Source organism: Nicotiana sylvestris, chromosome 1, assembly GCF_000393655.2.
Source record: "Nicotiana sylvestris chromosome 1, ASM39365v2, whole genome shotgun sequence".
Taxonomy (NCBI): Eukaryota; Viridiplantae; Streptophyta; class Magnoliopsida; order Solanales; family Solanaceae; genus Nicotiana; species Nicotiana sylvestris.
This window is the reverse complement of record NC_091057.1, coordinates 27,712,353-27,784,441: the sequence shown is the minus strand read 5'-3', so window position 1 is coordinate 27,784,441 and position 72,089 is coordinate 27,712,353. Positions and strand designations below refer to the sequence as shown.

The window sequence follows — 72,089 nt, the reverse complement described above, 5'->3', positions numbered from 1 at the left end:
GCTAAAAGTGCTCAGCTTTTTCATAGTTTTCTTAAAATAGTTCTGCTTTTCAAGAATATCAGTAAAAACTCCAATCCATTAACGAAATTTTTGAAATATATGAGATAGTTTGAAAACTGTAATTTTTCCCAAAATCTTTTCCATAATTAATAAGATGTTTCATTTTCTTTCCAGGTAGTAAGTGTGAAATAACTCTCTATGCCCACATATCAATGCATATAAATAGTCACAAATGACGTGATACCATACAACATGAGTAAAATGCATCTCTACGCATGTATGTCATGTGCATGTCAAATGTGATGCAACTCAGTAATAAGACCATATGCATACTCTCAGAGTATCAATTCACTCAGTCCTCCTAGTCACTCAATTCTCACAGTCACTCAGTTCTTACAGCCACTCAGTCCTCACAGCCACTCAATCCTCCCAATCACTCGGCACTCGCACTTGATAGGTACCTGCGCTCACTAGGGGTGTGTACAAACTCCGGAGGGGCTCCTTCACATCAAGCTCTATAACAAGCCAATCATGGCATAAATCAGTTGCGGCGTGCAGTCCGATCCATAAATATCCTCACAATCTGGCCCTCGGCCTCACTCAGTCATCAATCTCTCCAGTCTCTCGGGCTCTCAATGTAATGAAACTAGCCCGTCAACAATGATATGATATATCAATAAATAACAACTGAGACTGAGATATGATATGAATGAATAAATATGACTGAGTATGAAATATCAATGAAATCAGTGAGATGACAGCAAGCAACAACCACTATAGGTCCTAGTAATATCATAATAAAGCCTAAATATGATATGTAGCATGATTAACAACCCAATTACTTTATCACATGGTGAAAACACAGATATCAACAAAATATGGCCACTAAACAGTTCCATAAAAAAAACAAAGTCACATTTCACAAGGTGCACGCCCACATACCCATCACCTAGTATGTGTGTCACCTTATCATCAATCACATAGCATGTAATTCGGGATTTCATACCCTCAGCACTAAGTTTAGAAGAGTTACTTACCTCGAACAAGCCAATTCCAATACCGAGCAAGCCAAGTGATACTCCAAAAATGCCATCCTGCGCATTCCGATCTCCGAACGGTTCGAAACTAACCAAAAACAACTAAAATACATCAAACAATGTTAAAGAAACCAATACCAATCAAAAGAAGGTCGAATTTTTAATCAAAATCCCAAAATCGACCAAAAAGACCACCTCGAGCTCGCGCCTCGAAACCCGACTAAACTCACAAAATTCGACAACCCATTCAATTACGAGTCTAACTATACTAGTTTCACTCAAATCCGACTCAAAAATTCACTTTATGAAATTTTAGACAAAACCCCCAAATTTCACTTTGCAATCATCACTAAAATGCCAAAAAAGAAGAAAGATTCATGAAATATATCCAAAATCAAGTATAGAACACTTACCCCAATCCATATGGTGAAAATCGCCTCCAAATATTGTCCAAATCCGAGCTTCCCAACTCAAAATATGACCAAATGAACAAACCTTCGATATTAAATTTTTTTGTCCAGTTGTTCTCTCTCGTTTTGCGTGCCAAACAACAGCAAAATTTGCTTTTGATGCCTCCAATGGATTTCTTGTAAAATTTCTGTTAAGATAGGCTTTTGAATCATTCCATTTGACCTTATAATGAAGGAGATATGTTGGTTTCGATATTTGAAAATAGTGCAGATTTTAAAATACGAAGTCAGTGGCAATTTCATAATTAATCTGAAAAATCTAGCAATCCAATTCTTAGTAAAATGATCATAAAATCCTCATACGATTTCCAAATTCGATGATTCTTTTTGCTACAGATCCATATTATGACACGGATCTAATGCTTCAACCAAAACGGAAAATCGGAGCTCATTTGTTCAATGTGGTACCATTTATGCTTTAATAAACGACATCAAAACATAAGAAAAACGAGCACATCACAACCCAACTCTATCAAAAACTCACCCGAGCCCCTTGGGACCCTATCAGAACATACTAAAAAGTCCCATAACATAACACGTACTTACTCGAGGCCTCAAATCATGCAAAACAACATCAAAACGATGAAACACACCTGAAATCAAACTTAATGAACTTTCAAACTTTTGACTTCTAAAAACCCGTGCCGAAACATATCAAATCAACTCGAAATGAACTCAAATTTGCATACAAGTTCTGTCATGGGCGGCTTTCTAGCCAAGCCCCATGACACCTTGGGCGCGCCCCATGGCGTCCTAGCAAGCCTCCCAATTCCTAGCACCACGGACGGCCCCGTGGTCTTGGCCGTGCCAAGTGACAAGCGCATGTGCCTCTGTCGCCCCACCGATATCCCTCGCCAGACCCTGATGCTAAAGACTGTTGCTGACAACGGACCTGTTTCTGCCTTGTAGAAAACTAAGTCCTTCTCATTGTAAATATAAAGTAGTTTTATTTCATGTAATTCCATTATGTTTCTCTAGCTTAATCAAGTCTAGTATTGTAGCTTTCGTTTATTTTTTTATGTATTATTAGCGGGGATCAAGCAATCAAACTTTCTAGCAAGCAAACGATTCTCTGTACTGGTGTCTCTCCCCCTCGACACCGCGTTGCCTTTCTGTAATAGCTTTCATTAATGCAATCAAGCTTTCTTTCATTCTCAATTCTCATTTTTGTTCTCTCAATTGCTCTTGGCATTGGTTTTCCCATACGGCACAGACAATCTAGTATAGCATACAGAGGGTACCTCATTGGCGGACAGTAACTGCACTGACATCAGTTGCTTAGCCTAACGTCGCCCTTCTAAGGAGTCTCAGGAAGGCGCCGCGTAACAGTTGGTATCAGATCCTAGGCTCGACATTGGACGAGGGAATGCATTTCTATTACCACCATTTCTGACCATGGTAAATCATGGGGACTGCATTACGGTTCTTGAACAGACGGTTGACGGATTACGGCCCATTGTGGATACGGTGCCTGAACTAAGAACCAGCCTAGGGCAAAGGTTGGACGACCTGGACCGCAGGGTGCTCCGGGCCGAAGTTGACATAAAAAACATCAATCGCGACTCCGAGGGAGATTGGCAAACGGCAGCCACAGAGGCAGCCAAACCTTTTGGCAAATTCGAGAGACTCCAATAGGAGTGTGCCGAGGATTTAGCTTACAGGGCACAAGAGGCAGACAGGGTGACTGCCATGCAACAAACTATTGACGACTTGACAGACAAACTCAATGTTGTCAATGCTGCTTTACAGGGCCTACTTCGAGGCGGTGGAAACCAAATCGGGGGCACTGCGAACCCCGCTTCCGCGACACAAAAACTAAAAATTCCTAAGCCAAAGCCATACAGTGGAGCTAGGAATGCTAAGGAAGTGGAAAACTTCATCTTTGACATCGAACAGTACTTTGATGCTATTGGAGGCCTAGAAGAAGCTAAGAAGGTAGCAACTGCTTCCATGTATCTTCAGGGTGATGCTAAACTCTGGTGGCGAGTGAAGTACGAAGCCAACAAGGCCAGTAAAGATGCTCTCGAGACATGGGCAGAACTGAAGGCAGCCATACACCTACAGTTCTTCCCCAAAAATGTTGAATACAATGCAAGGAGAAAGCTACGAGAGCTCCACCAGACCAAGTCAGTGCGGGACTACGTGCGGAAATTCTCCGCGCTCATGCTAAACATACATTACATGGGGGACAAAGACAAGCTCTTCACCTTCCTAGAAGGGTTGAAATCTTATGCCCGCATTGAACTGCAAAGACAAAGGGTAGATACCCTACCCAAGGCAATCCAAGTAGCTGAATACCTTGGGGACTATCAAGTGGAAGCTCGGAAGGATCGGCCTCAGCCGCCTATCCGAGTGGGATTCAAAGGGGGCCAACCTAGCAATGGTGGCTCTAGCAGAAGTGGGGGAGATCGTAGTGCAACCAAATCTAAGGCTCCCTCCTCAAGCAGTAATAGTGCTACGTCAAATAACAATGACCGGGGGAGAAAGCCTCCTTCGGGATGCCATAATTGCGGTGGACGACATTGGAATAATGAGTGTCCACATGCACAGATAAACGCCCATCAAGCCTTTGACGATGGGACAGATGACGACACAGACGATGCAGACCAGATCGAGCCAGTATGTGCCTTCAATGCAATTGTTGGCTCCATTTCTGAGGCCTTAGAGGGAACCACTGCTGGCATCCGTAAGAAGAAGGACCCCTGCCCAAGCACCAAGAAAGGGAAAAATAAGGCGGATGAGAGGAATCCTCCTAAACAGGAGAGGACCTTAATGTTCGTTGAAATGAAAGTAAATGGCAAGCCCATTCGGGCGATGATAGACACGGGTGCTACCCGTAACTACTTAGCCTCGACTTAGTTGGAGCGCCTTGGTCTAGTTGTAGGAAAGGGCAGAGGTAGTGTTAAGGCTATTAACTCACCTCCTCATCCAGTGAGTGGGATAGCCAAAGAGGTACCAGTGAAGCTTGGGCCTTACGAAGGAAAATTCAACCTGCGCGTGGTGATCATAGATGACTTCGAGTTGATAGTTGGATTAAAATTCCTGAGGCAAACCAACACCATCCCTGTACCATATGCTGACATGTTACTGATGATGGGAGCAAACGGGACCAAGCCCTGCATTATCCCGTGCATACCCACGAAGATGGCCGTTGAAAACATCTCGGCCTTGCAGTTGAAGAAGGGGGTCAAAAGACATGAACCTACGTTCCTGGCAACCCTCTGCATTGAAGATGTAGAATGCTCCTCGGGTCCCATTCCTGAGCTCGTGAAGGAGCTACTACTAGAGTTTGAAGATGTCATGCCACAAGACATGCCAAAGTGACTACCGCCTAGGCGCACTATGGGCCATGAAATTGAGCTGGTGCCTGGCGCGAAGCCACCCGCCAGGGCGCATTACAGAATGTCACAACCCAAACTTACCGAGCTTCGGAGACAATTGACGGAAATAGTAGACACATGGATCATCGTGCCCTCTAAATCCCCATATGGGTCCCCTGTGCTATTTCAAAAGAAACATGATGGCAGCCTACGACTCTATGTGGACTATCGGGCTCTAAACAAATTCGTGTGAAGAACAAGTACCGTATTGCGCTAATGGCAGACTTGTTCGATAGACTGGATGGTGCGACGGTGTTCACCAAAATAGACCTGAAGAAAGGTTATTGGCAAGTTCGGATTGCAGAGGGTTGTAAGCACGTGATTTTTGACCCTCCCCGAGAATTTTCACATTTTTAGCATGAATATGTGAAATTGGGTCCAATATAGCTATTTTAACTATTTTTACTTTATTTCGTTGCAAAAGAAAATTTCAAAAATATATATATAAATTTTAGTTTATGTATCTCTCATAAACTTGAAAAATACAAAAATTGTACTTTATTTTGGTACTTTATATAAATTCGAAAATTACAAAAAAAAATAGTTCTATTAATGTTTGCAGTCATTATAATTTTGAAAAATACAAAAAATATTACGTCATATTTTTGTCTTTATTAAAGAACGAAAATTACAAAAAAATAGTTTTATTAATATTCTATAGTCATTTTTAACTTTGAAAAATACAAAAATATTATCTCATATTTTATCTTAATATTTAAAAACGAAAATTACAAAAAAATATAGTTTTATTAATATTTTGTAGCTATTTTAAATCTTGAAAAATATTCAAAAATATATAGTTTTGTTTAAATACTAGTCTTATTTTTGGTAGTTATTTTGCTTACATAGGACTAGTTAAGCAACGTGTTCCTATTTCTCGAGTCCGGGCAAAAGAATAATATTCGGGTTCAAACTACCCGGTTTTAGACCTAATTTTCGGACCTAGCCCATAATAAACCGTGTCCGGGACACGTGGGGAACCCCACCACGCGTGGGGGACATATGCCTTGAACCCCACCACGCGTGGGCTCATTTTTCTGGGCAAACCCATGCTAAATACACGGATGAAACAAAGGAACAAGGAGAGTTTTTGAATTTTTGAAAGGAGGTTACTGTGCATTCGTCTTCTTCCTCAAGGAAAATAAATAAAACCCTACAAGAAACCCACGATCCTCGGATGAACGGACCACTGTTCCTCCGTCTCCTTTAAAAAAAAACCAAAAAAAAACCTACTGAAAAAAAGCCCTTCGACCACCGGACCCCCTCCCCACGCTCGAACACCCCCCGTCACGACCCCTCCGGTAAACCACCATTAACGACCCCTTCTGTCGCAGCAAGGACGACCACCTACAAACCATCACCTTCCCCCAGCTTCCCTCACGTCCGAACCAGTTGCACCACGCACCATCTCCGTCGACCCACTACCAACCTGCAACCACCCATTACCAAACGACCACTCTGTCCCGGCCAGCTGACCCTCTCCGTCTCGCCTGCATCGTCAACAAACACCCAAACACCACGTCCCAAGGAGCAGTCGACAAAAAAAACCAGTCCACCAAAACCTCCGACCACCCTAAACCATCGTCAAACAATCATCACCCCGTCGAGCAGCAGCTGTTGTTGCTGCTGCTGTGTCACCTTCCCCAGCGCCACGACCAACAGCCACAACCAGTTTCCCTGTCGTTTCCTCACGCCCAGCAGTGGATCAAACGACCACTGAACACCGTCCAAACACCCTTGCTTCAGCTATACTGTCCAAACGCGACCACCACTGCTTCAGCTGATGTTATCGTTGTTCTTTTACTGTTGTCGTACAGTCCGTTGAGGTCGTCTTTGTTCGTCGAGGTCCGGCGCGTCGAGTCCGTCCGTTGAAGTCGATATTGAGGTTCGGTCCATGGCTCTATGCGTTTCTGTTTATTCAGGTTAGTAAGCCTCGATGTATTGGATAAAGAAATTTTACGTTCAATGTTCGAAGTTGCAATATATCAATTGATATGATAATTTTCTGCTCATGTTTCATCATATGCATTTTTGTTCATTTTGCGTTATGTGGTTCTTGTTTATTTGATGTCATGTAATTAAGTTTGACTAGTTGTTCTATGACACAAGTTTGACGTTAATTTGTTCGTCCTTTACTTCGCTTAGCTCATTCAAAAAATTTTTATTATTAGTACATGTTATTACTACTCCCGAAATACTCGTTCGCTAAAACTCTTTTTATTAAACTTCTAACAAGTTATGAAATTTTAGTTGTAAAGAAGCTGTAAGGTTTAGTATGGTTAAAAGCGTAAAAATGGCATCCCTTTAAAAATATAAAATATATATATATATATATATATATATATATATATATATATATATATATATATATATATATATATATATAAATAATAAATAATAATAATAATAATAATAAAGAATAAAATGAGACGAGCCTCGCCGAATAAAAGGGACAAATTGTGGGGCCCTCACAAAATATATGTATTAAATACTTAGATTCCGGGATGGGCCATTTAAAAAATTTCACGGCCCTCCCCAAAAATAATAATGCGCTAGTTTCTTTAGGCGCGCCTTTAGTAATGTTATCTCCCTAAACTCGGGTGCACATTTATGTGACCCAAATCCAAATCTCAACGAAATCGAAATGTGTCTTTAATCACGGGTACATTGACTGTGACGTGGTATGAGATGCATTTCCATGACGTTGCAAATTCCTTTTAAAAAATAAGAATGAGATGAGCCTCGCCGAATAACAACACAAATTGCGGGGCCCTCAGTAAATACTTGTTTAAAATTACTTAGAATTCAGGAGGGTCGTTTAGCGAATTTCACGGCCTCCGCAAAATAATAACGCGATAGTCTCTTTAGGCGCGTGTTTAATAATTTACTTTCTTAAGCTCGGGTGTGCATTTCATGCGACCCAAATCCAAATCTCAAAACATCAAATAAAATGCGTTCCGGATTGTGGGTGCATTTCATGTGACGCAGTCCAAAGACGTGTTTTAAGCGACGTTTATATTCTCGTAAAAACAATAATAATAAAGCGGTTAAAAGATAAAATTTGCACATAAGTTCATACTTGTATAAAATCAGATAATCAAGCCAAATATAACAATTGAGCGACCGTGCTAGAACCACGGAACTCGGGAATGCCTAACACCTTCTCCCGGGTTAACAGAATTCCTTATCCGGATTTCTGGTACGCAGACTATAATATAGAGTCATTATTTTCCTCGATTCGGGATTAAAATTGGTGACTTGGGACACCCTAAATCTCCCAAGTGGCGACTCTGAAATAAATAAACGAATCCCGTTTCGATTGTCCTTTAATTGGAAAAAACTCCCTTGCACCCTCTCGGGTGCGGAAAAAGGAGGTGTGACAGCTCTGGCGACTCTGCTGGGGATTTTACCCAGAACCACTGGTTCAGGGTTAAGAATTCGAGCTTAGCTTAATTTTTATTATTTGGCTTTATTTATTATCTGATTTTATTACATGTTTTGAGCCTAATGTGCTAAATGCTGCTTTTACTGCTTTGATATTGTTGGAACTGTACATATAAACTGTGCCGAAACCCTTCTCTTCTCTCTTGAGGAGCGCACGCTGGTCGTGGCTTCTTTCTGTTAGTGTCATATGCCCAAAATAGAACGAGGATTCGGAGGAGTTGCAAAATCGGATGGCCTTTTGGTTACCGGTACACAGCTCCCATCCTTGGCTCGAGTTGTCCGCTCGGGTAAGCCAGGTCTAGAACAAACACCTAGGTTTTAAAACTTAGTATAACAAAGCCTCATGCCGGATCCCTAGTAGGAACGTTTATTTGCATCATGTGCATTTGACTTAGGGGACTCAACACAGGGGTTGGGTCCGTCTACGACAAGCAACCTGAAAATAATAGACCGTCTTCGGCATCCTATGTGCTACATGTTGTATTTAGTCAAGGGCGTATGGGTCATTTGGTCATTTCCAGCATGATGTTATTTTAATCAAAGCATGGGGAACATTTGTGGAATCCAAGAAGCCTTGGAATTCCCTATGTCCCCCACGCTTGCTTTTTGGGAAAGCACATGGGGAACATTTGTGGAATCCAAGAAGTCTTGGAATTCTCATATGTCCCCCACGCTTCATATGTTGGGAAAAGCGCATGGGGAGCATTTGCGGAATCCAAGAAGTCTTGGAAATCATTATGTCTCCCATGCCACATTTTTGAAAGAAATAATAAATATAAAAAATAAAATTACAAATAAAACAAAGCATGAAAATTCAAAAAAAGATTTTGTATGTTTTCATTATTTTCCACAGGTTAAAAAAAAGAGTCGTGAAAAAGAGGAGAAAAAAAATGACAGTGTAGAGATATAACTACTTATTTTTAGAGAAAAATCAATGTCCGAGTAGTATCGAAACTCTGCCGAAATTTTGAGAAAATGAAAAAAAGGTCTTATTAGTTTGTTATATTAAAAGCAAAGAAAAATAGAAGAAGAAAAAATCATCATTGTTCTGTCTTGTTTTTAAAAAATAAAAAATAAAAAATAAAACGGTTTGTGTTGCCATTAAATGAAAATGAAAAGTCTGGTTTTTTTAAAAAATATTTCTTTTTATTTTAGTTTGCTTGTCTATGAAAATGATAAAAATACAAAAAAATAAAAAATATAAAAAGAGTCGGGCGTTGAACGTGATTTTATTATTTGTTCCAAAATAAATATATATATAATCCAAAAAAAGGTTCAAAAGAAAATCCGAAAATATTTTGATTCTTCTTTCAAAATTGAAAAGAAAATTCAAAATTCAAAAAAATATTTTTTTTAGAAGCATTTCTTTTATTAAAAGTAAAATTCCCAATATATTTTCTTTTTCTTTAGAATAAAAAAAACAAATGAAAATTCAGGAAAACATATCCTCCTTTTACTTTTGAAATTCTCAAAGTGAAAATCAATAGAAAAGGAATTTTTACAAGTCTTTCTTTCAAAAAGAAATCAATCAAAAAATATATATATACTTCCTTTCTTCTTTTGAAGCAGTTCTTTCACAAATTCCAATTAAAAAAAAATGTTGTTCATTTACTTATTCACGAGGCCCGAACTACGCGGGTTTGATTCTCACCGGATGTGAGATACGTAGGCAACCCTCATCGGGTCCAACCCCACCTTTTGCTAAAAAGCCAAAAACAAATAATAATAATAAAATAAAAAATTATGTCAAATTTTAATTTTTTGTCATAAATAAGTCAGGTGATGTTGTTTTGCCATAAATAGCCGAATGTTCCCGAAAGGGACGCCGGAAGGCTGACTTTGCATAAACAGCCACCTTTGGGTCATTTTGAGTTGGCCCACACAGCCTTATAAATCTTCGTCCCCGAGGCGCTAAAGGGCCGTGTTTGCAACACCAGATTTTATTATAATTTGAAAAAAAACAAAGAGTCGGCGGTCAGGTGAATACCGTTTGAATTTTGTCATAATAAGTCGAGCCAGCTTCGGCCGCTTCTTAAACCGTTCTTGCCGAAATAGCCTTAGAGTATCTTTCAGTTGTCGAAAGGCTATTTTCGTAAAAGAATGGACAAGTTGGTAAAGTGTCATAAAATAATCCTCCCCGGCCTCAAAATTCATGTGAAATTTGGAAGGAGCCACATTTGCAAAAAATAACCATTTGGTTGCATTTGTCGAACAGAGAAAGGGAGCTAGCCTTTTGTTTTTGAAGTTTGTAAACCTTTTGATTAAAATAGGCGGGTTGTTTGATTTTCAAGTTTGTAGGTCATCTTTAAACCTTTGAATGCCCAGTTTGTTTTAATATGAAAGTGAAAAGAAAAAATGTTCATTATTGTTTATCTTTTATTGGTCCGAACTACGCAAGGTCTGATTCATGCGGGGTCATGATACGTAGGCAATCTCCATAAGATTCGACCACAACAAAAAATGAAAAAGAAAATGAAAAAAAGGGAAAAAGATGTTGCTAGTAATAAGAACCGACTGAGTCCATTCTAACATGTTAAAGCGAAAAAAAAGCATCAAAAAAAAAAAAAAGAGAAAGAAAATATGTTGTCAATAATGAGGACCGACTGAGTCCATTCTAACCTGTTTGTTTTGCAAAAAGTTAAGGTGGTTGGTTTGTGGTAAGCCGGACAACGACACCCGGAATCCTTTACTTGCACCTCATGATGCACACTCTGCGGGGATCAGGCCTGATGACAGAAGCATTCGAGTCCTATTGGGAACTTGTTGACTAAGGGTAATGATATTGAAGTTGGCAATGGTCATTGCAATACTAATGCAAAGCTCAGTGGCTACGATGCCAAGTTTGATAAAGGGGAGGACGCTCCGTTCCTTGGTTAGCAAGAGAGAAGCTTGTGGTGGCTTATTTTGTTGTCATTTCTGTTGTCCGGATTATTAAGGTTGTAATTTGGATTTTGTCATGTGTCAAACCTTCTTATCTTTCCATTTTGTCATAGCGGTTTGTTTAAGTTTTGTCCAGGTTGTTTAGGATTTTTATTCCGGGTTGTTTTTATTTTTTTTTCAAACCATTTCACCGGTAATCTAATACAAAATCCGGTCTTCTATTTATCTCCAGTCATCTTTTTGTTTAGTCCTTTTATCATTTTTGATTCCATGCCGATTCTAGGGACATGACATGCGCACACAGTTTGGGCCTAGTCTTTAAAGTTAATCATAAAACCACAGAAAGGCGATCAAACCATTTAAAGAAAATAAGGACGGTTTGAGATTATTCAGAGCTCGAGTCATGTGGAACTGGGGCAAGTTAAACAAAAAGAAAACCGTTTAAAAGCAAGATTCGCCAAACTGGCATGAGGGTTGTTCAAGATAATGAGAGTTAGAGTGTCGCCCAACGGTGCATTAGAAGTGACAAATGAACAAACAAATGTTGAATATAATTGTCATGTCCAACACCATCAGAAGAGACTACAAATTTAAATCGTGTTGTTCGCACTTGGCATATTTTGAAGACTGGAATGACGAAGGCATTTTGTTCTGCTACCCAAACACCTTATCCTTCGTTAACCCCTTTTGAGCCTTATTTATTTTCCTTTCATACCCCTCGTTCGGAATTAGTAGCAACGAATAAAAAACGCAAGCATGGCGGGTAAGAGAAAAGAAAGAAAAGAAAACAACAAAAGGGGAAAAGAAGAATGAAAGAAAAAGAGAGAAAGAAAAAAAAAACGACAAAAGAAAATGAGAAAAGAAAAAGAGAAAAGAAAAATGATAACAAAAAGCAAAAAAGGGAAAGTCAAATGAAAAAGAGGAATTGGGAACTACGTTTGACCTGATTCCTCGAAGAGGATACGTAGGCGCTTCACGGCTCGGTCATAGTTTTGAAAAATGAAAAAAAATCAATTAAAATATCCCCAAGCAAGAAACTGGGGCAAAGGTTGCATTTGTTGTAAATAAATCTAATTCCGAAGGTTGTAACTAATAACCCAAAATTAATGTATTCTTTGAGCCTTTTATACCCTTTCTTTCTAGCCCTATCCAAAAAACCCACATTACGGTCCAAAGAAAGACCTTCTGACCAGTCTTCAAAAGATGCCAAGTCAGACAAATGAAGAGTCTTACCGGCGAACATAACATTCTGTTCCACAGCAGAAAGGATTCTAATCTCCAGCAGAAAGAGTCATACCGGAGACACTCCAAATCCCCAGCTGGAAAGTGATACAAATGAGAGAGTCTTATCGGTGAAAACCTTCACAGGCACCATAAGGCAATAAAAGCTGAGAGAAAACCAAAATGAGAGAGACTTGATAGTGAAAACCCTTCGGGCACTACAAGTCGAATAAGATTGAGAATCAGAGGGGGAATCGCCAATGGAAGATCTTAAAAGGTGATTGACGGTAAAGGATAGGCCACATACGCATGTCATGGCCATTAGAGTCGGTATCTGCATTTGATATATTTTTATTTATAGTTTCTTTTGTAAAAGAGTCATCGTTTCCTTTGTCTTTTATTTTGTTTCTGTTATCTTTCTCCTTTCATAAAAATTTCCCCAATAGAGTCTGTCCGGTCAGAACAAGTATGAAATGACTTCAAAATATGCCATCAGCTTTCCAAGATGAGATCTGACTAGTATATCCGAATGGTATAGTCAGCAAGGAACAAGCGCGAGGTCAGTGTCAAAAAAGATATCCCCAGCAAAGGGAATTGACAAAAGGATTGACGAGCGTCAAGAGGGATATCCTTGCCAAAACCAAGGTTATAAACCTCAAAGACAAGGCCCGTGAACAAAGCAAGGAGAGCAGTGAGCATGATTCGGCGAAATCCATACTAGACTAAAAGGTCGGGGAAATGCCAGTTTCCAAGCTATGCCACAAAAGAAGAGGGATATCCCCAGCAGGAAGGGATTATCCCCAGCACATAATATCATCCCCAACAAGTCGTGGAGCACAGCGCAATGAAGGAGAAAGGGAAAGCAATCCCAATAGGAGTATCACAGCCAACCACCATGTTTTAAACTAACAAATTTTGTTTGATTTGAAACAGGTAAAGGAAATGGCATTGATGCAGAAACGCATGCCACAAGGGATATTATCAAACTGGGGCAGAAAATTTTCCTTCCATTTAGAAAATTTTCTGGAAGTCAGGTACCCCCAGCTGATAACATTTTACCCCCAACAGGTAAGTAAATAATTCCTCAACAGTGTTATCCCTAGCAGTTGCGAGGGGTCCAACACAAGGTTGGAAAGTCGGTATCCTCAGCGGTTAGACTTCAAAGGAGGAAGCTAATAATAATAATAATAATAAATAAATAAATATAAAAAAAAGAATAATAATAAAAAATGGGGAAGGTAGAAAATGAAAATTCATCCCAATCCCCAGCAAGTATTCGAGGTAAGACATTTTCAAGTCTTAAGGATATGTCGGGTTCATCCGCCCTCAAATAGGATATGTTGGGTTCATCCGCCCTCAAATAGGATCTGTTGGGTTCATCCACCCTCAAATAGGATCTGTCGGGTTCATCCACCCTCAAATAGGATCTGTCGGGTTCATCCGCCCTCAAATAGGATATGTTGGGTTCATCCGCCCTCAAATAGGATCTGTCGGGTTCATCCGCCCTCAAATAGGATATGTTGGGTTCATCCGCCCTCAAACAGGATATGTTGGGTTCATCCGCCCTCAAATAGGATATGTTGGTTTCAGTCTTTACATTTCTTGACAAGCACCCACCTGAATAACGAGAGGAATACATTTTCTGTCTTTTCATTTCTGTTCAAGGTCACCCACCAGTATAATGCGGGCATGTCATTTTTCATATTTTAAAACCAGGCGCCCACCTGTATAACGAGAGGAATACTTTTATGTCTTAGTTTAAACAGGCGCCCACCTGAATAACGGGAGGAATACTTTTGTCTGTGCATTTCATATTCTAGGCACCCACCTGTATAACAAGGGAATACATTTTGTGTCTTTACCATTAGGCGCCCACCTGTATAATAAGGGAATACATTCCACGTCTTTACCCATAGGAGATGCATTTCCTCCTAAGTTTTAGTTTTACCCATAGGAGATGCATTTCCTCCTAGGTTTGTTTAGTTTCACCCATAGGAGACGCATTTCCTCCTAGGTTTGTTTCAGTTTCACCCATAGGAGATGCATTTCCTCCTAAGTTCAGTTTTACCATAGGAGACGCACTTCCTAAGATATGTTTTACCATAGGAGACGCACTTCCTAAAGTTTATATGTTTCACCATAGGAGACGCACTTCCTAAGTTTCAGTTTCACCAATAGGAGACGCACTTCCTAAAGATATGTTTCACCATAGGAGACGCACTTCCTAAAGTTCAGTTTCACCATAGGAGACGCACTTCCTAAATCAAGTTTCACCAATAGGAGACGCACTTCCTAAGCAAGTTTCATCAATAGGAGACGCACTTCTAAAGTTCAGTTTCACCATAGGAGACGCACTTCCTAAAAGCAAGTTTCACCAATAGGAGACGCACTTCCTAAGCGAGCTTCACCATAGGAGACGCACTTCCTAAGTTCATTTCACCCATAGGAGACGCACTTCCTAAGTTCAGTTCTACCGATAGGAGACGCACTTCCTAAGTTTATTGTACCCATAGGAGACGCACTTCCTAAGTTTATTGTACCCACAGGAAACGCACTTCCTCAAAGTTAAGTTTTACCCATAGGAGATGCATTTCCTCCTAAGTTGTTTTTGAAGAAAAAAAAAAACAAGACCTAGTCTGATAAACCTTCTCCTAGGATCAAAATCTTAGTCGGACGAATTTTTCTCCTAAGATAGAGACCTAGTCTGACGAACCTTCTCCTAGGATCAAAATCTTAGTCTGATGAATCTTTCTCCTAAGATACCAAAAACAAAAAATGACCTAGTCCGATGAACCTTCTCCTAGGATCAAAATCTTAGTCCGATGAATTTTTCTCCTAAGATAGAGACCTAGTCTGACGAACCTTCTCCTAGGATCAAAATCTTAGTCTGACGAATTTTTCTCCTAAGATAGAGACCTAGTCTGACGAACCTTCTCCTAGGATCAAAATCTTAGTCTGATGAATCTTTCTCCTAAGATACCAAAAAAAAATGACCTAGTCTGATGAACCTTCTCCTAGGATCAAAATCTTAGTCCGATGAATTTTTCTCCTAAGATAGAGACCTAGTCTGACGAACCTTCTCCTAGGATCAAAATCTTAGTCTGATGAATTTTTCTCCTAAGATAGAGACCTAGTCTGACGAACCTTCTCCTAGGATCAAAATCTTAGTCTGATGAATCTTTCTCCTAAGATTACCAAAAACAAAAAATGACCTAGTCTGATGAACCTTCTCCTAGGATCAAAATCTTAGTCTGACGAATTTTTCTCCTAAGATAGAGACCTAGTCTGACGAACCTTCTCCTAGGATCAAAATCTTAGTCTGATGAATCTTTCTCCTAAGATAACCAAAAACAAAAAATGACCTAGTCTGATGAACCTTCTCCTAGGATCAAAATCTTAGTCTGACGAATTTTTCTCCTAAGATAGAGACCTAGTCTGACGAACCTTCTCCTAGGATCAAAATCTTAGTCTGATGAATCTTTCTCCTAAGATACCAAAAAGAAAAAACCTAGTCTGATGAACCTTCTCCTAGGATCAAAATCTTAGTCCGATGAATTTTTCTCCTAAGATAGAGACCTAGTCTGACGAACCTTCTCCTAGGATCAAAATCTTAGTCTGATGAATCTTTCTCCTAAGATACCAAAAAAAAAAGGGAAAAGAAAAAAAAACATTTGAAAAAAAAAGGAGTCATTTTCCTAAAACCAGGCGCCCACCTGAATAACGAGAGGAACACATTTCAGTATTTGCATTCCTAAAGCCAGGCACCCACCTGTATAACGAGAGGAATACATTTCAGTCTTTTTCATTACAAGTGTTGAAGTTGGGAGCCCGCCCATAGAACAGAGGAATACATTTCAGTCCTTACATTTCAAGCATTGAAGTTAGGCGCCCACCTGTATAACAAGGGAATACATCCTAATCTAGTGTTTAGTTCACTCTCAGCACTGCATCAGTAGTATCAGTGGGCTACGATTTTGCTAACGACTCACAAACCTTCCCAGTGCAAACTGGGTTAGGAAATTTTGTTTGTTTTGTTTGTTTTGATTGTCAGGGGCCTGCCTGTAGAGCAAAAGATTGTTATATGTCAAAGATTGAAGAAGTTAGGGGTCCGCCTGCAGAACAGCGGGATCGTTCAAAGTCAGGCCGTAACCCATTGGAAGGCAGAAAGCCACAACAAAAATCCCCAGCACTCAATCCAAGATAGAAGCAACAAGAATCTCGCCCCAAGAATGCGAGTCAACAGTCTGAGAGGGTCAACAAAAGCTGGTCACAAAAAAAAAAAGAAGAAAAAGAGAAAAATGAATGAATCCGAAGCACGGATGTGGAGAACAAATGTGATCTGCTCAAGAACTAGCGCCTACAACTAGCAAGTATCAAGGTTCAAATCCAAAGTCTGTATGAAGCACCATTCAAGACTCAAGACCAAGTTTCAGAAGACTTAAAGATAGGAATCCTTGTAACTAGTAGCTGATAGGCTTAGTTAGTCTTTTTCAGTTTTCATTTTTGTTGTAATGACAGGACCGCGGACCGGAACCTCAACGGAACGACACCTCGATCGGCTCTTCACCTCGGTACACTTCACTATCTCTCATATCCGAACTACACGTGGCCTGATTCCTGTAAAACCAAGGATATGTAGGCAGCTCAGATACCAGGGCTCGGTCACATTCCCTCCCTTTCCTCAAGTGTAGTCCGTCCAAGTAATGGTCGGGTCAAAAACACGGCTAGTCGTTCTTTGTCGGAAAACTTTTCGTGTTTCCAGTCAAAGAGGGGCAGCTGTAAGCACGTGATTTTTGACCCTCCCCGAGAATTCTCACCTTTTTTAGCATGAATATGTGAAATTGGGTCTAGTATAGCTATTTTAACTATTTTTACTTTATTTTGTTGCAAAAAGATAATTTCAAATATATATATATAAATTTTAGTTTATGTATCTCTCATAAACTTGAAAAATACAAAAATTGTACTTTATTTTGGTACTTTATATAAATTCGAAAATTACAAAAAAAATATAGTTCTATTAATGTTTGCAGTCATTATAATTTTGAAAAATACAAAAAAATATTACTTCATATTTTTGTCTTTATTAAATAACGAAAATTACAAAAAAATAGTTTTATTAATATTCTATAGTCATTTTTAACTTTGAAAAATACAAAAATATTATCTCATATTTTATCTTAATATTTAAAAACGAAAATTACAAAAAAATATAGTTTTATTAATATTTTGTAGCTATTTTAAATCTTGAAAAATATTCAAAAATATATAGTTTTGTTTAAATACTAGTCTTATTTTTGGTAGTTATTTTGCTTACATAGGACTAGTTAAGCAACGTGTTCCTATTTCTCGGGTCCGGGCAAAAGAATAATATTCGGGTTCAAACTACCCGGTTTTAGGCCTAATTTTCGGACCTAGCCCATAATAAACCGTGTCCAGGACACGTGGGGAACCCCACCACGCGTGGGGGACATATGCCTTGAACCCCACCACGCGTGGGCTCATTTTTCTGGGCAAACCCATGCTAAATACACGGATGAAACAAAGGAACAAGGAGAGTTTTTGAATTTTTGAAAGGAGATTACTGTGCATTCGCCTTCTTCCTCAAGGAAAATAAATAAAACCCTACAAGAAACCCACGATCCTCGGATGAACGGACCACTGTTCCTCCGTCTCCTTTAAAAAAAACAAAAAAAAAAACTACTGAAAAAAAGCCCTTCGACCACCGGACCCCCTCCCCACGCTCGAACACCCCCCGTCACGACCCCTCCGGTAAACCACCATTAACGACCCCTACTGTCGCAGCAAGGACGACCACCTACAAACCATCACCTTCCCCCAGCTTCCCTCACGTCCGAACCAGTTGCACCACGCACCATCTCCGTCGACCCACTACCAACCTGCAACCACCCATTACCAAACGACCACTCTGTCCCGGCCAGCTGACCCTCTCCGTCTCGCCTGCATCGTCAACAAACACCCAAACACCACGTCCCAAGGAGCAGTCGACAAAAAAAACCAGTCCACCAAAACCTCCGACCACCCTAAACCATCGTCAAACAATCATCACCCCGTCGAGCAGCAGCTGTTGCTGCTGCTGCTGTGTCACCTTCCCCAGCGCCACGACCAACAGCCACAACCAGTTTCCCTGTCGTTTCCTCACGCCCAGCAGTGGATCAAACGACCACTGAACACCGTCCAAACACCCTTGCTTCAGCTATACTGTCCAAACGACCACTACTGCTTCAGCTGATGTTATCGTTGTTCTTTCACTGTTGTCGTGCAGTCCGTTGAGGTCGTCTTTGTTCGTAGAGGTCCGGCGCGTTGAGTCCGTCCGTTGAAGTCGATATTGAGGTTCGGTCCATGGCTCTATGCGTTTCTGTTTATTCAGGTTAGTAAGCCTCGATGTATTGGATAAAAAAATTTTACGTTCAATGTTCGAAGTTGCAATATATCAATTGATATGATAATTTTCTGCTCATGTTTCATCATATGCATTTTTGTTCATTTTGCGTTATGTGGTTCTTGTTTATTTGATGTCATGTAATTAAGTTTGACTAGTTGTTCTATGACACAAGTTTGACGTTAATTTGTTCGTCCTTTACTTCGCTTAGCTCATTCAAAAAAATTTTATTATTAGTACATGTTATTACTACTCCCGAAATACTCGTTCGCTAAAACTCTTTTTATTAAACTTCTAACAAGTTATGAGATTTTAGTTGTAAAGAAGTTGTAAGGTTTAGTATGGTTAAAAGCGTAAAAATGGCATCCCTTTAAAAATATAAAAAAAATATATATAAATAATAATAAATAATAATAATAATAATAAAGAATAAAATGAGACGAGCCTCGCCGAATAAAAGGGGCAAATTGTGGGGCCCTCACAAAATATATGTATTAAATACTTAGATTCCGGGATGGGCCATTTAACAAATTTCACGGCCCTCCCCAAAAATAATAATGCGCTAGTTGCTTTAGGCGCGCCTTTAATAATGTTATCTCCCTAAACTCGGGTGCACATTTATGTGACCCAAATCCAAATCTCAACGAAATCGAAATGTGTCTTTAATCACGGGTACATTGACTGTGACGTGGTATGAGATGCATTTCCATGACGTTGCAAATTCCTTTTAAAAAATAAGAATGAGATGAGCCTCGCCGAATAACAACACAAATTGCGGGGCCCTCAGTAAATACTTGTTTAAAATTACTTAGAATTCAGGAGGGTCGTTTAGCGAATTTCACGGCCTCCGCAAAATAATAACGCGATAGTCTCTTTAGGCGCGTGTTTAATAATTTACTTTCTTAAGCTCGGGTGTGCATTTCATGCGACCCAAATCCAAATCTCAAAACATCAAATAAAATGCGTTCCGGATTGTGGGTGCATTTCATGTGACGCAGTCCAAAGACGTGTTTTAAGCGATGTTCACATTCTTGTAAAAACAATAATAATAAAGCGGTTAAAAGTTAAAATTTGCACATAAGTTCATACTTGTATAAAATCAGATAATCAAGCCGAATATAACAATTGAGCGACCGTGCTAGAACCACGGAACTCGGGAATGCCTAACACCTTCTCCCGGGTTAACAGAATTCCTTATCCGGATTTCTGGTACGCAGACTATAATATAGAGTCATTATTTTCCTTGATTCGGGATTAAAATTGGTGACTTGGGACACCCTAAATCTCCCAAGTGGCGACTCTGAAATAAATAAACGAATCCCGTTTCGATTGTCCTTTAATTGGAAAAAACTCCCCTGCGCCCCCCGGGCGTGGAAAAAGAAGGTGTGACAAGGGTGATGAACACAAGACGACATGTGTGACAAGATACGGGTCGTACGACTTCCTGGTTATGCCATTCGGCTTGACTAACGCCCCAGCTACGTTTTGCACTTTGATGAACCAAGTCCTCCGAGAGTACATTGATGAATTCGTGGTGGTCTACTTGGATGACATTGTGGTATATAGCCAAACATTGGAGGAACACCTGATGCACTTGCGGAAGGTCCTAGCTCGATTGCGGGAGCATGAACTATATGCGAAGCTATCTAAGTGCTCCTTTGCTCAAAAGCAAATTGACTTCCTCGGACATGTCATTGGGGAAGGGCGGATCAAGATGGACCAGCAGAAGATTCAGGCAATCACAGATTGGCCGCCACCTAAGGATATCCACGCCTTGAGGGCGTTCCTTGGTCTATGCAATTTCTATCGGCGATTCGTGAAAAACTACTCCCTCATTGCAGTACCATTGACAGAACTCCTCAAGAAGATCACGCCTTGGGAATGGGGACCCAAGCGAGCGGAGGCCTTTAACGCATTGAAAGCGGCTATGTCTAGTAGCCCCGTCTTGGCCCTTCCTGATCTGGCCAAGCCATTCGAAGTACAAACAGATGCATCTGACTATGCCCTCGGTGGCGTCTTGCTACAAGAAGGGCATCCTGTGGCGTACGAGAGCCGGAAGCTAAAAGATGCAGAGCGGCGCTATGCCGCCCATGAGAAAGAATTATTGGCTGTCGTCCACTGCTTGCGCCTCTGGAGGCACTATCTGCTGGGAACCCCGTTCGTGGTCAAGACAGACAACACAGCTGTTAGCCATTTCATGACCCAGCCGAAGTTGAATGGTCGACAGGCCAGGTGGCAGGAACTCCTAGCTGAATTCCACTTCAACCTGGAATACCGAAGTGGGAAGACCAATCATGTTGCTGATGCACTCAGTCGGAGAGCTGATCTAGCATCGGTGTGCCTACTCGCCACCCAAAGGGGGAGCGAAGTAGCCACCTCCATCAAGGACCAGATACAGGATTTACTCATCAAGGATCCTGCTGCACAACATTTGGTTGATTTGGTAGGACATGGCAAGACTCGACAGTTCTACATGGAAGATGGTTTCCTGAAAGTGAACGGGAACCGAATTTATGTTCCTAAAGGAGGAGATCTGCGAAGGACTCTTCTGGCTGAATGTCATGATACTCTGTGGGCCGGCCATCCCGGTGAGGAATGCACCATGGAGTTACTTCGTAGTGCATATTATTGGCCTCAAATGGCTGATGACGTTGCTCAGTATGTGAAGACTTGTGTAGTATGTCAGAAGGACAAGTCGGACCGCTTAACACAAGTGGGACTCTTGGAACCACTAGCTATCCCTAAGAGACCTTGGGAAAGCGTTTCCCTGGATTTCATCACCGGATTGCCCAAGGTCAGAGATCTCACAACTATATTGGTTGTGGTAGATCGGTTTTCCAAGTATGCTACCTTTATTGCTGCCCCACAATATATATCAGCAGAAGATACAACTCGGCTCTTCTTCTCTCATGTCGTCAAATATTGGAGCCTCCCCAAAGACATTGTTAGTGATCGCGACTCACGCTTTACTAGTAATTTTTGGACCCAACTCTTTAAATGCCTTGGGTCAAAGCTGAGTCGCAGCTCAAGTTTTCATCTGCAATCTGATGGCCAGACGGAGCAGTTCAATGGTATGTTGGAGGAGTATCTCTATCACTTTGTAACCGAATCGCAGAAGAATTGGGTGAAGCTTCTAAATGCTGCTCAATTGTGTTTCAATTCACAAAAGAACTCTAGTACAAACAAAAGCGCTTTTGAAATTGTTATCGGACAGCAACCACTACTCCCACACACAGTCAATGCACCAAATATGTATAAATCTCCTCGAGCTTCTAGCTTCTCAAAAGAGTGGAAGCGAAATTTGGAGATAGTGCGGAGCTATCTTATCAAGGCTCAAAAGCGGATGAAGAGGCATGCTGATCAGAATCGTCGCTTTGTTGAATACCAAGTAGGAGACAAAGTGATGGTCAAAATTCAAAGCGGTACTTATTTGCGGTGGTCCATGACCCTCGGCTATTGCAAAAATATATTGGACCCTTGTCCATTGAAAGGCACATTGGGAAAGTTGCATACCGGGTGGATACCCCAGCTTGGTGGAAAATTCATCTTGTCTTCCATGTCAGCCTCCTAAACCTTTTTCGGGAAGACACGGAGGATCCTTCACGAAGCCAACATCACAATACCCAGTATTCGAGGGCCCAATTCAACCGGAAAAAAGGCGTGTTGAAGCTATCCTTGATGATAGAGTGATTCATGCCTCAAGGAAAGATCACCAAGAGTTCTTGGTGAAATGGCAGGGCTGTGATGCAGAGGAGAACACTTGGGAGAGGGGAACAATCCTTAAAGCCTACAAGAGCCAAATTGAAGATTCTCTTGCAAGTAAGGCGCCGAGGACGTCGCCAACTCAGGTGGGGGAGAATGTCATGGGTAGCTTTCCAGCCATGCCCCATGACCCCTTGGGCGCGCCCCGTGGCATCCTAGCAAGCCTCCCAATGCCTAGCGCCACGGACGACCCCGTGGTCTTGGCCGCACCAAGTGACAAGCGCGCATGTGCCTCTGTCACCCCACCGATATCGCTCACCAGCGCCCAACAACAGGCAGATTCCAACATCGCTGCGCGCGCAGACAACGCAGCGTGTGCAGACCCTGATGCCAAAGACTATGTTGCTGACAACGGACCTGTTTCTACCTTGTAGAAAACTAAGTCCTTCTCATTGTAAATATAGAGTAGTTTTATTCCATGTACTTCCATTATGTTTCTCTAGCTTAATCAAGTCTAGTCTTGTAGCTTTGGTTTAATTTTTTTAAGTATTATTAGGGGGGATCAAGCAATCAAACTTCTTAGCAAGCAAACAATTCTCTGTACCGGTGTCTCTCCCCCTCGACACCGCATTACCTTTCTATAATAGCTTTCATTAATGCAATCAAGCTTTCTTTCATTCTCAATTCTCATTTCTTTTCTCTCAATTGCTCTTGACATTGGTTTCCTGTACCGCACTGACAAGCTAGTCTAGCGTATGGGGGGGACCTCAGCTGGCGGACAGTAATTGTACTGATATCAGTTGCTTAGCCTTACGTTGCCCTTCCAAGGAATCCCAAGAAGGTGCCGCGTAACAGTTCTAATACATCATACGGAGCTACTCTTGCCCTCAATCAACCGAGCAAAGGGCAAATGCTCAAAATAACAGGTCAGGTCGTTACATCCTCCCCACTTAAACATACGTTCGTCCTCGAATGTGCCAAGAGTTGTTCTAAAAGCAATCAAATTGCCGTATAACCTTACCATGCACATAGATGGGGGTGATGCCATGTCACCCTATCCCATATAGGTCTGATAACACAACATAAATGAAAATCATTACTGCAACCTTAACTCATAAGCCTTAGAATCCAATTCCCAACATCTGGGATTTCCACAAGATCATAATCTTACATCTACACACTGTACAAGTCTGAATAAGCTATATCCAGTCTTTAACATGACCCAAGATGTAATCACATGATATACCGCATAACTCAAATACTCATAGCGATATCTTCTAATCACAGTATCTGCTCCAAACAATCCAATGTGGGTAACAAACCTCTTATGAAACAAAGCCCCATTCTAACACCTTCATAAACTGCCAATGATTAAAGAAACACGCAGAAACTCATAACCATTCACCAGATCAACATGTCATGGAGCTCCCTCTCCTCTAACAAGAACTATAGTAGATTTCTATGTCGACTTTCAATATTATCCTTCCAAATATACCACAATCAAGTCCGATAATGTCCATTCTAGGTCCAATGACCTCGTCTCATCCCACCCGTCCATTCTAGTGACATGACACAACAATATAATCTAAAACCACAACCATTGCAACCCGTGCACCAAATAGCAACATTTTAAATGTACTCAATCATGAAAATGACTCAAACGAGAGAACTGACCCACCAACTCAACAAGTACAATCACAACGCCATGCCTAGAGCCTAGCAGACACAGTAGAACCAAAACACATGAATCCAACACAAAGGATCATATCTCAACATAACTCCGCCGCAATGCGTGACCCCATCCAAACACTGGTCCATATTACATACCTCGAGTTGCCTTGCTCAAAATCAATAACCACGCGAGATTCGATATTAAATACCCAAAGTGCATTACCATAACCACGAAGGGCAAATAACATGATACCATAATCCGGAAAGAACATAGCCAACTCGCAATTAATGATGTAATACCCAAATACTCATCTCGCTCAAATTCCGCCATAAAGCCCAAATAGAACCGCACCATATGTGCATATAACCAATGAATCACAACTCCTCGTAGCATAGAAGAGTAACTCACAGATCACTTCAGAACACGAATAAGCTTGGCAATAACCAAGTTGCACATCCCTCAACAATAGCAGTATGGAGCCAAACAATCCGACTTGGTGTAGGATACACATCCTAGTTGAGCCTACAAATGGACCCCCTAATCAACTTTAGTCATCCACAAATAGATAAACGACCCCCCGAATATCCACAATGACTTGCCCATATCTCTGACTAGCTTTGGCTGCATTTTCACAAACCACAACCACGAAACGATCTACTCATGAGAACTCCCAATCTCCAAATCCATGGAGTACACGAATCACCATATCTGACCCCAACTCTACCGCCCGGATATCTGAAACATCTCTCATACATTATCATCCCACGAGGAATACTTCTAAAATTCTTCTATACCACAAAGCAAAATTTGAACATCAGTAGTCAATCAACCAAGAGAGTGCCTCAATACCAATGAAGTATCCATAAATCGAAACACAGTCCCCATTCTGAAACTTGCACCCTCATCAAGCCATGTCTAATAGTAATATCATTTATCTAGTCATCTGAGATCGTCCATGATGCCTAAGAATTCATATCCTTCCCTTGAAAACTGAATCGTGACCTTGCACATGCATCTCAATCCTACACAACACACCACATATGCCATGCCATCATATAAAAAATGCGAGAACTTCGTAATACACTCCGAATCACAAGCAACTATATACTTAATTAGCTAGGAATTTCCATTTGACCCATCCAAGAGAAAATCACAATACGCAACATGTCCCACACACCAATAGGAAATATACACCTCGAGCCATGGTAGAAACCATTCAAAATACTTTGGAATCCATTTGCACATAACCAAGCCATCATAACTGAATCTCTCTAACTCACACAAGTCACGCAGGTAGCCAACCCAAGTTTTTTTGCCACAAAACACCTGTAGAAACTCACCACATCATAAGCACCCAAAGAACCAATCTTACCCATTGCCATGTTGATCCAACCTACTACAAAGTTGTCCTATTTCTCCGAGTTGCTTCTGAATAACCTTCAAATTGATACTTCTCCTTGCCATAATACCATAATCCTTAACCAAAACTCACCACACGAGACCCTAGCATAAAACCACAACGCCCTAAGGCTCATAAGCCACTGAATGCTCTCTTAAGCACCCCAAAAGTACCACAACCGAGATATCACTCTGAAGAGTCCTTCTGCGAATTTAAAGCGGTTCATTTTACCTTCTTGATATTGAATGTAGGATCCATAACGATATAGAAATACTGCGAGTCTTGACACCATCCAATGAGAAATCTCAGACCCTAGCCATATACAAATCTTGAAAATTTCCAATTGCTACATTAAATCTTGAATCCATTAAGACCATTGTCAAGAGTCTTCCACTCTGACCAAATCTCAACTAAATTGACCAAACAAACCGAACGACATGTGCCCCATTAGCATAACAACAACCAAGAAAGTAATCCACACTCCTAAGCAATCGTGTAAACCCCTAATTCATGCACACTACATCCTTTACGAATAACAACTCAATCATTCAATATTTCTCATATACCTAACAAACATAATACAACCCGTATCAAGAAATTTCTTTACTCAAGTTATCATCGATCTCAACCTCTACAAGTCATAACTAATTCACAAGTATACCTCAAACTGAAACCATTACTACACATAACCGTGCAATCAATTTGTCGATACCATACTCCTCCACTTGGCTCAAAGCCATGGAATAAACCACCTGATAACACACATTAACCATACTCCATTACTCTTATAATACCGCAGTGAGATTCAACTCAATCTTTCATAAGATCATGTAACACAAACCATATAATGCCTTAAATCATCTGCTAAGCATGCATTCACCCTCGTGACGGTCTCGTCAACTTTCTCAACCAATCAAAACTCAAATTGCAACACCTATAACCCACTAGAAGAAGGAAACTCTCCACATAACATCATAAGGATCACACATCTGTAGATTACCCTGCAGGTGATAACCCACCCACTTAGCCTCGAACTGACACCTCTCTACACCCTTTGACAACCACAACTACTACGCAATCACTTAATCTTCCTGAGTTTAAACTCATAACAAGGCATGAAAATCTACTTCACTCTACAATTAAACAACATGAAAGATCCCTCAACACACCCATAACTCAAGACTATACGTCAATTCAAGACAGAAATCAAGCACCCGATAGTCCTTTCTACACCTCAAGAAAACCCTTCTTGTCACATTCAAACCATATGAACACATCTCGCAGTCACATCATACCCATCACGTAGCCATATAGCCACAAATTCCACTAATAAGGACACTACCAGACATATAAATCCAAAAGCACGTGCTCACACAATCAATATCTCTATGCTCAAGCTATAGTCAAAACCCGGCCTCAATTTCTCCACACTGGCCCATCATTAATATACTGAAATGACATCTCGCACCTCATCCTTAGAATCATAAGTTGTTGATGCATAGCTAATACCGAGCGCTCATGTGCCCATGCGAATGCGTGGAAGGAATTCAAAGAGTTACGCATCAACCTGAATCAATTCAGCACGATAAGGAAAGAAAGATGGGAAGTATATCCTAAATGCCATGTAGCCTCTCGAAGATAGGCATGGACGTCATCATACCGATCCACAAGACTCTACTAGACACTTGCTCATGACTTCTAGAACCTATGAACCTAGAGCTCTGATACCAATCTGCCATGACACAAAATCCACTAGTTGTAATGGCACCTAATCCAACCTGCTAGGTAAGCCAACTAATAACTATTCAATTCCAATAATATTAATAAGACAATTAAAAGAAAAAGAATTATCTAAAACTTATACATTGCCCAAGGACTGGTAGTACAAATCATGAGCTTCTAAGATTAGAATTTACAAAGGTGGTATGAAATAAATACATCATCTATTCGAAATGTACATAAACAGATATTTATTAATCTAAGGCTACCATGAACAAGAGGCAGCTATAATCGGAATGCAGGTACGTCTTCAATTCCAGCTCTGGTCGATCACAGCAACCCACATCTGCACGTAAGGTGCAGAAGTGTAGTATCAGTACAACCGACCCCATGTACTGAGTAAGTAACAAACCTAACTTTAGGTTGAAAGTAGTGATGAGCTAGAACATGGTCGGGTCAAACACTAATAACCAATAGCAGTTCATAACAACACAAAGCATATAAATAAGGAAGTTACTTAGAAATAAAAATGCTCAACTTTTCCACAGTTTTTTGAAAATAGTTTTGCTTTTCAAGAATATCAGTAAAAACTCAAATCCTTTACCGAAATCATCGAAATATATGAGAGAGTTTGAAAACTGTAATTTTTTCCAAAAAATCCTTTCAACAATAAATAAGATGTTTCATTTTCTTTCCAGGTAGCAAGTGCGAAATACCTCTCTATGCCCACCTATCAATGTGAATAAAAACTCATGAATGACGTGATACCGTACAACATAAGGAAAATGAATCTCTACGCATGTATGTCATGTGCATGTAGAATGCGATACTCAGCAATAATACCATATGCATACTCTCATAGTATCAATTCACTCAGTCCTCCTAGTCGCTCAATTCTCATAGTCACCCAGTTCTCACAGCCACTCAGTCTTGACAATCACACGCCACTCGCCACTCGATACTCGACACTCGCACTCGATAGTTATCTGCGCTCACTTGGGGTGTGTACAGACTCCGGAGGGGCTCCTCCAACCCAAGCGCTATAACAAGCCAATCATGGCATAAATCAGTGAAACGTGTTGCGGTGTGCAGCCCGATCCCATAAATATCCTCACAATCAGGTCCTCAGCCTCATTGAGTCATCAATCTCTCTAGTATCTCGGTCTCTTAATATCATGAAACTAGCCCGACAACAATGATATGATGTATCAATAAATAACAGCTGAGACTGAGATATGATATGAATGAATGAATATGACTGAGTACGAAATATCAATGAAATCAGTGAGATGACAGCAAGCAACGACCACTATAGGTCCTAGCAATATTATCATAAAGCCTAAACATGATATCTTGTATGATTTACAGCCTAGTTACTTTATCACATGGTGAAAACACAGATATCAACAAAATAGGGCCACTAAATTGTGCCACAAAAACAACAGTGCAATTCATAGGGTGCACGCACGCACGCCCGTCACCTAGTATGTGTGTCACCTCATATTCAATCACATATCATGTAATTTGGGGTTTCATACCCTAAGCACTAAGTTAATAAGAGTTACTTACCTCGAACAAGCCAATTCCAATACCGAGCAAGCCAAGTGATGCTCCAAAAATGTCATCCCGCGCGTTCCGACTCGAACGACTCAAAACTAACCAAAACCAACTCTAATACATCAAACATTACTAAAGGAACCAATCATTTGTTCAATGTAGTACCATTTATGCTCGAAGAAACGACATCGAAATATAAGAAAAACGAGCGCCGCACAACCCAATTCTATCCAAAACTCACCTGATCCCCTCGGGATCCCGTGCGAACATAGCAACAAGTCCCATAACATAACATGTACTTACTCAAGGCCTCAAATCGCGCATAACAACATCAAAATGGCGAAACACACCTCAAATAAAATTTAATGAACTTTTGTATTTTCAACTTCCAAAAACTCGTGTCGAAGCATATCAAATCAACTCGGAATGAACTCAAATTTTGCACACAAGTCCGAATACATCATACGGAGCTACTCATACCCTCAAACAACCGAGCTAAGTGAAAATGCTCAAAACGACTGGTCAGGTCGTTACACTCTAACTAATTAGTTTCTTCACCTTATGATTTTTTTCTAATTTAAATAAAAAGAAAGTCAAAAGGAAAAATAAAAGGTTATACCTTATATTAATTATAACGAATACCCTCCCCAACGAAGTGCATGGGAACTTTCTGTTGCTTGGCCAACAAATTCATTGCACAGGGGGGCCGCACGGATTTGGGGAGTTTTCTACGAGTCCGGAACTAAAATGTGGTTCTTTTGGACTCAAAGAACAAAAATATGTGAAAAAGTCATAGTGACCAATATATATATATATATGATCTTTTTTAAAGACGTTATATCTTAACGGCCGTTTGGCCAGTTATGTATTACGTCTTTTAAAAATGATATATTTGAATTTAAAAAAGTGGGAAACTATTGCGCCTTTTGTTAAGACATTATATATAATGTCTTAACATAAGATGCTATAAATGTCACAACCTAACATCGGGATGCGCGATCGGCGCTCAAGCGAGCGAATCCAACTGAGCAAGCCTTTTTAAAAACTTTTTACCCAACTCAATATGATTAAGGAAACCATGCTTTCATTTATTTAGATAGTAGGAAAGATCATACATTCCACATTGTTAGTTCATTTTGTATCACAACCTTAAACCATGGTTAAGTTTCCAAGATTTCGTATAGTTACAGTTTAGAGAAAACAAGAGTTTCGAATTACAACATAGTCTAGGGACCCATGCAACCCCCGTACATAACCCACACAAATGTCTACGGAGCCTCTAAGGATACAAAAGACAGTTATGATAACGCCAGCAACAAGGCCCCGGCTATACCTCAAAAGTGGAAATTTTATAACAAAAGGTGTACAGCATAACCCTTGAAGGAAAGGGGGTCGCCAAGACTTCTGAGAGGAGAATACTTCGCTACATGTGATCGGCACTATCCACTAAAGAACCACCTATATTCATTCAAAAATGTAGCGCCCCAGCAAAAGGGACGTTAGTACCATGGAATAGTACTAGTATGTATAACTAAACACCTTCTTATTAGAAAGAACTATCATACAAGAACAAGGAAATGACAAGGGACAATCAAAAACTTTAACTAAACACCACATCCTCAATAAAAGAATCATATAACTTTCACATAATTTCCATAGTTTTAGATTGGGGCATTTAATACTGTTCATCATCATTCACAATACCACTGCTTTCTTGAGCGGAGTCCGATCACGACCCGATCGACTAGGTTGCCTCATTTGACACGTGTACCTCAATCACAATCTCATTCTCACTTTCCGGAATTCAATATCAGCACAATACCACCATGTGTGCGGCATGGCGTCCGATCACGGCCCGATCGGCAAGGCCGCCTTACCAAGACGTTCCTTTCTCATTAATCATTCCAATCAGTAATTCACATATATCAATTCATAGGCACTTAGGGCCACAATTATCACATCATTTCCACTTTCAATGGTAACCTTGCAATTTAGGATCATAGGCACATACAAAAGCAATTCAAGTTGTAAGCATAGGTAAGATTTCACATAGTTGGCATGACAATTTCAGCTTTAATCTTGACGTGAAGCCTATTCCAACACATGGTTCATATTCTTCGCACATCTTTAAATATCTAGAATAGTACATTGCACACATTGAGGCACACCTTACATGTATATATATATATATATATATATATATATATATATATATATATATATATATATATATAATCTCAAAACCAATTCATGTGAAATAACAATCAATACATCAATAAAATTTTAGTCTTACCACATTTTTATAGACACCAACAGAGCTCAATTTCTAAGAAGAGGGGGTTTTAGCCATACGTACCTCGATGGAGCTTTCCTTAAATTCATACAAAATTTCGGAACTCTTAGCAACTTTGATCTATTTAGTGATAATTACAAGATGAACCAAGAATTAGAGACATGATTAATATTCTAGCTCATTTGAGTATATTATCAAGCACTATGTGTGCATTGTGATTTTTGGACCCTTTTGTGAGAGATTTTTTTCATCTTACACCCCAATTGCTATATTTTTAACTCACAATCTCCCCATACCCTATTATCATTTGTGCATGCAAGATAATCAATCCCTACCCATGAACCCACTTGTTAATCACATATTTTAATAGAAATTTTGAAACCATATATTAGGGTACAAGTTCTTACCTCTTAGGATAAAGGCCTAGCAAATTTTACTTGAAAGTCTTCAAAGATTTGGGCAAGGATTGTAGTGACTCGGTGAGAGTTAGTTTCTCTCTCTAGAACTCCCTCTCTCACACTATTTGCAGTAAAATAGCATAAAAGGGGTCTTGGAATAGGGTCGGGTTTTAAAAGTTAGAAAATAGGAGCCCCGACACAATCTGTGATCGCATATGCGATCACATAATTGACATGCGGCACGCAAAAGGGACCGCAAAATGGCCCCCAAAACATGAACAAACTACTCGAGTATGCGACAAGAATGCAGTCTGCATACTTGTTCTGCAGTCGCATAATGCACCGCAAAACGGCCTCTCACAAAATTCCAAGGAGATTATGCGATGACTATGCGGCCTGCATATTGATTATACGATCGCACAATTGGCCGCATAGTTGACCTCAAAATTAATCATCAAACTGCCTCACTCTGCGATGACTATGCGGTCCGCATAGCTATTATGTGACCGCATAATGGACCGAAAATGCGCTCTTCTGAAAAACATTATTTCTTAACCTTTTAATGCACAGACCAGCCAAAGGGCTTGCCGCGAAGAATTTTACAAGTTTCTAACACATATTCGTAACTTAGCACTATGAGATTTAGGGTTTTGAGTAGAAATTTCACGGGGTCTTACATCCTCCCCCACTTAAGATCATTTGTCCTCGAATGAAGATCAAGGTTCACTCATTAGCAATCCTTATGCAGCTTCAGCTTTTTACATCATGACACATATCAACAATCCTAAATTTGGCTAACTCACTAAATTTCCAAAAATTTTGCCAGAGTTTCCTATGTAACTAGGCCTATCCACCTGTTAGAGAGCCCCAGAAACATATCCTAATAGCATATACACAATCTATAGACACAACATAACTTGTAACGACACCAACCATGGCCGCATAGGCAACATACAACCAAAATAGAACAGCTTTACATAGACCAAACCAAAGGATACAGAGTTCATAGGAACCAAATTCATAAAAGCTATTACATGGCTATACAAACAAATGTGGGTACTTCCTTTTCATTTCTTCCTCTGCTTCCCAAGTGGCTTCCTCAACCTGTTGGTACCGCCATAACACTTTTACGGAGGCAATTTCCTTATTTCTCAATTTTCGCACTTGCCTGTCAAGAATGACAATTGGAACTTCTTAATATGACAATTCTTCATTAACCTCAATAGTTTCAACCGTCACAATAGTGGAGGAATCTCCTACTACCTTCTTCAACTTAGTCACATGGAAGACTGGGTGTACCAATAACATCTCGGGTGGCAGCTCGAGCTTGTACGCCACCTGACCAATCCTCTGAATGATTCTGTATGGTCTAACATACCTCAAACTCAATTTTCCTTTCTTTCCAAATCGCATGATACCCTTAATAGGGGAAACCTTCAAAAATACCCAATCATCTTCTTTGAACTATAAATCTCTGTGATGAATGTCCGAATAAGACTTTTGGCGACTCTGAGCAGTTTTCAACCTTCCCTTGATAATCTTGACTTTCTCCATAGCGTGATGCACAAGGTTCGGCCCTATCAATTCAGCTTCTCCAACTTCGAACCACCCAATGGGAGATCTACATTTCCTACCATGCAATGCTTTAAATGGTGCCATCTGGATACTAGCATGGAAGCTGTTGTTATAAGCAAACTATATAAGTGGCAAATGATCATCTCGGCTACCTTTGAAATCAAGAACTCAAGCACGCAACATGTCCTCAAGCGTTTGAATAGTCCGCTTTGCTTGCCCGTCGGTTTGAGAATGAATAGCTATACTAAGATTTACATGTGTACCCAAACCTTGCTGAAATTTCTTCCAAAAGTTGGCCGTGAACTGAGCCCATCGATCTAAAATGATTGAAACTGGAATGCCATGCAACCTGACTATTTCTCTGATATACAACTGAGCATACTGTTCCGCTGTGTCGGTAGATTTGACTGGAAAAAAGTGCGCTGATTTCGTGAGTCAATCCACGATCACCCAAATTAAGTCGAACTTGCGCGGAGTGCGCGGTAATCCCACCACAAAATCCATGTTGATCATTTTCCATTTCCACATCGAAATTTCTATGTTTTGAGCCAATCCACCGGGTCTTTGATGTTCGGCTTTCACTTGTTGACAGTTCGGACATCTAGCCACAAAGTCCGCCACATCCATCTCCATGTTGTTCCACCAATAAACTTCCTTGAGATCATGATACATTTTTGTAGAACCGGGGAGCACGGAATACCTGGAAGTGTGAGCTTCTGCCATGATCCTTTCCCGAAGACCGTCAATATCCGGAACACATAGGCGGCCCTTGTACCGTAGGGTACCATCATCCATGCCAAAGGAAAAGACTGTGTTCTTGTGTTTATGTATCCCCTCTTTTAGTTGTGCTAACAATAGATCGTTGAATTGCTTCTCTTTCACTTCTGCCACAAGCGATGATTCAACCCTATTCTGCACGATCGCTCCCCATTCGCTAGAGTCCGCAAGACGAACTCCTAAACTAACCAATTGGTGAAACTCCCTGTCCAACGGCCTCTGATGCGCCTTCAAATGAGCCAAACTTTCCATAGATTTTCGACTAAGAGCATCCGCCACAACATTGGCCTTTCCCAGGTGATAGAGAATATCAATGCCATAGTCCTTGAGCAACGCGAGCCATCTCCTCTATCTCAGATTCAACTCCTTTTGCTTGAAAATATATTAAAGGCTCTTGTGGTCCATAAATACATCCACATGGACCCCATACAAATAATGTCGCCAAATCTTTAGCGCAAACACCACTGCCGCAAGCTCTAAGTCATGGGTTGAATAGCACAAATCCCTCTGTACCCTCTGGCAGGGTTAATACCGGTGTTGTAGTCAATCTTGATTTCAATTCCTGGAAACTCATTTCACAAGCATCGGACCACTGGAACTTAATTGCTTTCTATGTCAATTTAGTCAATGGAGAGGCAAGAGTAGAAAATCCCTCCACAAATCTTCTGTAGTACGCGGCCAAACCCAAGAAACTATGAATCTCTATTGGAGTGGTAGGTCTAGGCAAACTCTACACTTCTGCAATCTTTTGAGGATCAACCATAATTCCTTCCATGGAGACGCCATGACCCAAGAACGCAACAGATCCAAGCCAAAATTCACATTTTGAAAGTTTTGCATACAATTGGTGCTGCTGAAGAGTCTGCAGAACTGCCCTGAGATGGTCAGCATGATCCTCTTGACTTCGGGAATACACAAGAATATTGTCAATGAACACTATCACAAAGGAGTCTAGAAAAGGCTTGAAGACTCGATTCATAAGATCCATGAAATCTGTCGGGGCATTTGTTAACCCAAAAGACATCACCATAAATTCAAAGTGCCCATACAGAGTTTTTGGAATATCTTGCTCCCTTATCTTCAACTGATGGTACCCGGATCGCAAGTCAATTTTTGAAAAACACGTAGTACCTTGCAATTGATCAAATAAATCATCTATCCTTGGTAGAGGGTATTTATTTTATTGTGACTTTGTTAAGTTGCCGGTAGTCAATACACATCCATAGCGACCATCTTTCTTCCTTACAAACAAAATTGATGCGCCCTATGGTAACACACTCAACCGAATGAAGCCCTTCTCTAGCAAATCATTCAATTGTTCCTTTAGCTCTTTCAGTTCTACCAGCACCATTCTATAAGGTGGAATTGATATAGGTTGCGTGCCTAGCATCACGTCGATCCCAAAATCAATCTCCTTTTCTGGTAGGATACAAGGGAGCTCATCTGGAAAGACATCCATAAATACATTCATAACTAGTACGGACTCAAGGCTAGGTGGTTCATCATCAGTGTCCGTAACCCGAACTAAATGACAGATACACTCTTGCTTGATCATCTTTGTGGCCTTAAGGTAAGAAATAAACCGACCTTTGGCTCATTATCTAAATGACTACATTATCTCCCTTCCATTCAACAACGGGCTCATTAGGAAACTCAAGCCTCATAGTTATAGTCCAACAATCAAGTTTGGCAAAACATGAAAAAAGCCAATCCATTCCCATTATTACATCAAAATTGACCATCCCTAATTCAATAATATCGGCCATGGTATCACTACCACCCACCATAACAACACAAGCTCTATAAACTCGAGCAGCCGTAATAGACTCACCAACTGGAGTAGACATCGAAAATGGCTCATGAAGCTGATCTGGTTCTATCCCAAATTCCATAGCAACAAAAGGGGTAACATAGGACAAGGTGGAATCGAGGTCAATAAGTGAATACACATCATGAGATTGGACAGTCAGAATACCTATAACAACATCGGGAGAAGCCACTACGGTCTGGCGACCGCTCATAGAATAGAACCAATTGGGTCCTCCCGAACTCTGCGCACCACCCCTAGCTGCACCACGCCTTACAAGTGCTGGGGTACCTCTGATGCGACCACTCATTTTGAAGTTTGCGAACCAGAAATTCTAAGTAAGAAATTCTGTTAACCCGGGAGAAGGTGTTAGGCATTCCCGGGTTCCGTGGTTCTAGCACGGTCGCTTAAACTATTATAATTGGTCTATTATCTGATTTATTACATGTTTTAGCCTATTATGCATTTTAGCTTTTATAACCGCTTTTAATTATTTTAGGAAGATTAAACATTACTTAAAACACGCCTTGGACCACGCCACATGAAATGCACCCGCGGTTCTCCACAATTTCTATTTAACGTTGCTGAGAAATAAAATTGGGTCACATGAAATGCACACCCGAATTTAATAAATAAAGGAAATCAATTTAAATAGCGCGCCTAAAGCAACTATGAAATTTCAAATTAAAAACAATGATTGTGAGAGCCATGAAAAATTCAACTGATGGCACACCTCGATTTTTAAAAGAGTTAATATTAATTATATGAGGGTCATGGGTTATCTAATGAAAATGGCACCCCTCAAATTTTCTATAAAAGCTAGTTAGTTTTGTGAGGGTCATGGGCTTAGAAGTTTTATTTGGCATGACACACCTCAAATTATTGAGTACAAACATAGCCACTGTAGAATTTCACACATAATCATAGTGATATTGCCCAAATCATCCAAGTACATGTCTAGTCACAAATTAATGACAGAAGAATTTATACATTAATCCAAGTGGTGCAAATGATATTCCTAAAATTTATAAATATTCCTCCAAATATACCAGCAAAAGAGCGAGAACGTCAGTGGGTTGGATCTTTTGTACTTATAAATATCCTACTGCTACTACTGCTGCTTATTAATAATTCACTTTGGATCTTTGCACTTACAAATCTTTGGATCAATGCCCACAACTGTACATCATCATTTGGCACAATTATACACTAATTTGCACTAACATATTTGAAATTTATAAATAAGTTTTTTATTGGAACCAAATTTATTTGGAATCAAGAAATTGGACAACTATAAAAGTGGTGGAACCTCTCACATTTTATATGGACTTGAACAAGTGGTGGAAATCAGAAGTTGCCCAGTAAGTTCATTAAACCCATGGCTCATTAAATCCAACAAATAATATTCAATACCAAAATCCAAATCTTGTTGGCATCACTTTATCAACCAAAATTCCCGTGACCCATTTCATTTACTTCTATAACAGCTCAATTGACATTTGCTCACATTTACAAAAACGGATCACAAATGAGCCAACTCAAAAGTATTCTCAAACCATGTAGAAGCAATATAAAAAGATTCAAAAGAGACAAACTCAATATAAAATTTTAACAATGAATCAGCACTTAGATGTGATTTCAAATAAGGGAGGGGAAGCCATTCATTCAACAAATATAACAAGATACAAAAGAGGTCTCTTGAATTTACCTCTTAAGCAAGCCAAATAATAAGGAAAAACCAAATAGATGCTGCAAAACAGTAGCGATGGAGCAAACTACAGCAGCAGCAAATCGGAACAGCCCTTGTGACCCTTTTTTTTCTTTTGATTCTCCTTTCGTTTTTTTTTTTTCTTTTCTTTAATTTTTTTCTTTTTCTGTTCTTCTTGGGGTCAAGGGGGAGATAGGGTGTTATTTTTGTTTGAGATAGGGGAAAGCTGCGCTCCGATTTCTTGCCAAGGGAGGGTCTCCTTCTTCTCTTCGATTTTGGATGAAGAAGCAGAAGATAAGGAACGCCGTTTTTCTCCTAAATCTGAAAGGGGAAGCTCTACCCAAGATTTTAAGAAAGTGGGGGTTTAAGCGAGTTACCTAATTACAAAAATTATATAAAATCACTTAATCCTAAATTAAAAGTGAAAAGTTAATAATCTAAAAATAAAATGAGAAAAAATGTAAAAATGGGCTATTTTTGTGATTTTCAGTTTTAATAAATCAAATAATTAATTAATTCTAAAATGTAAAAACAAATCCTAAATGCAATGCATGATATTTTGGTATTTTTTTTTTCATGATTTAAATAAAACTTAAACATGCACAAAATGCAAACAGTTAAATAAAAATCCTACAAAATCCTATAAAATGGCAAATAATTGGAAAAAATCTATTTTCTTTGATTTTATAGGAGCAATTCATATAGGGCAAAAATCACGTGTTCACAGTTACCCCTCTTTGCTCGAAAACACGAAGGGTTTTCGGGCAAAGATAGAATGAGCAATTACGATCGATTGTTGCCCGTTTGGTAAACTCCATGAGAAGCATTTTTTAAAAAAAAAATCTGACTGAACCTTCTTCGGAGGTTGCCTACATATCCTTGGCTATAAAGAAATCAGTTCAGTGTAGTTCTGGAAGTTTTGGTAGTTGGGACTACCGGGAAGACGTAATTTCACTGTTGTTTCTGCTTGGTAAGCTCCTTATTACACCAAAATGAAAAATAAAAAGCTAAACTAGCTAAGCCTATCAACTACGAGTTACAAGATTCATATCTATAAATTTTCTGAAGCTTGATCTTGAGTCTTGGCTGGTTCTTGCTGCAGACTCCGATCTAAATCTTGATGCTCGTCAGCTGTAGCCGTCAGTTCATTTTTCAGCTTTGGATCAAGGCGGGATACGCGAAACTTCTGACTTCAATTATATCTTGAGCAGTCCGCATCTTTCTCCGCTTCAGCACTTTGAGTTCACTTCTTTTTGTTCTTTTTTTTTTTCTTTATTCTGGATTGAGACTCATTCTTTTGATCGTCTTAAACCCTATGTCTCGAGATAAAACCTGCTCAGACACCAAAAACAAACAAACAAATGAAATTTTTCTGCCCTAGATTGGATCCCTATGTTGGCAAACGACGACTAGGGAATGGAGGTCCTATGTCTAAAATCTTAACTAGGGTTTGGAGCCCTATGTTGGCAAAAGGTGACTAGGGAATGGAGGCACTATGTCTAAAAATCTCAACTAGGGATTGGAGCCCTATGTTGGCAAAATGAGACTAGGGGTTGGAGACCTTATCTCTAAAATTCTCAAGTAGGGATTGGAGCCCTATGTTGGAAAAAGGCGATTAGGGAATGGAGGCCCTATGTCTAAAATCTCAACTAGGGGTTGGAGACCCTATATTGGAAAAAGCGTAAAAGATTAAGATTAGGAATTCTAGACTACCATTTTTGTTTGAATTTCCTTCTTATCTCTTTTTTTTTCATTTCATTTTATTTTTTCAATTATTTTTAGTAAAAATGCAGGAAATAATTTGGAGGAGACTTCCCTTTGTGATTGATTATTGCTGCAGAGTTGTTTCTAGCACTTGCGCATTTCTTTCCTTTTTGGTTGTACCTGCTTCTTGCACGGTTGCTTTGGATTGTACCTGTTTCAATTTTTTTAAACAAAGAACAATTGTTAGTTTGAAACAGTGGTTGGTTTTGTAGCCTTGATCGTTTTTGATCACTTGATCTCGGCCCAACTCTTTTGGTGAGAACCTCTGCTACTTGCTGGCTTTTCTGAAGATTGATCTCTCTCCTAAAATCGAGGAACTCAACTTTCCAAACATTCCAGATGATGGTTCAACCGTGTGGGGCTTTTGCCCTTTCACCTTATTCTTCCTCTAGGGGCTTTTGACTTTGGATTTTTTTTTCATTTTCAATAATTTTGATTTCAGAGCATTGGTCATCATAGCCAGTCGGGATCGACTTGATGCATCCGCTGAGGTTGGGTACTTTTCTTTGGACTTGGCTTTTATTAAGCAGAACCCTGTAAAACCAATCTTGCCACCTTTTCTTTGTATTAGTTTCGGAACAGAATTAGATTGAAAGGAATTCAAAGAAAGGTAAACAAAAGACAAGAAAGTGAATTTAAGGAGAAGTGTCCCTTTCGGGGAGGAAAGAAGGACTTATCTGAGGTGAATGCAGACTTCAATAGACATGACATGCTTCTTGGAGTAGATACCTGATTTGCACAACTATCCGACTTCTCATAAACCCATTGCGACCCATGTTTTAAAACTGAGAAACCTTGCCAAGACTCTTTCAATACCAATGGTGGTAAGGGGTTTCTTCTTTTCGATCAACAGCGCCCTTTGCAGGTTTTCGCCAATCGACCTCTCTCATTTATCTTCTCACCGTCGCCTTATAGTGCTCTTTACGAGTTTTCACTAACAAGACTCTCTCATTTTCAATTTCTCTGCTCACCGTCGACCTATGGTGCCCGTGGGTTTTCACCGATAAGACTCTCTCATTTTATTTCTCTCATCTTGATTGCATCGGATCCAAACAATTGCGTTCTCCGATTATGAGCACTTTTCACCGATTGATCGGAAGGACTTGAACAAGGTTTGGGTAAAAAGAACTTGGATCGAATTACAACTTTGGAACCGTTCAGGCGGGATTATCGCCGAACCATTATAACATCTACCCTAGTTTCACTTTTGGGGGAAATTAGATTTTTGTTTTGGTGTGACTAAACCCCAGAGAGAGGTTGCCTACGTATCCTTTCGGAATCAAGTCAAATGTAGTTCAGGAAAATATTTTGTTTTTGTTTTTTTTTTTGTTTTTTTTTTCGCATCTTCAAGTTCCAAAAAGGGTAATGAAAGAAAGGTAACTGGCTCAAAGGGTTAGCAAAGGATTGGAGTGTTTGGGGTAGCAAAAATGAAAGCCTTCGTCATCCCAATCGGGTAATTTTATTGCTGCAGAAGGATTAGACATAGTACCTTTTGACTGCATCTGTATTTACGGCTGTTTCAGGGTCATTCCCTTCGATGTCTCCCAGGTATAACGCCCCTTTTGGCAACAATTTTTTGATAATGTATGGGCCTTTCCAGTTAGGAGAAAACTTTCCTTTTGCTTCCTGATGATGAGGAAGAATATGCCTTAAAACGAGTTGCCCCACTTTAAAGTTTCTAGGCCGCATTTTCTTGTTGTAGGCACGGGCCATTCTTTGTTGATACAACTGCCCGTGGCAGACTGCGGCCTTCGCTTTTCATCGATCAGGGTTAACTGTTGCAGACGAGTTTTGACCCACTCACTGTCTTCAATTTTAGCTTCAACAATAATCCGGAGAGAAGGGATTTCAACTTCTGCGGGTATTACGGCATCAATGCCATAAACGAAAAAAAGGGGGTTGCTCCGACTAATGTGCGCACAGTAGTGCGATATCCCAATAATGCAAATGACAACTTTTCATGCCACTGCCTGGAGCTTTGAATCATCTTTCTCAAAATCTTTTTGGTGTTCTTGTTTACTACTTCAACGACACCATTAGCTTTGGGCCGATAAGGGGTAGAATTTCGATGCGTAATCTTAAACTGCTCATATATCTCCCTCATCAGGTGACTATTCAAATTCACAGCATTATCCGTAATGATAGTCGTAGGGATAACGAAACGACATAAGAGATTGGAATGCACGAAGTCTACCACAGCTTTCTTGGTGACAGACTTGAGAGTAATTGCTTCCACCCACTAGTAGTCATAGCAACCAATATGAATCTATGCCCTTTTTAAGCTTTTTGCTCGATCGGCCCAATGACGTCCAAACCCTAGTCAGCAAATGGCGAAGGTGCTGACATGGGATGCAATTCTGTAGGCGATGCATGAATCAAGTGACCGTGCACCTGACAATGATGACATTTCCGGACGAAACTGAAGCAATCTTTTTCCATAGTCATCCAGTAATAGCCTGCTCGGAGTATTTTCTTTGCCAAAACATACCCGTTCATGTGGGGTCTGCACACTCCTGCGTGCACTTCATACATGATTCTTCCGGCCTCTTCGGCGTCAACACATCTTAACAAGTTGAGATCTGGAAACCTTTTGTATAAGACATCACCGCTCTAGAAGAAACCAATTGGGAGTCATCTAATGGTCCTCTTTTGGTCTCTACTGGCTTGCTTGGGATATTCTTTAGTTTTCAGAAATCTCTTTATATCATGATACCATATCTAAATATTTGGTTCTGCCTCAACCGTATTGCAGTAACCGTGACTTTCCCGGATTTGGATTTCTAACGGGTCAATGTGGACATTGCCTGGGTATGGCAGCATCGAGGCCAAAGTAGCGAGCGCATTGGCTAACTCATTGTGAAAACGAGGAATGTACCTGCACTCAACTGACTTGAACTGCCTGCTAAGATCTTCCACATGTTGCCTGTAGAAAATAAGCTTGACATCCCGGGTCTCCCATTCTCCCTAAGCTTGTCGGATAATCAGATCCGAATCTCCCATGATTAACAATTCTTCGACATCTTGGTCGATTGCCATGTTCATACCCATAATGCAGGATTCATACTCGCCAGTGTTGTTTGTGCAGAAAAACTGAAGCCGGGCTGTGGCTGGATAATGCTGACCAGTGGGTGAGATCAAGATTTCCCCAATTCCAACACCTTTAGCGTTCACAACTCCATCAAAGAACATTTTCCAAGCATGGGTGTCTTCTGATGTTATCTCCACTAAATTTACCTCTTCATCCGGGAAGTAGGTGCTCAAAGGCTGGTATTCATCGGCAACAGGGTTTTCAGCCAGGTCATCTAATAAAGCCTGGGCTTTCAGTACTGTGCGGGTAACGTAGACTATGTCAAATTTCGTGAGCAGTATCTGCCATTTTTCCAACCTCCCTGTGGGCATCGGCTTTTGGAATATGTATTTCAAAGGATCCAAACTAGTAATGAGGTAAGTGGTGTAGGCCAACAAGTAATGCCTAAGCTTCTGAGCGACCCAAGTTAGGGCGCAACAAGTTCTTTCCAACAGGGTATATTTGGCTTCATAACTTGTGAACTTTTTACTCAAATAGTAGATTGCTTGCTCTTTCCTTCAGGTCATGTCATGTTGTCCGAGGACACATCCAAAAGAATTCTCCAAGACTGTCAAATATAGGAACAAAGGCCTCCCAAGTTTGGGTGGGACCAAGACTGGCGGGTTTGACAGATATTCTTTGATTTTGTCAAAGGATTCTTGGCACTCGTCTGTCCATTTAATTGCTACATCTTTCTTTAACAGATTGAAGATGGGTTCACATGTAGAAGTCAACTGGGCAATGAATCGGCTGATGTAGTTCAATCTTCCTAGCAGAGACATAATATTTTTCTTGGTTCTTGGAGGAGGCAAATCTCGAATGGACTTTATCTTTGATGGGTCTAACTCGATGCCCCTCCGACTGACTATGAATCCCAAGAGTTTGCCAGACGGAACCCCAAATGCACATTTGGCTGGGTTTAGTTTCAGATCATATTTACGCAGCTGCTCAAAGAATTTCCTCAGGTCTCGAACATGGTCGTCCTGGGTCCTGGATTTTATGATCACGTCATCCACATACACCTCTATCTCTTGGTGCATTATGTCATGAAAAATGGCAGTCATGGCCCTCATGTAGGTTGCCCCCGCATTCTTCAGACCAAAAAGCATGACCATGTAACTGTAGGTTCCCCAGGGTATTGTGAAAGTTGTCTTTTATATATCCTCTTCATCCATCAACACCTGGTGATATCCTGCATAACAATCCACGAAGAACTGTATCTCATGTTTGGGCGCAGTTATCAAGAAGGACGTGGTTGTTTGGCAAAGGGAAATTATCCTTAGGACTTGCTTTGTTCAGATCTCTGTAATCCACACACACTCGAGTTTTCCCATCTTTCTTTGGCACTGGAACTACATTGGCTAACCATGTAGTGTATCGAACCACTCGGATCACCCCCGCTTTCAACTGTTTTGTGACCTCTTCTTTAATCTTGTCACTGATATCAATTTTTAACTTTCTTTGCTTTTGATGGACAGGGGGGTAATCGGGGTAGGTTGGCAACTTGTGAACCACCAATTCAACACTTAGTCCTGGCATGTCATCGTATGACCAAGCAAACACATCTTTAAATTCAAACAAGAGTTGGATCAATGCGTCCCGGGTTTTTTCACCTGTGTGAATGATTATCTTGGCTTCTTTGACTTCTTCAGAACAACCCAAATCAAACGGCTCGGTATCATTTAAGTTCGGCTTAGGTTTATTCTCAAATTATTCCAATTCTCGATTTATTTCCCTAAAAGTCTCTTCTTCATCATATTCCGGTTCTTGGTTCATTATTTCACAATTAGACAGCGTGTTTGGATCTAGGCATGAAGTCCGCAAGCATGTCATGTTATTTAAAGCCGCATTATTAGAACTAAAATAAGAGAAAAATAACAAAAATTAGAAAGAGTAGAGAGATGAACGATGAAATATTGATTTTATTTCATTGAATTTGAAGATAACAGGGTTTACATTGGAAATTAAAGACAGGAAATTAAAGAAAACATCCGAGTTACACCCTGAAATAACTCGTGCTGCAGAAAAAGTGGCAGGACTGGACTACCGGGATTCCCGCCTGATTGGGAATAAAGTAGCCTTCCAATTTTGTAGCTTGGCACTAGGTCCCATGTATAGCACGTCAGCAGTGCTTGAGACTTCCCCTGGTTGGACCATGTAGGTTTCATACAGCAACTGCCTCATAGCCCTACAGATTTTTTCAATTTCCTCGGCCGTTAAGGCCTCATCTTCCTCTTCCTCATTGTATTTAGGCCTGACAAATATTCTATAAAGATGTGGAATCGGCTAAGGCAAGACCCAACCATTGTTCTTTCATTCATCTGCCCATTTTCCATCAGCTAACATGGGTTGGAAACCTACCCCAAAGAACTTCTCACTAGCAACCAGAGTGATAGGTTTGGCGATTCCTTGCAATGATGTCCCGAGCCCTTCCCGAGTTTGTACCCATGCCTGATCATTTCTTTGGCAACCATAATTGATGCCTTTGAGAGAAAGGGTTGAGGACAAGGATTCCCTTCTTTACATTGGTCTGCGACCACAACCACAAAAACTTGATAGACTATGTGTTCACTTCCTTCACTAACCTCAAGACATGGGACTGACGGGTCTCGGTAAATCGATTGCTCATCTTTTCCGTGAACTACAATCTTCTGATCTTTATGTTAGAATTTCACCATCTGGTGGAGAGTAGAAGGTACAACCCCTGCTGCATGAATCCAAGGTCTTCCCAAGAGGCAATTATAGGAACTATCCATGTCCAAACCTGAAAGGTCACCTCGAAATCCACCGTCATAATAGTCAAAATTAAATCAATCTCACCAATGGTATCTCTCTTAATGCCATCGAAGGCACACACGCAGATGTTGTTGGGCCTGATTCTCTCAGTACCGATTTCCATTCTTTGCAGGGTTGAGAGAGGGCAAATATTTACCAAGAACCACCATCTAGCATGACCCTTTTCACATAATACCCCTCGCATTTAACTGTTAGATGAAGGTCTTTGTTGTGGGCGACCCTTTCCGGGGGCAAATCATTCTTGCTGAAAGAGATTTGATTGACTGTAAAAAATCTTTCCGCCATCCTCTCTAGCTGTTCCATAGTGGTTTCAATGGGTACGTATGCTTCATTGAGAGTTTTGATCAACACTTTTTGATGTTCAGTTGAATTCATTAGCAAAGACAACAAAGAGACTTGAGCAGGAGATTTTCGGAGTTGGTCAATTATCTCATAGTCGGCCATTTTTATTTTCCGGAAGAACTCTTCTGCTTCTTCAGCACTTACTGGCTTCTTGGGTAGGAAATGCTTCTTTGTGGCATTATTCATTTCCTCCAAATTGAGGTATTACTCAGCCGGGCTATTTTCCTAAACTTCTCCCGAGATCTCTTTACCTCTGTAAGTTACTACCGCTTTGTTGTAATTCCGTGGAACGGCAGTGGTATCTGTCATGGGCCTTTGCGGTGCGCAGCCAATAACCACGGGCTCATTCAGCCTTGGTGAAATTACTGGCCCCCGCACCACGTAGGTCCCTTCGGGCACATACATTTTAGCTCCTTTGTTTAACTCAAACCTTCTAGGAGGGCTCAATGACATATGTTCTTTCTTGTGGCCTTGGTGAACATAGAGAACGACCTCTTTTGATGGCGCTGCCCCAGTTTCAATTCCCACTTTTTTTTTCTGTATTCTAAGTTTGCTCTTTTTCTCCCCCTTGTCTCATTTCGCGACAGCTTTTGGTTTCCTTTCCACATCGGTTATGGCAATGATGGATTTTAGAGCTGGGTCAAACTCTCTATCTTTACAAATCATTCCAATAACTGGCCCATTGTTGTGAGCCGGTAATGGATTGTTGGTTACATTAGGAACGTCTTCGTCCTTTAGCACTATTCTCTTTTATTCTATTAGATCTTCCACAGCCCTCTTCAAGGTCTAACAGTCATCTATATCATGCCCTTCTACCCCTGAGTGGTAAGCACATCGAGTACCGGCTCTGTAAGTGGGCGACACTGGGTTCTGCTTGGTTTGGGGTACAGGATGCAACAAACCCATCTGGACAAGTTTGGGAAAAAGGCTAGAATATGACTTCCCAATGGGTATGAAGTTTGCCATCTTGGGTGGTTCCCAGGCACGGAAGTTGTTCTATGGAGGTCGGGGATTATACTGGGCTTGGTGAGGAGGTTGATTTCTGGGAAATGGAGCTCGATTTTGATTAAGTTGTTGATGTGGCCTAGCGTAGGGTTGTGCATTCATCACTGTGTATGGCTGAGGAACTATAGCATAAGCCACATCCTGGTGGGGGTAGTAATGTTGTGGGGTTCTTTCAGAGAAATAAGGTTTGGGTGGTTTTCTTACACTTGAAGTTGCCATTGCCGCTTCTTCTTTCTTCTTTCGGTTTGCTACACCTCCAGACCCACCTTGAATTGCTTGGGAGGTAGCCCGTATAGCAGACTGACTCATGATACGCCCTGTCTTTAACTTATTCTCAACCATTTCACCGATTTTGATGGCTTCGGCAAATGGCTTCCCCATTGCAGACATCATATTCTGATAATAATCATCCTCTTGGGCTTGAAGAAAAACACTAACCATCTCTGTTTCATCAATTGGAGGCTTGACTTTGGCTGGTTGTTCGCGCCATTTGACAGCATACTCTCAGAAGCTTTCCGAGGACTTCTTCTTTAGATTTGACAATGAATTCCTATCAGGGGCAATGTCGATGTTATATTGAAACTGCCTGACAAAGTCCCAAGCCAGGTCATCCCATATATGCCAACAAGATATATCCTGATCCATATACCATTCAGAATCAATGCCGACTAAACTCTCTCCAAAGTAAGCCATGAGAAGCTCCTTTTTTCTGCCCGCTCCCCGCAATTGGTTGAAGTACCTTTTGAGGTGGGCTATGGGATCCCCATGCCCATTATATTTTTCAAACTTTGGGGTTTTGAAACCCAAGGGTAAATGTATGTGCGGGAACACGCACAGGTCAGCGTAGGATATGCTCTTTTGCCCACTCAGACCCTGTATATTTTTGAGACTTTACTCCATGCTTCTCATCTTTTTGGTAATCTCCTCTTGTTCAGGGGTTTTTGTGGTTTTCTCCTGCCCTGCGATCAACTTGTACCGAGGCGGCTGAGGGCAAGCATTGTAGTAAACTGGGTAGGTTCCAGTGGGAAAGATGGTGCTTGAAATGTGAAGGAACATGAATCAAAGCTAGTCCTGGGTAGAGTAGGTTGTGTCGTAGCTGAACAAGGTGGCGCAGTGAATATGTTTAAAGCCGCACTTGAAGTTAACACCTGGGGGCAAGCCTCAGAAGGTGTTCGAGCAAAGTGCGCTAAAAAGGTAAGATATCCTAGTGGGGTATTTGGATAACTTATGGGGATGTTGGAGGTCCCACTTGCCCTGGGAAAAAGCTCAGGGAATCTAGGGATCGCACTTGGTGGTTCTCTTTTGTTGGCCCAGGCGTCCCATATTTCCATCATGCGGAGATGCAGAATTCTATTTTCCTCAACAGTTGCTGATTTAGAAATTGGGATGGCCGAGATCGGACTATCCTTCGGAATAGGAACTGTTGGCAGATGACTTTCCGAAGACATTTCAACACTTCCTTTTAACCTCGTGAAGTATGGATGTGAAGCCAGACTACCACAACACCAACCACCTTAATATAGAACCTGTACTTTAATGCAGTAGACAACAAATCGGTCAATTTGAAGCAATTAACACATAGGTAATCGCACGTTGGGGGGTGATGCACCTATACAGTTAAATGTGTGTCTACATGTTTCGCAACGGTCGTATATTTCATCCCAGCTTTTCTTTTCCCCAATTTTCTTTTCTTTCCATTTTGGTTCTTTGATTTTTCTCCTCTTATTCCTATTTTCCTCTCCTCTTTTTTTCTTGGTCTCTTTTTTCGTTTTTCTTTTGGTTTTTCTTTGGCTCTCTTTTTCTTTCTTTTGGTTTTTTCTTTCCACATCCCTCTTTTATTTGAGTTATTTACAAAATCATGACCGGATCCAATGTGGATTGCCTACGTATCACGACGCCGCGTGAATCAGATCATTACATAGTTCAAGAAGATAAATGCAAAAAATAAAGAATTTTTTTTGGGAATTTCCAATTTTCATTAATAAAACCTCTACTTTACTGAATTACAAAAGACTTGAAACATACTTTTTCTAGGACTTTAAAACTTCAAACAAACTCAAGACATACTTTTTCTAGGAATTTAAAACTTAAGACAGACTCGAAACATACTTTTTAAAAAAAAATGAAAGTACAAACTCGAAAAAGAAAATACAATTAAGAGTACATCAGTGCCTCCAATCCTGTCATAGGAACACCAACTGGTCTTGAAGCGGGCCTACGTGCCATGTCATTTTGGAGCTGATAGAGATCCTCCATTATCTGGCAGAAAAAGATCATCACAGTGGTGAAGAACATGGATCTAGTCATGTCCTCACACTCACTGCATTTCATCATGATGTAGTCGGTGATCCTTCTGACCCTTTCCCTTATGAAGCATTTTTCTTGCAACAAACGCCCAATCTGCTGGGATCTAGCCTCTAAGACCTGGGTGGCAGTGTGATTCTGCTCTTGCAAGTGTTGTCGATCTCCCTCTAACTGTGCCATCAAAGTGTAGCAATGTTCTCTCTCGGCTTAAAAATTCTTGGCTTGTTTAGCCATTTTACTTTTGAGGCTGCTAATCTCCTTTTCCCAACCTGTGACCCCTCTTTCATATCTTTCTCTCATCTGTTGAACGAAAGTTGCATGCCCCTCTGCATTTTTAGCCAACTTTGTTCGTACTTTTTCTAGCTCAGACTCAGCTTTCTACAGATCATCTTCACAGTCACGCACCTTTTGCGTAAGGTTGTAAATGAGCCTTTCATATTTCCTGCTTCTTCCTGGATTTTCGGTTGTTATTCTCAGCTGTCGAACCTGGGCTCTGAGAGCTTCATTTTCTTGAACTAGCCTGTTCCTCTCACCCTCGCCCTCTCGTTCCTGTAGATCATTGTTGAAGGTGACATTTCTCAACTCTTCTCGTAAAGCGTGAATGCTGGCTTGCTATTTCTTTTCCTTTTCCCCCAGGCTAACCTTTCCTGAATTTTGTCATCAAAAGCTTGAACATGGGGCCTTTTGGCAGGCCTCTCGGGTTCGGGCTCGGGCTCTGGCTCATTGTTCACATAAAAACTTTTTTCAAACCAAGCAGCATAATTGGGATCAACTTCGCCCCTAGCCGGGTCTGGTACTTGGGTGTCACTTTTTAGATACTGACAGTCATTCCAGTCCCTTTGAACTAAAACCTCAGGTAGCGTTGCTTCTGGGTGTAATTCAATGACTTGGGTGCTTAGATCTGCATCTCCGGGTATTACCTGATATCTTCCTAGTTGTCTTAGAACTCTTTGTGGTGCATATGGTTGTATACTTCTCACTCCCATCATCATCAAGTAGTCCTTTGAAGCGGTCATGTATATGACTTCTGTTATCGGGAGCCATCCTATGGTCCATTCAATTTGATTCGCTCCCAGTTTTCTTAAATAGGAAACACAAGCTTCGACGCCTCATACTTTTTGATGAAATTGTTCCCGTCTGAAGCATATCTCATGAACTTAGGATGACGGCACAGGTGTTCGATCATCCATATTTGAAGAAGAACATTGCAACCCTCGAAGAATTGAGCACCAGATTTGCACAAGGTTAATGCTCGGTAAATGTCTGTCGGTACCAATGGGATAAGTGTGTGATCTTTTTTTGTGACGAGGATCTGTGAGATTCTGGCCATACGAGTGTCTATTGTGCCTTCTGCATTCGGAAAGACCATGACCCCTAGAAATGCCAGGATGATGGCAAACAGACGATGAATTTGCCATATGCTCTTGTCTTGTTTGTTATTCAACCCCTTTTCATGTGTTTCAAACCCGGCCGAGTGCCCGAACCTGAAATACAAGAAATAGAATGAACAACTCCCTTTGCTCACGCGGGCCTTATTCATTTGTTTGCTAATATTCAGAAGATCGAAGAACTTGTGCACAGAAGGAGCCCTTGGGAATATGAGTTGTTGCTTTCTTATCTCTTGGCCAAAATCAATATACCCGGCCATTTCTTCCAGAGTGGGGGTGAGCTCAAAATTTGAGAAACGGAACACATTGTGGACTGGATCCCAAAAGGTTACCAAGGCTTTAATTAAATCCTCCCGGGGTTTGATGTGCATGATGTCTATCAGGGAACCCAATTGTTCTTTCACCCAATCTCAGCCATCTTCTTCTAATTCATTCCACCACATATGTAGCTGCAATTGAGCCCGTTCTATGACATATTGCGATTGTGAGCACGTGATTTTTGTCTCGCATGAATTACTCCTACAGAATCCTCAAAATTAGGATTTTGCTTTTATTATTTGGTTTTTAGGAATTAATTGCTCAATTTTCGTGTTTGTTTACATTTTGTGTGCACATTTAATTTTATTTAAATTGTGAAAAATAGCAAAAATATCACGCATTGCATTTAGGATTTAATTTTACATTTATTAGATTAATTAGTAAATTAGTTTGTTTTACGAAAATGGAAAAATCACCAAACATAACTCATTTTTTGCATTTTTTAATTTTTACTTTCGAATTTTGGTAGTTTTCTTTCAATTTTGTATTTAATTAGTTGTGATAATTATCATTTAGAGTTAATTAATTAAATTTGGAAGGATAATCTAGTTTTAAGATTTTTATTCAGGTTTTACTTTTATTTAGAATTAATTAAAAGAATTTGTAAATAAAAAGAATTTGGAGAGGAATACAAAATCTGATATTTGGGCCGTTTTTATTCAATCTCCCCTTCACCTCCCTGTTCCAAATCCTCACTCCTTTTCTTTCGAATTTGTCTGGAGCGCCTCGAATCTTGATTTAAAAGGAAAATCCTAGCGCCACCCTTGTTCTCTCCGGTGGCGGCGCCACCTCTGTTCAACCCCAAATCTCACCCATGCAACCACCAGCCTTCCCTCAACCCCAATCCAGCACCATTTCTCCTTAAATCTTCACCAAATCGGCCCTTTTTTTTAATCTGAAAACAAAAGGAAAAGAAATCCGTCAAGCTTTCCAATTTCTTTGAGCGATAGGGCTTGAAACGGGTATTAATTGCTTGTTTTCGTTGAGAACATACAATTAATACCTGTTCTGAGTCATATCGGAGTTATTCGAAGGTTTATCAGTTCTGGTTCGAGCGATTTTAGAGGTATTTCCTCCATCCTTCTTCCTTCGTTTTCTTCATTTGTTTTGCTCTTCTCCCGTTTCTCTTCCACTTCTGTTCCCTCTTTTGTTTTTTTTTTGTTTTTCTTTTCTTCTGTTTTTCTATTACTCAGGAGTAATTTCGCATAACAGTAGTTTTTAAGTTAATTCGTTAAAATGATTTCGTTCTGTTTTCATATGTTAGTATTAAAATTGGTTGATTAGTCTGTTGGTGGCGTATTTTAGAATTGAGTTTGTTATGTTTTATTTGCTCTGTTTTCTTTGTTTTCTGGATTTCAAACGAAAGATATTTCAATTCTTCTCTTGGGCAATTCTGCCTAGCCCAATGAATCCACACGAGCCTTGAAACTAGAAGGCCCAAGAAAGTGTTAATCTGGGTCTATTCAGACCCATTGATTTGGGTCGATTGGCCCAGATTTCTGTTTGGCATGAAGAAGTAAAAACAGGGCAATCTAGGGGTAATTAGGATAATGTAGTTAGAGAATCTCTAAAATATCAGTTTAGGAAGCTTCCTAGAAAGCTGAAAGTAGGCTAACTTGATTACCAAGTCAGAAAATCAGGGACTAAGTAGTAAAAAAGGAAATTAAGAAAGGGTAAAGTGCAAAGCTTAGCTTACATTTTGTTGCCCTAGTAACTAGCCTATAAAGGCATTGTTACTTGCAGCTTAAGGGAGATTTTTTTTGGGGAGAGACAAAAAAATACTGAAAAACTGGAGGAACAACTGTGTTTCTTTAGACTTTAAAATATTGAAATTTGCATAGAATTGCATGGTTCTCAAGTTTCCTTTCAGTCAGATTTCCAAAGATTCTGAAACTAGTATTGATTCTGGGGTTCTAAGCTGGGTTGAAGGGCTGGATATTTGTTGTTCGTTTTGGCTATTTCCACTGCTGACTTTTGTTGTTGTTTCATATTAAATTCTTCAGCTTATCTTCTTTGTTTGCTGCTATAACAAGGTACTCATCCAACCTCAAATGGCTTGTTGAAATGGGAATGAAATGATGATGATACCAGTGTTCATAACATTCTATCTTAGAGTATTTTGATTTCATATTCATTAAGTCTTGTTATGTGTTTATACGCTCCTTAAGTTGTTACGATTAAGGCATTTGTAAAGCTGTTAAGCCAATCTTGGTAGTCTATTTTAAGTTTTGATAAGGGATTGTTGTTAGATGTGTTTGACCTTGGCTTTGGTACTATTGGTTTCAATATGAGTATGATATTCAGAAGTTGAACATGAGGTTTTGTCAATAAACTTCTGGTTGTCTGTTTTTCTTTAATGTTGGCTTAGACTTTTGAACATACTCAACATATGGTATTGTATTTTGATATGCTGACTCGAATGGCTTTAGCATTCTGCTAAAACTACTAAAGATGTTGTTTCAAGAGATAATCAGCAGTGATGTTGATTTCCAGATCTGTATGGTTTGCATGTTCTTTAAAAATGAAAGGTCTCTTTGTTTTGGAAACGAAAGCATACCCTTCTTCCTTTTCATCATAAAGGCTTGTTGTGTATTTAAAAGGGTTGGAGCTTAATGTCATAAAAATGTTATTTGTTTTGTCTTTAAATGTATACTGAAAATGCGAAGTGCTGAGGCTGGTGGGCTTAATTCGAAGCCCAGAGAATACCAGCCCATAGCCATGAAATTTGGCCCTTGTGTGGGTTTGACATGAGTCCCCCTAGTTTTAGCACGTGTCCATGTTCTTAAAAGAGTTTGATTAATTCAATAAGGCTAGGATTGAGATAGAAGTCTCGTTTAAAGATGTTAATTTAATTTTCAGATGCCCCGAGCTTTAATTAATTTGTATTTAAGTAATTTTCGTACAGCCTATTGCCCTGTGATTTGGGCTCAACATTGGCCCAGTTACTGTGAAGAGTTTAACCGGCCTGGGCTGCCCTTCACACATTTCTCCCTCTGGGCCTTTTCTATGTTTAGAAGCCCAACGAGCCTGCGTAAATACCCATCATGCAATCAGTGACTTTAGCTACAAAAAAGGAGTATTTTTACTTAGATGGGGCGTGCATTATTTGATAAATAGTCTATGGCCCTCACAATTTTGAAAAATAAGAATTTTTAGATAATTAGAATTTTTGGATAATTAGATTTGAGGTGCGCCATATTAAATAAGATATAGTATATGGCCCTCGAAGTTTAGTTTGAGTTTCCTTTTAAAATCGGAATCGAGGAGTTCCATGCCAAATAAAATCTCAAATGCGTGGCCCTCATTTAATTATTTCTTTAAAAAAAATCTTTAGAATTCGAGGCGCGCCATTTAGCAAATCTCCATGGCCCTCGCAAAGTTAAGAACTCGTAGCTGCTTTAGGCGCGTCATTTCAATAATATTACCTTCCTAAACTTAGGTGTGCATTTCATGTGACCCAAATCCAAATCTTAATAACGTTGAATAAAATGTGTTTCAGATTGCGGGTGCATTTTATGTGGCGCGATCCAAAGACATGTTTTAAACGACGCTAAATCTTCTTTAAAATAATTAAAAGTGATTAATAATTTAAAATTATACCATAGGCTAAAACATGTATTAAAATCAGATAATAGGCTAATTATGATAGTTTAAGCGACCGTGCTAGAACCACGGAATTCGGGGGTGCCTAACACCTTCCCTCGGGTTAACAGAATTCCTTATTCAGAATTTCTGGTTCGCAGACTTCAAAAGAAAAGTTGAGTTTTCCTCGATTTGGGATTAAAAATAAATCGGTGACTTGGGACACCAATTAAAATATTCCAAGTGGCGACTCTGATAAATAAATAATCTCATTTCGAATAATGTCACGTAAATTGGAAAAACGCCCTATATATACCTTCGGGTGTGTAAAAAGGAGGTGTGACAGCTCTGGCGACTCTGCTGGGGATCGAACCCAGAATCTTTGATTCAATGTTCAAGAATTCAAGCTTAGAATAGCTGTTATAATTGGCTTTATCTATTATTTGATTTTTCTACATGTTGGAGCCTAATGTGCAAAAAAATGCTTTTACCGCTTTGATATTTTGTGAACTGTATATAAACTGCTACGAAACCATTCCTCTCTCTGAGTCTTCTAAATCATGGAGAAGGGTGCACTTCGTGTGACTTCTTTTCTTCTAGAGTCTTATCCCATTTTAGAACGAGATTCGGACAAGTTGCTAAGCCGGTTAAGCTTCTGTATTCCCGGTATGCTACCCTCCCTCGGCTTGAGTTGTCCGCACGGGTAAGCCAGGTCTAGAACAATAAACCTAAGTTTTAAACCTAGTATAACAAAGACTCATGCTGGATCCCTAGTAGGAACGTTTGTTTGCATCACATGCATTTGACTTAGGAGGCTCAACACAGGGATTGGGTCTGTCTAGGACAGGTGTACCTGAAATGAAAGATCATCCTGATGCATTCTATTTGCTACTTGTGCATTTATTTGCTTCGAATTTGCATGTTGACTGGCTCATGAATAATAGAAGGAATTGGGAAAAGAAAATAGCAGTGTGAGGGCTCAGAGAGATAGTTGTTTTGAGAAATCAGTGTCCAAAATATGTTGAAACTCTGCCAAAATTTTGAAGAGAAAAGAAAGAGAAAAAGAAAAATAAAGTTTTTAGAATTAGTTGGTTTATTTTCGTCGAATCTGCCCGAACTACGCCAGTTTGATTCTCACCGGATGTGGGATACGTATGCAACCCTCATCGGGTCCAACTTCCCTTTCTGCAAAAATAGCCCAAAAATACCAAAATTTTAATTTTTGTCACAAATAAATCGGGTGATGCCATTCTTGTTTAAATTAAGCCGAATGTCCCCAAAATGGCGCCGGAAGGCTGTTTTTGCAAGAATAGCCACCTTGGTTCATTTTTAACGGTTAACCGGCACAGCCTTAAAATCTTCTTCCCCGAAGTGCTGAAAGGCCGTATCCGCAAAACTGGATTTTATTTTTGAAGCAAAACTTTGAAAAATAGTGTTACTCTTTTGGGTCAAATTGAGTTATTAAATCACCTTAATAAATGTGCACGATGAGCACAAACAAAATTGAACCCTTTACAGTCCTTGATGAGATCCCCTTAAAGCTCCACATGTGGTTGAATGATCTAGGAAAAGGCAGTAGGGAAACAGTGGTAAGAGTTCTGGGAGGCCTTGTCGAACTATTGAACGTCAAGCCAAGGTCGGACATAATTGAAGCCTTAATACCTTTTTGGGACCCGACTCGCAATGTGTTCCGTTTCGCTGACTTTGAGCTCACACCTACATTGGAGGAGGTTGCAGGTTATGCGGGCCTTAATGGAAACCTTAGAAGTCGATATCCATTGTCACTAAGGCCGGTATCTCCACACAGATTTCTGGATTTACTAAGTATTAGTCGGGATATTCGGGATGGAAAATTATCTAAGGGGTATTGCACGCTCCAGTTCTTGTATCATCGATATGGTAACCCCCGGGGTTTTGAAGAGCCGAACACTGGTCTAACCCATGCTGGAAATAAAGACAAATGGGAGGCAAGGCGGGGTTTAGCTTTTATGGTAGCCTTCTTGTGTGTTTTAGTTTGTCCGCGAAAAGAAGGTAATATAGAGATAGGTCTTGTGGGAATGATCAATGTGACGATCAAGAAAACCAACAGCACTGTGGTTCCTCTGATCTTATCTGAAATTTACCGAGCCTTGACTATTTGTCGGGAAGGAGGAAAGTTCTTCCAAGGATGCAATCTGCTACTACAGTTATGGATGCAAGAACATCTCTGCCACCGGGTGGCGTATATGAATTACGGTTTGACCGGTTTGAGTTGCATTGAAGAGTTTGAAAGCCGAGTGGCAGGTATTGAATTTCCCGAAGGTACTGAAGCTTGGCTTGCACATTTGAGATCCTTGACTGATGATAAAATTGAGTGGGCATTCGGATGGCTTCCCGCCACCGAAGCAGTGTACATGTCAGCTGAATTGTGTTACCTCCTCCTGATGGGCATACGGAGCATCTAGCCTTATGCGCCACATAGGGTTTTGCGCCAATTAGGAAGGTTTCAAACCATCCCCAATGATGAAGATTTGAGTAAACATGTCATTGAATTGGGCCCGAAAGCCACATTTCCAGAAGGGAAAATTCGTCAAGTATGGAATGAATGTAGATTTCTTGAACCTAAGACCATGGTGCGAGATCTAGCCAGAGGTGAAGTGGACCCTAAGTATATTGTCTGGTTCGGCAAAAGATTCCAGATTTTTGAAAGGCCCGTAAAGAGACCCCATGTCCAACAGTTCACCGATGGGGCCCAGGTGCAGTGGGACTGGTTGACCAAAGAAAATGAGTACAGGGCCAAAATAAGCCAGTTGGAAAGGCGAGCCATGGAGCTTCAGTTTGAAAATGGTGTTCAAGCCGATGCAGATGAGGAAGAAAAGAAAAAACTAACTCAGGAAAATGAGGCCCTCAAAGCTCAGATCCGGAAGATGAAAATAGCTGCCAGAAACCCGGAAAGAAGCCGGGCTGACGAAAGACTTATAAGCGGTCTTAAAAAGAAAGTCCTTGAATGTCAAGAATACCTGGAAAAGTCTGAAGCTAGTCTAGCAAAAATCCGGGCACAATGGACAAAGAAGGCAGAAGAGCGGGCACTCTTTGTGCAACAAATGAAGAGGAACTATGAAGGGACTATCACTAGCCTACGAAGAAAGGTAACCACTCTCGAGAACGAGGCAGCCAAGCAGGCTAAAGATTTCAAAGCCGATAGAGAATACATTTATGACTTGATGGCTCAAATGGAGGAAGGAATGCAGCAGTTGCAAGATCAACACCTTCATGACTCTCAAGTGTTGGAAACCCAGAATCAACAGATAGGGCGGTTGCTTCAGGAAAAGGGCAGAATTAGAGAAAGGATCAGAACCATCGCTGAATACATTACCATGAAATGTCAAGCATGCGAAGACATGACTCGTACCACCTTTTTCGCTGCAGTGACGACTTTTGTCCGCCAAGTTATGCGTGATTTGGAGCGACTGCAAGGGGATCTCGCATTTAGGCCCGCGGCGAGACCGAATGATGTCCCGCGGGCACCAGGAGCATTAATGTATTCTTGATTTTACTGGAGTCTGTATCTTTCTTTTTTGTTGAAGACTGTTAGTTTATTTTCGATTCGGTATTTTTCTTTTGAGTCTGTTAAGTCAGTTCGTGAGTCTGTATTGTCATCGCGTTTTTGGAGTCTGTTGTTTTCATTTTTGAGTCTTTTAGCTTTAAATCATTGTAATCCAGAGTATTTCCTTTTTATGAAGAATTGAAAATTCCAAAATATTCTATTATTTATTTTTACATTTTTAACGCCCCTAGAACTACACTTGGTCTGATTCATGCGGGGTCATGATCCGTAGGCAATCTATATAGGATTCGATCATAACCCAAAAAAAAGATAAGAGAAAGAATAACCAAAAGAAGAAAAATGTTAGAGAGAAAGAGTGGAATTGGAAAACATAATAAAAAAAGTAGTAAGTAAAGCTAGGATGAAACATGCAACCATTGCAAAACATGTAGAAACACATTTAACTGTATAGGTGCATCACACCCCAACATGTGATTACCTATCTGTTATTTGTTTTAAAGTAACTGTTTGCTGTTATAATCAGTTCAGGTTTTTTTAGAACGATGGTTGGTTTTTGTGATAACCTGGCTTCACACCCATACTTTACTAGATCAAAGGGAGCGTCGAAATGTCTTCAGAAATGACTCTGCCAAAAATTCCCATCATGGATGACAGTCCTATCTCAGGCATCTCGACCTCAGAATCGGCAGCTGCCGAAGAAAACAGAATCCTGCGTCTTTGGGTTATGGAAATGTGGGACGCTTGGGCAAATGGAAGAGAGCCACCAAGCGCCATCTCGGGATTCCCCGAACCTTTTCATAGAGCAAATGGTACTTTCACTATTCCAATCAGTCACCCAAATACCCCATTAGGACACCCAACTATTTCAGCTCATTTTGTGGAAACACCTTCTGACGTTCGCCCCCCAGGTGTCAATGTCCGGTGCAACTTCGAATATCTTCACCGCTCCCCCATGCTCAGCCACAACACAACCTATACTGCCTAGGCCCAGTTTTGACCCCTCAGCTTTCACCTTCCAAACACCCACCTTACAAATGGAACCTCCTCAGTTTCCCACTTATATTTACTCTCAACCGTCCCAATTTGAGTTCACTATGGGGAAAGAAAATACCGCCAAAACTCCTGAGCAAGAAGAGATTGTGAGGAAGATAAGAAGTATGGAACAGAGTCTCAAAAGCATACAAGGCCTGAGTGGACAGAAAAGTGTATCCTATGCCGACTTGTGCATGTTTCCCCATGTGCACCTACCACTGGGATTCAAAACCCCAAAATTTGAGAAGTACGACAGGCACAGTGATCCTATTGCTCATCTCAAGAAATATTGCAATCAATTGCGAGGGGCCAGTGGAAAGGAAGAACTCCTCATGGCCTATTTCGGAGAAAGTCTGGTTGGCATCGCTTCTGAGTGGTATATGGACCAGGATATATCCTGCTGGCACATCTGGGATGATCTTGCTAGAGACTTCATCAGGCAGTTCCAGTACAACATTGATATTGCTCCAGATAGGAACTCTTTGACGAACTTGAAAAAGAAATCCTCGGAAAGCTTCCAGGAGTACGCAGTTAAATGGCGAGAGCAGACATCTAGGGTAAAACCTCCGATGGATGAGCTCGAAATGGTCACAGTTTTCTTACAAGCTCAGGAAGCCGACTACTTCCAAAATATGATGTCCGCCATGGGTAAACCGTTCGCTGAAGCCATCAAGATTGGCGAAATGGTTGAAAACGGGTCGAATTCTAAGCCAATCCGCTATCAGAGCTACTTCCCAAGCCATTCAGGGTGGGTCCGGAGGAATAGAAAAAAGGCAAGAAAAAGGAAGAAACATCCATGGCAGCATCGGGTACAAGAAAACACCGTACTCCCAGATCCCTTCTCCTAGAAAGGACTCCGCGACACTATTACCCTCACCAAGACATGGCCTATGCTCCTCATCCATACACGGTCATGAATGCTCAACCTTATGTCCGTCCACAACAACAAGCCAACCGTAACCAAGCTCTATTTCCTAGAAACCAGCCTCCTTACCAAAACCACTACAACCCCCGTCCTCCACAAAACAATTTTCCCCCTCGTGAGCCACCTAGAAGGCCAAATTTCACACCAATCGGCGAATCCTACTCCAGTCTGTTTCCAAAGCTTGTCCAAATGGGTCTGCTCCAGCCAGTTCCTCAAACTAGGCAAAACTCAAGCATCAGCCACTTACAAAGCCGGTACCCGATGCGCCTATCACTCAGGGGCAGAAGGGCATGACACGGATGACTGTTGGACTCTGAAGAGAGCCGTGAAAACTTGATAGAAAAAAAGAAGATAGTGCTAAGGGATGAAGATATTCCCAATGTGACTAACAACCCGCTGCCGGCCCACAACAACAGGCCAGTAATCGGAATGATTTGTGAGGACAAGGAATTTGACCCGACATTGAAGGCCATCATTGCCATTGCTGACGTAGAAAAGAAACCAAAAGCTGCCCCGAAGCAAGACAAAGGGGAGAAAAAGAACAAAACCACCCCTCCAAAATCAGATAAGAAAGTTGAAGCGGGGATTGGGGCAACAACTCCCGAAGATGTTGTTCTCTATGTACCTCGAGGCCGCAAAGAAAAACAGATGACTTTGAGTCCTCCTAGGAGATTCGCGCTGAACAAGACAGCCCAAATGTATGTGCCCAAAAGAGCCTATGTGATGCGAGGGCCAATTAATCCACCAAGGCTGAGTGAGCCCGTGGTTATTGGACACGCGCCACAGAGGCCCATGACAGATCCTACCGTTGTGCCCTGGAACTACAACAAAACGGTGGTGACCTATAAGGGCAAAGTAATCTCAGGAGAAGTTCAAGAAAATAACCCCGTTGAAAAGTATTCTAACTTGGAAGAGGTGAACAATGCCACTCGAAAGCGCTTCCCATCTAAAAAGCATGTGAGTGCCGAAGAAGCGGAGACTTTCTTTCAAAAGATGAAAATGTCGGATTATGAGGTGATCGATCAGCTTCGAAAATTTCCCGAACAAGTCTCCTTGTTGGCTTTGCTGATGAACTCCACCGAACATTAGAAGGTATTGATCAAGACCCTTAACAAAGCATATATTCCTGTTGAGACTTCTGTAGGACAGTTGGAGAGGATGGCAGAAAGGTTTTTCGCAATTAACCAGATTTTCTTCCGCAAAAATGACTTGCCCCCAGAAGGGGCCGCGCATAACAAAGCCCTGCACCTGACAGTCAAATGCAAAGGGTACTATGTGAAAAGGGTTATGTTGGACGGAGGCTCTGGGGTAGACATCTGCCCACTCTCAACTCTACAGCATATGGAAATCGGGACCGAAAGACTTCGACCCAACAATGTCTATGTACGGGCTTTTGATGGTATAAAAAGGGACACAATTGGAGAGATCGATCTGATTCTGACCATCGGCCCAGTAAACTTTGAAGTAACCTTCCAGGTTTTGGACATGGACACATCCTACAATTTTATCTTGGGAAGGCCATGGATTCATGCAGCGGGGGTTGTACCCTCTACCCTCCATCAGATGGTAAAATTTGAACATGAAGATCAAGAGATTGTGGTCCACGGGGAAGACGGGCAATCAATTTATTGGGACCCATCAGTCTCATGACTTGAAGCGAGATAGGGGAGTGAGAACATAGTTTACCAAGCCATCTTATCTGCCATTTTGGCATTCCTGCAACTATTATCACAGACAATGCTGTAAACTTGAATAGTCATTTGATGGGAGAGATATGTGAACAATTCAAGATAATGCACCGGAACTCTACTCCTTATCGGCCCAAAGCCAATGGTGTCGTCGAAGCAGCAAACAAAAACATCAAAATGATTTTAAGAAAAATGATTCAAAGTTCCAGGAAGTGGCATGAAAAGTTACAGTTTGCATTGTTGGGATATCGCACTACTGTGCGCACATCAATTGGAGCCACCCCGTATCTTTTGGTTTATGGCACTGAAGCCGTAATACCTGCGGAGGTTGAAATCTCCTCTCTCCGGATCATCGTTGAAACTGAAATTGAAGACAGTGAGTGGGTTAAAACCCGGCTGGAATAGTTAACCTTGATAGATGAAAAGCGAATGGCCGCGGTCTGCCATGGGCAGTTGTACCAACAAAGAATGGCCCGTGCCTACAATAAGAAAGTGCGACCTAGAAATTTCGAAGTAGGGCAGCTCGTTTTAAGGCGCATCCTTACCTATCACCAGGAAGCAAAAGGAAAATTTGCATCTAATTGGAAGGGCCCATACATCATCAGAAAGATATTGCCAAAAGGGGCATTGTATCTGGACGATATTGAAGGGAATGATCCCGAAGCAGCTGTAAATGCGGATGCAGTCAAAAGGTATTATGTTTAGCTTTTCTGCAGTGACAACTTTGTCCGATTGGGATGACGAAGGCTTTCATTCTCGCTACCCAAACACTCCCCACCCTTTGCAAACCCATTTGAGCTGGCTGTTCTTCTTTGATTACCCTCTTGGGAACCGTAAAGTGTTACAAAAAAGAAGAGAGAAAAGCAAGCAAAAAGCAAAAGCAAAAACAACAAAACAAATGTTTCCCTAAACTACGTTTAACTTGATTCCGAAAGGATACGTAGGCAACCTCTCCCTGGGGTTCAGTCACACCAAAACAAAATCCCAATTCCCCCCCCCCTGCAAAAGTGAAATTGGGGTAGACGTCATAATGGTTTGGCAATCATCCCACCAGAACGGTTCCAAAGTTGTAATTTCATCCAGATTCTTTTACCCAAACTTTTTCCAAGTCCTTCTGATCAATTGGCAAAGGCGTCGGAATTAGAAAACACCATTGTTTGGATCTGATACAATCAAACTGAGAGAAATAAAATGAGAGAGTCTTATCGGTGAAAACCTATGGGCACCATAAGGTGACGGTGAACAGAGAAATTGGAAACGAGAGAGCCCGCTTAGTGAAAATTATCGGGCGATAGTGAGAAGAGAAATGAGAGAGGTCGATTGGCGAAAACCCGCAAAGGGCGTCGTTGGTCGAAAAGAAGACACCTCCCACCAATGAAAGAGTCTTGGCAAGATTCTCTGGTTTCGAAACACAGGTCATAATGAGTTTATGAGAACTTGGAAAAGTTTGTGCGAATTGGGCATCCAGTCCAAGAAGCATGTCATGTCTATTTGAAGCCTGCATGCACCCCAGATAAGTCCTTCCTTCCCTCCCGAAAGGGACACTTCTCTTTAAATTCATTTTTCTTGCCTTTTGTTTACTTTTCCTTGAATCCATTTTGGTCTAACTCTGCTTCTGAAACTAATACAAAGAAAAGGTGGCAAGATTGGCTTTACAGGGCCTTCCTAACAAAAGCTAAAGAAAAGTACCCAGCCTCAGCGGGTGCATCAAGTCGATCTCGACTGGCCATGATGACTGATGCCTCAAAATCAAAGTTATTTAAAAAAAAGGGAAAGGAAGTCAAAGGCAATGTCCTAAAGGCGGAATAAAGCGAAAGGGTCGAAGCCTCACGCGGGCGAGTCGTCATGAAATCTTAAAAGTTGAGTCCCTCGGTTTGAAAGAGAGATTAATCTTCAGAAAACCAGCAAGCAACAGAGATTCTCGCCAAAAGTTGGGCTGGGATCGAATGATCAAAACCATCAAAGCCACAAAACCAACCACTGTTTCAAAATTAACAATTGTTCTTTTTTTGGAAAGATTGAAACAGGTGCAGCCCAGGGCAACCGTGCAAATGTAGGTGCAGCCGAAAGAAAAGCTGCACAAAAGCTAGAAACAGTTTCGTAGTAACAATCAACCCAAAAGGGAAGTTTTCTTCCAAAATTCTTTCCTGCATTTTATTGACATAAAAAGAAATGAAAAACGAAAAAAAAAAAGAAAAAGAAGAAAATCCAAACAAAATGATAGCTTAGATTCCCAACCTCAATCTGTTAACCTTTTGCCAACATTAGGGCTACAATCCCTGAGTTGAGCCTTTTAGACATAGGGCCTCCATTCCCTAGTCTCCTTTTTGACAACATTAGAGCTCCAATCCCTGAGTTGAGCTTCTTAGACATAGGGCCTCCATTCCCTAGTCGCCTTTTGCCAACATTAGGGCTCCAATCCCTGAGTTGAGCCTTTTTTAGACATAGGGCCTCCATTCCCTAGTTGCCTTTTTGCCAACATTAAGGCTCCAATCCCTGAGTTGAGCCTTTTAGACATAGGGCCTCCATTCCCTAGTCTCCTTTTTGCCAACATTGGGGCTCCAATCCCTGAGTTGAGCTTTTTAGACATAGGGCCTCCATTTTCTAGTCGCCTTTTGCCAACATTAGGGCTCCAATCCCTGAGTTAAGCCTTTTAGATATAGGGCTCCATCCCCTGATATTTTCCTTTCTGGATAGATGCAATCCTAATTTTATTGCTTTAAAAAAATGGGATAAATAGTTCAAATATTTGTTACAAATAACTCACAAAATTTTCCTAGTGAAAACTGGGGCAGAAAATTTTTGTTCGTTTGTTTGTTCTGGTGTCTGAGCAGGTTTTACCTCGAGGCACAGAGTTCGAGACGACCAAAAGAATGAGTCTCAATCCAAAGTAAAGAAAAGACGTTTGCACTCAAGATGCAGAAGTGGAGAAAAGGTGCGAAACACTCAAAATTTGATTGAAGTCACAAGCTTCGCATGTCCCGCCTTGATCCGAAAAGCTGAAGAATGAATCAGCGATTGCAGCTAACGAGCGTCAACATTCTGATCAGAGTCTGCAGGAAGAACCAGCCAAGACTCAAGATCAAGCTTCAGAAGATTTATAGATAGGAATCTTGTAACTCGTAGTTGATAGGATTAGCTAGTTTAGCTTTTTATTTTCCTTTTGGTGTAACAAGGATCTCAACAAGCAGAAACAACAGCAACAACAGTGAAATCACAGCTTTCCGGTAGTCCCAGCTACCAAAACTTCCAGAACTACACTGACATAATTACTTTATAGCCAAGGATATGTAGGCAACCTTTGAAGCAAGGTTCGGTCAAACTCTTTTCAAAAATGCTTCTCATGGAGTGTCAAACGAGCAAAAATACCTCATAATTGCTCATTTTATCTTTGCCCGAAAATCCTTCATGTCTCCGAGAAAAGAGGGGCAGCTGTGAGCACGTAATTTTTGCCTCGCATGAATTACTCCTACAGAATCCCCAAAATTAGGATATTTCTTTTATTATTTGGTTTTTAGGAATTAATTGCTCAATTTTCGTGTTTGTTTACATTTTGTGTGCACATTTAATTTTATTTAAATCGTGAAAAATAGCAAAAATATCACGCATTGCATTTAGGATTTAATTTTTCATTTCTTAGATTAATTAGTAAATTAGTTTGTTTTACGAAAATGGAAAAATCACCAAAAATAACTCATTGTTTGCATTTTTTAATTTTTAGTTTCGAATTTTGGTAGTTTTCTTTCAATTTGGTATTTAATTAGTTGTGGTAATTATCATTTAGAGTTAATTAATTAAATTTGGTAGGATAATCTAGTTTTAAGATTTTTATTCAGGTTTTACTTTTATTTGAAATTAATTAAAAGAATTTGTAAATAAAAAGAATTTGGAGAGGAATACAAAATCTGATATTTGGGCCATTTTTATTCAATCTCCCCAGGCCCAAGTGTATTTTTTCCCAAGACCCGCTCGAACCGGCCCAAACTCGCGCCCCAACCCGGTCCAAACCCCATCAGATACCAAACGACCCCGTTTCCCCAGCTTTTCATCGGAGCCGCTGATCTCGTTTGATTAGACGGCCATGAACTGATCCTAACTTCCTATTTAACTGTCCAAACGCGTACTCCCCCCCCATCCACTCGTCTCTTACCCCATCTCCCTCTTCAGACCATCTCCATCAACCCTAATCCGCTGGCTCAAAACCTTGCCATCTCCGGCGGCGGCGCCGGTCTCAATCAACGCCAAATCAACACCCCAGACTCCCCTTCATCTCCCCATTCCGAATCCTCACTCCTTTTCTTTCGAATTTGTCTGGAGCGCCTCGAATCTTGATTTAAAAGGGAAGCCCTAGCGTCACTCTTGTTCTCTCCGGTGGCGGCGCCACCTTTGTTCAACCTGAAATCTCACCCATGCAACCACCAGCCTTCCCTCAACCCCAATCCACCACCATTTCTCCTTAAATCCTCACCAAATCGGCCCGTTTTTTTTAATCTGAAAACAAAAGGAAAAGAAATTCGTCAAGCTTTCCAATTTCTTTAAGCGATAGAGCTTGAAACGGGTATTAATTGCTTGTTTTTGTTGAGAACATACAATTAATACTTGTTCTGAGTCAAATCGGAGTTGTTCGAAGGTTTATCATTTCTGGTTCGAGCGATTTTAGAGGTATTTCCTCCATCCTTCTTCCTTCGTTTTCTTCATTTGTTTTGCTCTTCTCCCATTTCTCTTCCACTTCAGTTCCTTCTTTTGTTTTTCTTTTTTTTTTCTTTTTCTTTTATTCTGTTTTTCTATTACTCAGGAGTAATTTCGCATAACAGTAGTTTTTAAGTTAATTCGTTAAAATGATTTCGTTCTGTTTTCATAAGTTAGTATTAAAATTGGTTGATTAGTCTGTTGGTGGCATGTTTTAGAATTGAGCTTGTCATGTTTTATTTGCTCTATTTTCTTTGTTTTCTGGATTTCAGACGAAAGAGGTTTCAATTCTTCTCTTGGGCAATTCTGCCTAGCCCAATGAATCCACATGAGCCTTGAAACCAGAAGGCCCAAAAAAAAGTTAATATGGGTCTATTCAGACTCATTGATTTGGGTCGATTGGCCCAGATTTCTGTTTGGCACGAAGAAGTAAAAACAGGGCAATCTAGGGTAATTAGGGTAATGTAGTTAGAGAATCTCTAAAATATCAGTTTAGGAAGCTTCCTAGAAAGCTGAAAGTAGGCTAACTTGATTACCAAGTCAGAAAATCAGGGACTAAATAGTAAAAAAGGAAATTAAGAAAGGGGTAAAGTGCAAAACTTTAGCTTACATTTGCTGGCCTATAAAGGCATTGTTACTTGCAGCTTAAGGGAGATTTTTTGGGGGGAGAGGCTAAAAAATACTGAAAAACTGGAGGAACAACTGAGTTTCTTTAGACTTTAAAATACTAAAATTTGCATAGAATTGCCTGGTTCTCAGGTTTCCTTTCAGTCAGATTTCCAAAGGTTCTGAAACTGGTATTGATTCGAAGCTGGGTCGAAGGGCTGGATATTTGTTGTTCGTTTTGGTTGTTTCCACTGCTGACTTTTGTTGTTGTTTCATCTTAAATTCTTCAGCTTATCTTCTTTGTTTGTTACTGTAATCAGGTACTCATCCAACCTCAAATGGCATGTTGAAATGGGAATGAAATGATGATGATATCATTGTTCATAGCATTCTATCTTAGAGTATTTTGATTTCATATTCATTAAGTCTTGTTATGTGTTTATATGCTCCTTAAGTTATTACGATTAAGGCATCTATAAAGCTGTTAAGCCAATCTTGGTAGTCGGTTTTGAGTTTCGATAAGGGATTGTTGTTAGATGTGTTTGACCTTGGCTTTGGTAATGTTGGTTTCACTATGAGTATGATATTCAGAAGTTGAACATGAGGTTTTGTCAGTAAACTTGTGGTTGTCTATTTTTCTTTAATGTTGGCTTAGACTTTTGGACATACTCAACATATGGTATTGTATTTTGATATGCTGACTCGAATGGCTTTAGCATTCTGCTGAAACTACTTAAGATGTTGTTTCAAGTGATAATCAATAATGATGTTGATTTCCAGATCTGTATGGTTTGCATGTTCTTTAAAAATGAAAGGTCTCTTTTTTTTGGAAACGAAAGCATGCCCTTCTTCCTTTTCATCATAAAGGCTTGTTGTGTAGTTAAAAGGGTTGGAGCTTAATGTTATTTGTTTTGTCTTCAATTGTATACAGAAAATGCGAAGTGCTGAGGCTGGTGGGCTCAATTCGAAGCCCATAGAATACCAGCCCATGGCCATGAAATTTGGCCCTTGTGTGGGTTTGGCATGAGGCCCCCTAGTTTCACCACTTGTCCATGTTCTTAAAAAAGTTTGATTAATTTAATAAGTCTAGGATTGAGATAGAAGTCTCGTTTAAAGATGTTAATTCAATTTTCAGATGCCTCGAGCTTTAATTAATTTGTATTTAAGTAAATTTTGTACAGCCTATTGCCCTGTGATTTGGGCTCAACGTTGGCCCAGTCAGTGTGAAGAGTTTAACCGGCCTGGGCTACCCTTCACACATTTCTCCCTCTAGGCCTTTTTCTATATTCAGAAGCCCAACGAGCCTGCGTAAATACCCATCATGCAATCAATGGCTTTAGCTACAAAACAAAAGGAGTATTTTTACTTATATGGGGTGTGCATTATTAGATAAATAGTCTATGGCCCTCACAATTTCGAAAAATAAGAATTTTTAGATAATTAGAATTTTTGGATAATTAGATTTGAGGTGTGCCATATTAAATAAGATATAGTTTGTGGCCCTGGAAGTTTAATTTGAGTTTCCTTTTAAAATCAGAATCGAGGTGTGCCATGCAAAATAAAATCTCAAATGCGTGGCCCTCATTTAATTATTTCTTTAAAAAAAATCTTTAGAATTCGAGGGGCGCCATTTAGCAAATCTCCATGGCCCTCGCAAAGTTAAGAACTCGTAGCTGCTTTAGGCACGTCATTTCAATAATATTACCTTCCTAAACTCGGGTGTGCATTTCGTGTGACCCAAATCCAAATCTTAACAACGTTGAATAAAATGTGTTTCAGATTGTGGGTGCATTTCATGTGGCGCGATCCAAAGACATGTTTTAAACGACGTTAAATCTTCTTTAAAATAATTAAAAGCGATTAATAATTTAAAATTATACCATAGGCTAAAACATGTATTAAAATCAGATAATAGGCTAATTATGATAGTTTAAGCGACCGTGCTAGAACCACGGAATCCGGGGGTGCCTAACACCTTCCCTCAGGTTAACAGAATTCCTTATTCAGAATTTCTGGTTCGCAAACTTCAAAAGGAAAGTCGAGTTTTCCTCGATTTGGGATTAAAAATAAACCGGTGACTTGGGACACCAATTAAAATATTCCAAGTGGCGACTCTGATAAATAAATAATTTCATTTCGAATAATGTCACTTAAATTGGAAAAACTCCCTATATATACCTTCGGGTGTGTAAAAAGAAGGTATGATAGCGATGAGTCCTGGACGGTATTCATTTGTACCTGTGGAGGGTTAAGGTTAGGGTTGACTCTTGTGGACTCTTTTGTAAAATAAGTTTTCTAAAGAAAATCAACGGACAAAGACCCCCCCCCCCTCTTTTTTTTTTGCTACGTTAGCAAAAATAGTTGTTTTTGCAAACGTGGCCCCTTCACAATTCCAAACAAATGTTGAGGCTAGGGGGTAAGTATTTAGTTGAAAAAGACACTTTTTAAACAGACTTGCATGTCCCTCCCAAAATAGGCTTTCGACAATTGAAATGTAATCTAAGGTTATTCTTGTAAGAAACGACTTAAAATACAACCGAAGCTGGGTCGGCTTATTATTTTGACCAAAACCCTGAAACACCCTTTATTTTATTATTTGTAAAAAATGAGGCCGAACGTTATGTGGGTTGCCTATGTATCTCACATCCGGTGAGAATCAGACCTGCATAGTTCGGTAAGATCGAAAATGGAGTAAGTAAAACTAACTTTCTTTCTTTTTTGGAATTTTTGAAAGAAATACTTTACAAGAAGAAAGGAAATATTTTTTTTGATTTTTTTTATTTTGATTTTTGTTTTGTTTTTAAAAGAAAGACTTCTAAAAATTCATTTGCTTTTGATTTGAACTTTGGGAATTTTAAAAGTAAAAAAAAAATATTTTTGTTTGAAATTTCAATTGTTTTCTCTTTTTCCTAAAGAAGAAAGAAAATATTTTTGGATTTTGAATGATGCCTCTTAATTTTCGAAAGAGGGACTTTTAAGAAAATATTTTGGATTTCTGAATTTTTATTTATTTACAAAAGCATGTCTAAAGAAAAGCAAAAATATTTTTGGACTTCAATTTTTCAAAAATTTATTTTTTTGACAGAAAGAATTTTAAACAAGGAAAAGATTTTTTTTTCATTTTTTTTTTGTGATTTTTTTGAGAAAAATACTTCAAAATAAAGGAAACCCATATTTTGGATTTTGACTTTATTTTCGTATTAAAGACTTTAGAAAGAAGGAAACTATTTTTATGAGTTTTTTAAAAAACGTTTTTTTTTTAATTTTCTAAGGAAAGATTTCTAAAGAAGGAACTAATGGAAAATATTTTTGGATTTTTTGAAAATTGGGGTCGGAACCGATGAGGTTTGTCTAGGTATCTCACATCCGATGAGAATCAGACCCCCGTAGTTCGATAAGTTTTGACGGAACAGGGGAGACGTGGCACTTGAAATTTTTTGGCTCATTTTGAAATGACTTTTCTTTTCTGTTTTTCAAAATTTCAGCAAAGGTTTAGAATTTTTCTAAATACCTACTTCTCACCTTTTCTTTTTCTTTTTTTTTTCATTTTTTTTATTTCCTTTCCCTATTCTAGAAGTCGGTCAACATATAAACCGAAACAAATAGATGTGCAAGTAGCACGTAAGATGCATTAGGATGGCCTTTTTTATTTCGGTTACACCTGTTCTAGACAGACCCAACCCCTGCGTTGAGTCTCCAAAGTCAAATGCATGTGATGCAAACAAACGTTCTTACTAGGGATCCGGCATGAGGCTTTTTTATACTAGGTTTAAAACCTGGGTGTATTGTTCTAGACCTGGCTTACCCGAGCGGCTAGTTCGAGCCGGGGGGGAGCATACAGGGAATACAGAAGCAACTTGTCCGAACCTCGTTCTAAAAATGGGATATGACTCTAACAGAAAAGAAGTCACACGAAGTGCACACTTCCCAGATGATTTAGAAGACTCAGGGAGAAAAGGGTCAATTTATATATAGTTCAAATAATATTAAAGCGGTAGAAAGTGGCATTTAGCACATTAGACTCAAACATGTAAAAATCAGATAATAAATAAAGCCAAGTATAACAGTTATTCTAAGCTCGAATTCTTGAACCTTGAACCAGAAGTTCTGGGTTCTTATCCCTAGCAGAGTCGCCAGAGTTGTCACACCTCCTTCATACACACCCAAAGGTATATAAGGGGAGTTGTTCCAATTTAAGTGACATTATTCGAAATGGGATTATTTATTCAATTCTTATAGTTTCCACTTGGAATATCTAATTGGTGTCCTAAGTCACCGGTTTATTTTAAAATCCCAAATCGAGGAAATTCGACTTTCCTTTTGAAGTTTGCGAACTAGAAATTCTAAGTAAAGAATTTTGTTAACCCGGAAGAAGGTGTTAGGCATTCCCGAATTCCGTAGTTCTAGCATGGTCGTTTAAACTATTATAATTGGCCTATCTGATTTATTACATGTTTTAACCTATTATGCATTTTAGCTTTTATAACTGCTTTTAATTATTTTAGGAAGATTCAACATTATTTAAAACACGCCTTGAACCACGCCACATGAAATGCACTCGCGGTTCGCAACATGTTCTATTTAACATTGTTGAGAATTGAAATTGGGTCACATGAAATGCACACCCGAATTTAATAAATAAAGGAAATCAATTTAAATAGCGCGCCTAAAGAAACTACGAAATTTCAAATTAATAACAATGTTTTCGAGGGCCATAAAAAATTCAATTGATGGCAAACCTCAGTTTTGAAAAGAGTTAGTATTAATTACATGAGGGCCATGAGTTATCTAAAGAAAATGGCACACCTCAAATTTTCTATAAAAGCTAGCTAGTTTTGTGAGGGCCATGGGCTTAGGGTTTTATTTGGCATGGCACGCCTCAAATTATTGAGTACAAACATAGCCTCTGTAGAATTTCACACATAATCATAGTGATATTGCCCAAATCATCCAAGTACATGTCTAGTCACAAATTATTGACAGAAGAATTTATACATTAATTGTGACGACCCAAAGGATCATCACCTGTTTTCTTACCCATTATGTGCTTCCGAGTCCTTGAAAACCTCATTTAGAGTTGCTTCGATTTGCGTGCGCAGTCCGGGCGCGTAGCCGAAAAGCTTAAATATGAAATTTTGTAAAAAATGCTAAGTTTTGATGTTAAAATGAATAAATTTGACTTCGGTCAACATTTTAGGTAAACGGACGCGGACCCATAATTTGACGGTCCCGGAAGGTCCGTAGGAAAATATGGGACTTGGGTGTATGCCCGAAATCGAATTCCGAGGTCCTAAGCCCGAGAAATGAATTTTCGAGTAAAATTGTTTTTCTGAAATTGTCAAGGAAAATTGAAATGAAAATTGATTAGAACGTGTTGGTATCGGGCCCGTATTTTGGTTCCGGCGCCCGATACATGTCTTATATGTGATTTAAGAGGTTTCTGTAAAGTTTGGTTAAAATCGGACGTTGTTTGACGTGTTTCGGACTTGAAATCTTAAATTTGAACTTGATAAAGTTTTTGAAAAAACTCTTGATTTTGAGGTTTGATTCATTGTTTTTGAGGTTAGTTTGGCGATTTGATCGCACAGATAAGT

At 40.2% G+C, this 72,089-nt stretch overlaps 1 protein-coding gene and 1 long non-coding RNA gene across 2 annotated transcripts; one reads left to right on the top strand and one right to left on the bottom strand.

The window, feature by feature from the left end:
* Nucleotides 1–29,951: 29,951 nt before the first annotated feature.
* LOC138879067 (uncharacterized) lies at nt 29,952–37,781 on the bottom strand. Its single transcript, XR_011402673.1, has 2 exons — nt 37,443–37,781; nt 29,952–30,342 (listed from the first exon to the last, which is right to left on the bottom strand). It is a non-coding gene; the product is annotated as an uncharacterized lncRNA (long non-coding RNA).
* An 18,836-nt stretch (nt 37,782–56,617) lies between these two features.
* On the top strand, nt 56,618–57,538 carry LOC138891319 (uncharacterized). Its single transcript, XM_070174707.1, has one exon. It carries the CDS (start codon nt 56,618–56,620, stop codon nt 57,536–57,538), a length of 921 nt encoding a protein of 306 aa, XP_070030808.1.
* The last annotated feature ends 14,551 nt before the right edge of the window (nt 57,539–72,089 follow it).

Bases quoted from the DNA above. Each gene is read 5' to 3' on its own strand.
- LOC138891319 (XM_070174707.1), top strand. From the start codon at position 56,618: ATGGTGCGAGATCTAGCCAGAGGTGAAGTGGACCCTAAGTATATTGTC.